General features: G+C 39.2%; 4 protein-coding genes across 5 annotated transcripts; 1 reads left to right on the top strand and 3 right to left on the bottom strand.

Annotated features, from left to right (window-relative positions):
- Positions 1 to 21,558: 21,558 nt before the first annotated feature.
- On the bottom strand, positions 21,559 to 31,024 carry LOC104101885 (disease resistance protein RPP2A-like). The gene is made up of 9 exons (XM_018772672.3): positions 30,242 to 31,024; positions 28,080 to 29,187; positions 27,789 to 28,001; positions 25,251 to 25,846; positions 24,023 to 25,127; positions 23,534 to 23,944; positions 22,542 to 23,465; positions 21,767 to 22,454; positions 21,559 to 21,693 (listed from the first exon to the last, which is right to left on the bottom strand). Exons 1-9 carry the CDS (start codon positions 30,760 to 30,762, stop codon positions 21,569 to 21,571), a joined length of 5,691 nt encoding a protein of 1,896 aa, XP_018628188.2. The 5' UTR covers positions 30,763 to 31,024; the 3' UTR covers positions 21,559 to 21,568.
- An 831-nt stretch (positions 31,025 to 31,855) lies between these two features.
- Positions 31,856 to 35,507, bottom strand: LOC104101884 (NADH dehydrogenase [ubiquinone] 1 beta subcomplex subunit 3-B). The gene is made up of 2 exons (XM_009609422.4): positions 35,189 to 35,507; positions 31,856 to 32,035 (listed from the first exon to the last, which is right to left on the bottom strand). Exon 1 carries the CDS (start codon positions 35,427 to 35,429, stop codon positions 35,214 to 35,216), a length of 216 nt encoding a protein of 71 aa, XP_009607717.1. The 5' UTR covers positions 35,430 to 35,507; the 3' UTR covers positions 31,856 to 32,035; positions 35,189 to 35,213.
- Positions 35,508 to 37,358: 1,851 nt separating this feature from the next.
- On the top strand, positions 37,359 to 43,084 carry LOC104101883 (2-C-methyl-D-erythritol 4-phosphate cytidylyltransferase, chloroplastic). Its single transcript, XM_009609421.4, has 11 exons — positions 37,359 to 37,706; positions 37,817 to 37,891; positions 38,171 to 38,226; positions 38,659 to 38,738; positions 38,898 to 38,980; positions 39,865 to 39,942; positions 40,185 to 40,253; positions 41,082 to 41,150; positions 41,222 to 41,268; positions 42,618 to 42,708; positions 42,813 to 43,084. The coding sequence occupies exons 1-11, from the start codon at positions 37,485 to 37,487 to the stop codon at positions 42,870 to 42,872; spliced, it is 930 nt and encodes a 309-aa protein (XP_009607716.1). The 5' UTR covers positions 37,359 to 37,484; the 3' UTR covers positions 42,873 to 43,084.
- A 366-nt stretch (positions 43,085 to 43,450) lies between these two features.
- On the bottom strand, positions 43,451 to 50,690 carry LOC104101882 (protein STICHEL). 2 transcript variants are annotated; one of them, XM_009609420.4, is made up of 6 exons: positions 48,006 to 50,690; positions 47,670 to 47,886; positions 45,801 to 46,319; positions 44,351 to 45,071; positions 43,930 to 44,002; positions 43,451 to 43,769 (listed from the first exon to the last, which is right to left on the bottom strand). In XM_009609420.4, the coding sequence occupies exons 1-6, from the start codon at positions 50,211 to 50,213 to the stop codon at positions 43,668 to 43,670; spliced, it is 3,840 nt and encodes a 1,279-aa protein (XP_009607715.1). In that variant the 5' UTR covers positions 50,214 to 50,690; the 3' UTR covers positions 43,451 to 43,667. The 2 variants fall into 2 exon arrangements, with proteins under 2 accessions (XP_009607715.1, XP_070035463.1); XM_070179362.1 differs by lacking the exon at positions 45,801 to 46,319.
- Positions 50,691 to 72,089: the final 21,399 nt, after the last annotated feature.

Raw genomic sequence — 72,089 nt, forward strand, 5'->3', positions numbered from 1 at the left:
ATGTGAACGACGTATAGGCGAGGTGGCGAGTGTCTATACGTCATCAAATTAATTATTTGCAAAAATATTTGAAAATCATAAATTATTTTAATACACGAATTAATTGTTATAATAATTGTTTCTCTCCTATTCTTTGTCAAATATTAATTTTTGAATTTCTACAATAATTGCTACATGCTTAATTGATTTATGCGCACAAACTGCTACTTGACATTTAGTATATTAAATATTAAACTGCCTATTTTCTCTCTGATTTCCATAATAAATTGCTATTTGTTATTGTTTGTTTCATAATTAAATCATAATTATTGTATGCTTGTTGTCTTATAATTTCATATTAATTGTTGCTTTCATTAGGGCAATTTCTTCTATAAGAATTGGTAAATGAATATATTGGGGGATCGAGTTGCACACCGCAACAAACGTTATTAAAAGTCCATATTGGGGGATCGGGTTGCACGCCGCAACAGACTTTATTAAAAGTCCATATTGGGGGATCGGGTTGCACGCCGCAACAGACTTGTTTAAAAGTCTATATATACTTGATTAAAATAAATATATGGGAGGATTGAAAATGAATATGTTGTGTGAGCGGGTTGCACGTTGCAACGGAAATTGATTGAAATAATAATTAGTTATGACTGATGAGTTGGCTTCAACTATTAAAAATGAGTTACCTGATTTAATTCTATTATTATGGTTATTACTACTATTGCGTACAGGTTAATATAAATGATCTGCCTTAGCCTCGTTACTACTTCGTCGAGGTTAGGCTCGGCACTTACCAGTACATGGGGTCGGTTTTACTCATACTACACTCTGCACTTCTTGTACAGATTTTGGAGTTGGTCCCAGCGACGTACCTTAGATTTGCTCAGATTTTAGCTACCAGAGGAGACTTGAGAAATAAATGCACAGCGTCCGCAGTTCTGAAGTCCCCGTCTATCTTTAGCTGTGTATTTGTTTTCACACAGCTTTATTTCATTCATACCTTTATTTTTATTATTCTAGAAGCTCGTACACTTGTGACACCAATTCTCAAATGGTATTTAGACAATGTTATTTTTATGGATTAATCACTACAATTCAGACTTTACTTCCGCATTAATTAATTAGTTGGTTGCACTCATACTACACCCTGCACTTTGTGTGCAGATCTAGGTGTCACTGAGTACATAGTTCACTTTCAGTAATTCTAGCAAAGAATAGACTTGCTTTCAAATCCGGCAGTTTAAGTCAAATCAATTTTATACAGTTCAAGTTCATGTAATCCGGATATAAAATCTTTTAAAGATTTCACAACAATGACAGATAGCAACCAAGTGCAACAACAAATGCAAAGCAAGTATAGCCTCTCAGGAAACAGTCACCCAACTCATCACAGCAACTCAACCACTCGGCTCTCAGCCCTCACCACTCACACTCAATGGGTACCCGCGCTCACTGGGGGTGTACAGACTCCGGAGGGGCTCCTACAGCCCAAGCGCCATAATCTGCACGGATAACTCACGTGCTGCACGGACAACTCATGTGCTATAATATCCCGCACAGATAACTCACGTGCCATAATATCCTTACCTCACCGACCGACCCTCGGGCTTACAAAATCCTCAACTTATCTAGTCTCTCGGGCTCTCAGAAATCACAAAGAACAGCCCAAACAAAGATAACATAATGCATCAACAAATATCAAGAAAGACTGAGGTATGATACGCAAGTAAAATCATGACTGAGCATAAGATAGCAATTAGAAAATAATTCAACAAGTATGTGACCTCTGTGGGTCCCAACAATACTATCACAAAGCCTAAGCATGATTTCTAACATGATTTACAGTCAAATTTCTTCAACACATAGAGAGCATATAGCTAACAATAAGTTAATCAACTTTGCAGTTTCACGGGACGGACCAAGTCACAATCCCCTCGGTGCACGCCCACACGCCCGTCACCTAGCATGTGCGTCACCTCCAAAAAAATCACATGACATAAAATCCGGGGTTTCATACCCTCAGGACCAGATTTATAACTGTTACTTACTTCAAGCCGTAAAATTCTTATTCTACAATATCCTTTTCTCATGAATTGGCCTCCAAACGCCTCAAATCTAGCCATAAATAATTCATTTCAGTCAATAAAATTCATTGAAATCAATTCCATAAGAAAATGCTAATTTTCCATAAAAATCTGAATTTTAGCTCAAAAATTGCATGTGGGGCCCGCATCTCGAAACACGACAAAAGTAACAAAATCTGAAAGCACATTCAACCACGAGTTTAACCATACTAATTTTACCAAAATCCGACATCAACTCGACCTCCAAATCATCAAATCTTATTTCCAAATCCCTAAGTTCAAACCCCCGATTTACACCTCAAAAACATGTAATCTAGTCGGATTATTCGATGATAATTTAATATTATGGAGTAGAAATGATCGCAAGGGACTTACCAGTTTCCCTTAAATTCTCTCTCAAAATCGCCAAAAAACCCGTGCTTGAACGTCCAAAAATGGCAAAACTCGGAACCCCTTCGAAATGTATACTATCCTGGGGTTCCGCACCTGCGACTCACTTAGTCGCTTCTGCGGTTTCGCCAAGCCTCCACTGGAGTCGCTTCTGCGAGCTAGGAGCTGCTTCTGCGGGCTCGCATTTGCGAGGCTAGCTCCGCTTCTGCGATGGCTGGTGCGCACATGCGGCTTAGCACCTGCGATCAAACCTCCGCAGGCGCAAAAATACCAGAAGCAAAAATTCCAACAGTGGTTTTATGTTCGAATTTGATCTGTTAACTATCCGAAACTCACCTAAGGCCCCCGGGACCTCAACCAAATATACCAACAAGTCCTAAATCATCATACGAACTTAGTCGAATCTTCAAATTTTGCACACAAATCATAAATGACATAATGGAGGTATTCCAATTTTCAGAATTGGATTCCGACCCCGATATCAAAAAGTCAACCCCCCCTCCCGGTCAAACTTCCCAAAAATTCAACTTTCGGTATTTCAAGCCTAATTCCACTACGGACCTCAAATAATTTTTTGGACAAGCTCCTAAGTCCAAAATCACCATACGGAGCTATTAGAATCATCAAAATTCAAATCCGAGGTCGCTTACATATAGGTCCATATCCGGTCAACTTTTCTAACTTAAATTTTCAACTGTGAGACTAAGTATCTCTTTTCACCCTGAATTCCTTCTGGACCCGAACCAACTAACCAGATAAGTCATAAAACAACTATAAATCATAAATTGATCAGTAAATGGGGGGACGGGGTTATAATACTCAAAACGACCTGTCGGGTCGTTACATTCTCCCCATCTTAAACAAATGTTCGTCCTCGAGCGGGTTTAGAATAATACCTGGAGTCTCAAATAAGTGTGGATATTTGCTTCGCATCTCCTGCTCAACCTCCCAAGTAGCTTCTCCGGCTGGTTGCCACTACATCCTCACTGATGCTATTCTCTTTGACCTCAACTTTCGAACCTGTAGGTCTAAAATAGCCACCGGCTCCACATCATAAGTCAAATTACCATCCATCTGCACTGTACTGAAATCCAGAATATGAGACGGATCCCCGACATACTTTCGGAGCATGGATACATGGAACACTGGATGAACACCTGATAGACTAGGTGGCAAAGCAAGTTCATAAGCCACCTCCCCAATTTTCTTAAGTATCTCAAAAGGCCCAATATACCGAGGGCTCAACTTACCCTTCTTCCCGAACCTCAACACACCCTTCATGGGTGAAATATTGAGCAGAACCTTCTCCCCAACCATGTGAACAACATCACGAACCTTCCTGTCGGCATAACTCTTCTGTCTAGACTGTGTCGTGCGAAGTCGTTCCTGAATTACTTTGACCTTCTCTAAAGCATCCTGAACCAAGTCAGTACCCAATAGTCTAACCTCACCCGGCTCAAACCAACCCACCAGAGACCGACATCGTCTCCCATATAAACTTTCATATTGAACCATCTGAATACTCAACTGGTAGCTGTTATTGTAGGCAAACTCCGCGAGTGGCAGAAATTGATCCCAAGAACCCCCAAACTCAATGACACATACGCGTAGCATATCCTCCAATATCTGAATAGTGCGCTCAGACTGTCCGTTCGTCTAAGGGTGAAATGTTGTACTCAGCTGAACCTGTGTGCCCAATTCTCATTGCACTTCTCTCCAAAACTGTGATGTAAATTACATGTCCTGATCTGAAATGATGGACACTAGCACACCGTGTAGGTGAACAATCTCGCGAATATAAATCCTAGCCAACCGCTCCGAAGAATAAATAGTACCAACTGGAATAAAATACGCAGATTTGGTCAACTGATCTACTATCACCCAAGCAGCATCAAACCTTCTCAAAGTACGTGGAAGCCTAGCTACGAAATCCATAGCAATACGCTCCCATTTCCACTCCGAAATTTAAATTTCAAGTCTCTGAAGCAATCCTCCCGGCCTCTTATGTTCATACCTTACCTGCTGACAATTTAGATACTGAGCTACAAACCCAACTATATCTTTCTTCATTCGCCTCCACCAATAGTGCTACCTCAAATCCTAATACTTCTTCACGGCACCTGGATAAATGGAGTACCGCTAACTATGAGCCTCCTAGAGAATCAACTCATGCAAACCATCTACATTAGGCACACATAGCCTGCCCTGCATCCGTAATACACCGTCATCTCCAATAGTGACTTCCTTGGCATCACTGTGTTGAACCATTTCTTTAAGGACAAGTAGATGTGGATCATTATACTGGCGCTCTCTAATGCGATCATATAAAGAAGACCGAGAAACCACATAAGCCAAAACTCAATTTGGCATGGAAACATCCAATCTAACAAACTGGTTGGCCAAGGCCTGAACATCCAAGGCTAAAGGCCTCTCTGCCACCGGTAAGTATGCTAAGCTTCCCAAACTCTCCGCCTTACGACTCAAGGCATCATCCACGACATTGGCCTTTCCGGGATGATAGAGAATGGTAATGTCATAATCCTTAAGCAACTCTAACCACCTCCACTGCCGCAAATTAAGATCCTTCTATTTAAACAAATGTTGTAAAGTCTGATGGTCGGTATACACCTCACTGGACACCATACAAGTAATGCCGCCAAAGTTTTAAGGCATGAACAATAGAGGCTAACTCAAGATCGTGGACTGGATAATTCTTCTCATGTACCTTTAACTGTCTGGATGCATAGGTAATCACCCTACCATCTTGCATCAGCACTGTGTCGAGACCAATACGCGACGCGTCACAATACACAGTATAAGACTCTAAACCTGTAGGCAATACCAATACTGGAGATGTAGTCAAAGCTGTTTTGAGCTTCTGAAAGCTCTCTTCAGACTCATCTGTCCACTTGAACGGAGCACCTTTCTGGGTCAATTTAGTCATATGCGATGCAATAGACGAGAAACCCTCCACGAAGCGACGATAATAATCGGCCAAGCAGAGAAAACTCTAAATCTCAGTAACTGAAGATGGCTTGGGCCAACTCTGAACTGCCTCTATTTTCTTCGGATCCACCTTAATTCCTTCACTTGACACTATATGTCCCAAGAATGCCACTGACCTAAGCCAGAACTCACACTTAGAGAATTTGGCATAAAGTTTCTCCTCCCTCAGCCTCTGTAATACAATACCCAAGTGTTGTGCATGCTCCTCCTCGCTACGTGAGTACACTAGAATATCATCAATAAATACCACTACAAATAAATCAAGATATGGTTGGAATACACTATTCATCAAATGCATAAATATTGTTGGGGCATTGGTTAGCCCAAAAGATATCACAAGAAATTCATAGTGGCCATAACGAGTTCTGAATGCCATCTTCAGAATATCCGAATCCCGAATTTTCAACTAGTGATACCTAGATCTCAAATCAATTTTGGAGAACACCCTCGCTCCCTGAAGCTGGTCAAATAAATCATCAATACGCGGCAATGGATATTTATTCTTGATTGTAACTTTATTCAACTGCCTATAATCAATACACATCTGCATAGTACCATCTTTCTTTTTCACAAACAGAATTGGTGCATCCCAAGGTGACACACTAGGCCTAATAAACCTCTTTTCAAGGAGTTCCTGAAGTTGCTCTTTCAATTTTTTTAACTCAGCTAGTGCCATACGATACGGAGGAATAGAAATAGGTTGAGTGCCCTACACCAAGTCAATACCGAAATCAATATCCCTATCGGGTGGCATACTCGGTAGGTCTGCAGGAAATACATCCAGAAAGTCTCGCACGACCAGTACTGAATCAATAATAGGAGTATCTGTATCAACATCTCTCATAAAGGCCAAATATGACACACATCCCTTTCCAACCATACGTTGGGCCTTCAAATAAGAAACTACCCTGCTAGGAACAAAATTTAGAGAACCTCTTCATTCGACCTTTGACAACCCCGGCATTGTCAACGTCACGATTTTTGCGTGAGAGTCCAGAATAGCATGACATAGAGACAACCAATCCATACCCAGGATTACATCGAAATCAACCATACCGAGTAATAAGAGATCAAATCTAATCTCCAGTTCCCCAATAGTTACCACACACAATCGATACACGATCCACAGTAATAATATCACCCACCGGTATAGATGCACAAACAGGTGAAACTAAGGACTCACAGGGCATATCCAGATAATGAGCAAATATGATGATACATATGAATAAGTGGAACCAGGGTCAAATAATATCGAAGCCTCCTTGTGGCATACTGAAATAATACATGTGATCACTACGTCTGAGGCAACATCATCCGGCCTGGCAGGAAAAGCATAGAATCGATCTTGCCTGCCACCTGATCGGCCTCCCCCTCTTGGGCGACCCCTAGCTGCCTGACCCCCACCCCGAGCTGGCTGGGCGGGTGGTGTAACTGTTGGTGATGGTGCCATTGGTTGAGAACTCTGCTGTGGAGCCCCATTCAACAGCCTAGGATAATCTCTCTTAAAATAAACCAATTCTCCGCACTCGAAACAACCCCTCCTCTGACGGAACTGCTGCTCCTGATAAACCGAAGAATTACTTGTAGAAGCCTGAGAAGACGAGGCATGATGAGAACTCTCCGCTGGTAGTGCACTGAATAAAGACTGGCCTGAGTGAGCACTGTAAGAACCGTGGATAGATGATGCACCACGATGAGCTGGACGACCCACCTGAGCATGTCTGTAAGAACGATCCATACCGCGATAAAACTGACCCTCAGAAGGAACACCGCTGAAATCACCAGAACCACGAGGCCTCTTAGCCTCCCTCTCAACCTGCTCCTGGCTGCGAACCATCTCAATCTAACGAGCAATATCAACAACCTCGTCGAAAGTAGCACCAAACACTCTCTCTAGTCATGAGTAATTGCAGCTGAAAAGTGAGGCCATCTATGAATCTCCTGATACTTTCCCTGTCTGTGGGAATCAACCAGATAGTATGACGGGCCAATTCTAAAAATCTCATCTCATACTATGTCACGGACATATCGCCTTGATGAAGCTGCTTGAACTGCCTTCGCAGCTCCTCTCTGTGGCACTGAGGCACGAACTTCTCCAGGAATAGACTAGAAAATTGCTACCAGGTAAGTGGTGCTTCACCGACCGACCTACACCTCTCGTAAGACTCCGACCATCTGAAGGCAGCCCCAGAAAACTAAAAAGTAGTAAATGATACCCCACTGGTCTCTAGAATACCCGATGTCCAAAGCATCCGCTGACACTTATCCAGAAAACCCTGGGCATCCTCTGACTCAGCACCGCTAAAAGGTGGAGTTCGAAGCCTCTCAAATCTCTTAAGTCTCTTCTGCTCATCATTTGCCATAACAGGAACTACCGGGGCCTGAGCGGCTGCAGCCGGCTGTGTTGGTAGTGGCCCCGGTATCTGAAGTCCATGTACTACCTGGTTTGGAGTACGGGCTACAAGGGTATGAGTACCTCCCCCGACCTTATAAGTGGCAGGTGCGGCCTGAGCCAAAACCACCTGAGCCAGACTAGTGCAGGCTGCCAATATCTGGGCCAAAGTCTACTGAAGGCCTAGAATCTCAATGGGCACAACTGGTGCCTGAGCTGATCCTGTCGGCTCAGCTATATCTGGAATCTGCTCCTAAGCTGGAGCAACTGGTGGTACTATAGGTGCTGGTCCAATTGTGGTACGAACTACACCTCGACCTCTACCTCGGCCCCGGCCTCTCGCGGCCCTAACTGGTGGCACTGGAGGCTAGCCGTCCGATCCGGTAGTACGTGTCCTCACCATCTGTGAGAGAATAGAATAACAAAAATTTAGTTTTCAAAATCAGCAAATTCATACGACAGAATACAAGAAAGTGAAATTTTCCTAATGGTTCTGCAGCCTCACGTAGATAAGTATAGAGTCTCTGTACCGATCCACAAGACTCTACGAAACCTGCTCATGACTTGTGAGACCTATGTAACCTAGGATCAGATACCAACTTATTACGACCCAAAATCCCAACATGTCGTGATGGCGCCTATCTTGGTACTAGGCAAGCCGATAATTTCGATAAACCACAATTTCTCTTAGGTTTGAAAATATAATAATTTAATACGATATAAAATTTCACAAATACTGACACGAACACTCCCCAAAACCTGGTGTTACTGAGTACATTAGCATCTAATATGAATACAAGTCTGAAAAATACGGTCTATAATAGTCTGAGACCAAATACAGTAAACAAGGAAATGGAGAAGGAGAGACAAGGTCTGCGGAACACGGCAGCTACCTCAAAATCTCCTGAAACTTAACTGCGCAAAATGATTAACACCCGCTATGTCAGGGAACACCTAGATCTGCACACGAAGTGCAGGGTGTAGTATGAGTGCAACCAACTCAACAAGTAACAATAATAACTAAGGAACTAAAGATAATGACGAGCTACACAGTTATAGTTCACTTTCAGTAATTCTAGCAAAGAATAGACATGCTTTCAAATCCGGCAGTTTAAGTCAAATCAATTTTATACATTTTAAGTTCATGTAATCCGGAAATAAAATCTTTCAGAGATTTCACAACAATGACAGATAACAACCAAGTGCAACAACAAATGCAAAGCAAGTACAGCCTCTCAGGAAACAGTCACCTAACTCATCACAACAACTCAACCACTCGGCTCTCAGCCCTCACCACTCACACTCACTGGGTACCCATGCTCACTAGGGGGTGTACAGACTCCGGAGGGGCTCCTACAACCCAAGCGCCATAATCTGCACGGACAACTCACATGTTGTACGGACAACTCATATGCCATAATATCCTTACCTCACCGATAGGCCCTCGGCCTTACTCAGTCCTCAACCTCTCTAGTCTCTCGGGCTCTCAGAAATCACAAAGATCAGCCCAAACTAAGATAACATAATGCATCAACAAATATCAAGAAAGACTGAGGTATGATACGCAAGTAAAATCATGACTGAGCAAAAGATAGCAATTAGCATATAATTCAATAAGTATGTGACCTTTGTGGGTCCCAGCAGTACTATCACATAGCCTAAGCATGATTTCTAACACGATTTACAATCAAATTTCTTCAACACATAGAGAGCATATAGCTAACAACAAGTTAATCAACTTTGCAGTTTCATGGGAAGGACCAAGTTATAATCCCCTAGGTGCACGCCCACACGCCTTTCACCTAGCATGTGCGTCACCTCCAAAATAATCACATGACACAAAATCCGGGGTTTCATACCCTCAGGACCAGATTTATAACTGTTACTTACTTCAAGCCGTAAAATTCTTATTCTGCAATATCCTTTTCTCTTGAATTGGCCTCCAAACGCATCGAATCTAGCCATAAATAATTCGTTTCAGTCAATAAAATTCATTGAAATTAATTCCATAAGGAAATGCTAATTTTCCATAAAAATCCGAATTTTAGCTCAAAAATCGCTCGTGAGGCCCGTATCTCGGAACCCAACAAAAGTTACAAAATTCGAAAGCAAATTCAACCACGAGTCTAACCATACTAATTTTACCAAAATCCGACATCAACTCGACCTCCAAATCATCAAATCTTATTTCCAAATCCCTAAGTTCAAACCCCCGATTTACACCTCAAAAACATGTAATCTAGTCGGATTATTCGATGATAATTCAATATTATAAAATAGAAATGATCACAAGGGACTTACCTCAAGTTTCCCTAGAATTCTCTCTCAAAATCGCCCCAAAAACCGTGCTTGAACGTCCAAAAATGACAAAACTCGGAACCCCTTTGAAAAGTATATTGTCCAGGGGTTCTGCACCTGTGACTCACTTAGTCGCTTCTGCGATCTCGTAGGTGCGAGAATTCACCCGCTTCTGCGGTTTCTCCAAGCCTCCACTGGCATCACTTCTGCGAGCTAGGAGCCGCTTCTGCGGGCTCGCATTTGCAAGGCTAGCTCTGCTTCTGTGGAAAGCTCGCTTCTGCGATGGCTGGTGCGCACATGCGGCTTCGCACCTGCGATCAAACCTCCGTAGGTGCGAAAATACCAGAAGTAAAATTTTCGACAGTGGTTTTAAGTCTGAATTTTATCCGTTAACTATTCGAAACTCACCCGAGGCCCCCGGGACCTCAACCAAATATACCAACAACTCCTAAATCATCATACGAACTTATTCGAGTCTTGGAATCACATCCAACAACACTAAAAACATGAATCACATATATATTCAAACCTAATGAACTTTGAAACTTTCAATTTCTACAAACGGCGCCTGAACCTATCAAATCAAGTGCAATTGACCTCAAATTTTACACACAATTCATAAATGACATAACGGAGGTATTTAAATTTTCAGAATCGTATTCCGACCCCGATATCAAAAATTTAACTTTCGGCATTTCAAGCCTAATTCCACTACGGACCTCCAAATAGTTTTCCGGACATGCTCCTAAGTCCAAAATCACCATACGGATCTATTGGAATCATCAAAATTCAAATCCGAGGTCGTTTACACATAGATCCATATCCGGTTAACTTTTCTATCTTAAATTTTTAATTATAAAACTAAGTGTCTCATTTCACCCCGAATTCTTTCTAGACCTGAACTAACTAACTCGGTAAGTCATAAAACAACTATAAAGCATAAATTGAGCAGTAAATGGGGGAACGGGGTTATAATATTCAAAACGACCAGCTGGGTCATTACATATTCTCTCACAGATGGTGAGAACACGTAATACCTCTACCGATGGACAAAGACCAGAGCCTCCGGTGGCAACTATGGCCAGGGGTAGAGGTCGAGACCGAGGTCATGCTAGAAGCTGAGGCTGAGGCAGAGATAGAGCTCAGTCCAGAGCTCGAGCAGCCGCACCTGTTGTAGAACCTCAGGTGGATCTTCAGGAGGAGCTTCCAGTTCAGAATGTACTAGTTGGACCAAATCAGGTCCCGGGAGGATTCATAGCCACTCCAGTGCTTCAGGATGCTCTAGTCCGATTGGCGAGTCTTATGGAGGGTGTGGCCCAAAATGGTACATTTCCAGTGGCACCAGCCGTTTCACAGGCTTGGGGAGGGGCACAAACTCCCACTACTCCTGCTTCGGAGTAGATGGCTCAGAATTAGGCTCCAGCAGCCCCGCCAGTTGGGGTAGTTTAGCCAGTTGTTGCGGCACAGACCGGTGATAGGCCCGCATATCTTTTGAGGCCTTATTGAGTCTGGATAAATTTACCAAGCTCTTTCCAGTTCACTTCATTGGTACACCTTTTGAGGACCCACAGGATTATCTTGAACGCTGCCATGAGGTGCTGTGGAACATGGGTAAAGTTGAGATCAATGGGGTTGATTTTGATGTATTTCAGATGACGGGTTCCGCCAGGAGGTGGTGGGGAGATTATAGATTGAATAGACCAGTTGGATCGCCTACACTTACCTGGGAGCAGTTCTCTCAGCTATTTTTGGAGAAGTTCCTTCCTATCACACTGAGAGAGGATTATCGCAAGCAATTTGAGCGTTTACAGCAAGGCAGTATGACTGTTACTCAGTATGAGTCCCGTTTTGTGGATTTAGCCCGTCATTCTCTCCTTTTATTACCTACTAAGGGAGAGAGAGCGGAGAGGTTTATTGAGGGACTCACTCACTCTATCAGGCTTCAGATGTCCAAGGAGACCAGAAGTGAGATTTCTTTTCAGGCAGCTTCTAATGTCGCGAAGAGGATCGAGATGGTTCTTCTACAGGAGAGAGGGCGGAGGTCTGATGAGAGGCCTTGTCAATTCGGTGGTTTCAGTGGTGCCTCGTCTGGAGTCAGGGGCAATTTTGGTAGGGGTCATCCTCCCATATAGTTTCATTCAGCACTTCATGCATCTCCCGGTGCTTTAGGGAGTCACAGTCCTATTATTCCTTACTCTGGGCAGCCAATATTTAGTGCACATTCAGCTCCTATCAGTGCACCACCACTCCAGAGTTACTATAGCAGTTATCTGGCCCATTCGGGTCAGCTTCAGCTTCAGCATCCACGCATCAGGATGGGTGTTATGAGTGTGGGAACATTGGTAACATCATGAGGTATTGCCCTAGGTTGTCGAGTAACAAATCTCGACAGGATTCTCGTGCTATCATACCGGTATCGATTTCTTCACCGCCTACTCAGCCAGCTAGAGGTAGGGGTCAGGCAGCTATAGGTGGAGGTCAGGCCATTAGAGGTGGAAGTTAGGCCATTAGAGGTGGAGGTCAGACCATTAGAGGTGGAGGCCAGCCAGTTTGAGGTCCTCCCAGGGACGCAGTTCATAGTGGTGGGGCTTAGCCCCAATTTTATGCTTTTCCGACTAGGCCTGAGGCCGATTCATCTGATGCAGTGATCACAGGTATTATTCCAGTTTGCCATAGAGACTCTTCAGTTCTATTTGATCCAGGATCTACTTATTCCTATGTGTCCTCCTATTTTGCTTCATATTTGGTTGTGCCTTGTGATTCTTTAAGTGCTTCAGTATGTGTATCTACACCGATGGGAGACTCTGTTGTAGTAGATCAAATCTATCGTTCATGTGTGGTTGCTATTGGTAGTCCTGAGACTAGTGTGGATCTTCTACTTTTTGATATGGTAGATTTTGATGTCATCTTGGGTATGGATTAGTTGTCACCATAACATGTTATATTGGATTGTCATGCCAAGACGGTGACCCTAGCCATGTCGGGGTTACCTCGGTTAGAGTGGAAAGGAAATCTTGGTCATTCTGCCATCAGGGTTATCTCTTATATGAAAGCTCGGTGTATGGTCGAGAAAGGGTTTCTAGCCTAATTGGCTTATATTCGCGATCCTAATGCGGATGTTCCATCTATGGACTCACTACCAGTTGTTCGTGAATTTCCAGAAGTATTTCCTGCAGATTTGTCGGGGATGCCACCCAACAGAGATATTGAATTCTGTATTGATTTGGCTCCGGGCACTCAGCCCATTTCTATTCCACCATACCGTATGGCCCCGACGGAGTTGAAAGAATTGAAGGAGCAGTTACAAGACCTGCTTGATCAGGGATTCATTATACCTAGTGTCTCGCCCTGGGGTGCACCAGTACTATTTGTAAAGAAGAAAGATGGCTCTATGTGGATGTGTATAGATTATCGGTAGTTGAACAAAGCTACTATTAAAAGCAAATATCCGCTACCAAGAATTGATGACTTATTTGATCAGCTTTAGGGTGCTAAGGTATTTTTGAAGATCGATTTGAGGTCTGGTTACCATCAGTTGAAGATCAGGGCATCTGATGTCCCTAAAACAGCTTTTCGGACTCAATATGGGCATTATGAATTCCTAGTGATGTCATTTGGGTTAACAAATGCCCCAGCAGCATTTATGGATTTGATGAATCGAGTGTTCAAGACCTATTTGGATTCTTTTGTGGTTGTATTCATTGATGATATCTTGATTTACTCCAGCAGTCGAGAGGAGCATGAGCAGCATCTTCAGAGTGTGCTTCATACTTTTAAGAGTAATCAATTATATGCCAAATTTTCAAAATGTGAGTTTTGGTTAGACTCGGTTACCTTTTTGGGGCATGTTGTATAGGCAGAAGGCATAAAGGTGGATTCTAAGAAGATAGAGGATGTTCAGAATTGGCCTAGACCTACTTCAGTTATAGAATTCCGGAGTTTTCTGGGTTTAGCAGGTTATTATCGTCGGTACGTGGAAGGGTTTTCATCAATAGCAAGCCCATTGACCAACTGACCCAAAAAGGTGTCTTATTCAGATGGTCAGATGAGTATGAGTTGAGCTTTCAGAAGCTCAAGACTGCTTTGACTACGGCGCCATTGTTGGTATTACCCATAGGTTCAGGATCGTATACGGTATATTGTGACGCATCTCACATTGGGCTTGGTGCAGTATTAATGCAAGATAGAAAGGTGATTGCATATGCGTCGCGGCAGTTGAAAGATCACGAGAAGAATTATCCTGTTCATGACTTAGAATTGGCAGCCATTGTTCACGCACTGAAAATTTGGAGACATTACCTCTATGGTGTCTCATGTGAGGTATTTACATATCATCATAGCCTTCAGTATCTGTTCAAGGAAAAAGATCTTAATTTGAGGCAGATAAGATGGTTGGAGTTGTTGAAAGACTATGATATCACCATTTTGTATCACCCCTGGAAGGTCAATGTGGTGGCCAATGCTTTGAGTAGAAAGGTTGTGAGTATGGGCAGTCTTGCGTATATTCCGATTGGTGAGAGGCCATTAGCTGCAGATGTTCAGACTTTGGCTAATCAGTTCGTGAGTTTAGATGTTTTAGAACCCAGTCAGGTTTTAGCTTGCACAGTCGCTCGGACTTCTTTATATGAGCGCATCAGAGAGAGGCAATATGATGATCCTCATTTACTTGTCCTTAAGGACACGGTGATGCTAAACAGGTTGTTGTGGGGAAAGAAGGAGTTCTGCAAATGCAGGGTCGTATTTGTGTGCCTAATGTGGATGGGCTTCGTGAATTAATTCTGGAAGAGGCCCACAGTTCCAGGTATTCTATTCATCCAGGTACCTCCAAAATGTATCAAGATTCGCGGCAACATTATTGGTGGAGGAGAATGAAGAAGGATATAGTTGCATATGTAGTTCGGTGTCTGAATTGTCAGCAAGTTAAGTACAAGCACCAGAGACCTGGTGGTTTACTTCAGAAGTTAGAAATTCCTGAGTGGAAGTGGGAGCGTATCACTATGGATTTTGTTGTTGGACTCCCACTGACTCAGAGAAAATTTGATGCAGTTAGGGTTATTGTAGACAGGTTGACCAAGTCAGCACTTTCATTCCAGTGGCAGTTACTTATTCTTCAGAGCGATTAGCTGAAATTTACATTCGTGAGATTGTCCGCCTTCACGGTGTGCCCGTGTCTATTATTTCATATCGAGGTACACAGTTTACCTCACACTTTTGGAGGGTTGTACAGCATGAGTTAGGCACACGGGTTGAGTTGAGTACAGCGTTTCATCCACAAACATACGGACAGTCAAAGCGCACTATTCAGATATTGGAAGATATGCTTCGCGCTTGTGTTATAGACTTTGGAGGTTCTTGGGATTAGTTCTTGCTACTTGCGGAGTTTGCTTATAATAATAGCTACCAGTCGAGCATTCAGATCATTCCATATGAGGCATTGTACAAAAGGCGATGTCGTTCGCTAGTTGGCTGGTTCGAACCGGGAGAGGCTCGGTTGTTGGGTACCGATTTGGTACAGGATGCCTTGGATAAGGTCAAGGTTATTCAAGATCAACTTCGCACAGCTCAGTCTAGGCAAAAGAGTTATGCCAACCGTAAAGTTCTAACATTGCATTCATGGTTAGAGAAAGAATATTGCTTCGGGTTTCACCAATGAAAGGTGTAATGAGGTTCGGAAAGAAGGGCAAGTTGAGCCCTATGTATATTGGACCCTTTAAAATTCTTGAAAGGGTGGGAAAAGTAGCCTACAGGCTTGCACTACCACCTATTTTATCAGCGGTTCATTCGGTATTCCATGTGTCTATGCTTCGGAAATATCATGGTGATCCGTCCCATGTGTTAGATTTCAGCTCAGTCCAATTGGACAAAGATTTGACTTATGAGGATGTGCCGGTAGCTATTCTAGCCCGGCAGTTGAGGTCTAAGAGTTATCCTTCAGTTCGGGTGAAATGGGGAGGTCATCCGGTAGAAGCATCTACCTGGGAGTCCGAGTCGAACATACGGAGTAAATATCCACACCTTTTCACCAGCTCGTGTACTTTTTCTAACTTCGTTCGAGAACGAACGTTTGTTTTAGAGGTGGAGAATGTGATGACCCAAAAGGTCATCTTTAAATTTAATAATTAATTCTGTATTATAAGATCTTGAAAAGCACTATTCATCATTCCTCGACTTGTGTGCGCAGTCCATATAATTTTCCGAAAAGTTTTTATGTGAAAAATAGATTAAAGTGTTAAATAGAGCCTTAAAACTGAACTGAGTTGACTTTGGTCAACATTTTAAGCATACGGATCCGGATCAGTATTTTGACAGTTCTGGTAGGTCCGTATGTTGATTTGGGACTTGGGCGTGTGCCCGAAATTTAATTTGGAGGTCCCTAGCTCAAGTTATGACCATTTAACGGAAACTAGTAATTTAAAGGCTAAAGATTTCCAAAAGTTTGACCACGGATTTGACTTTTTGATATCGGGGTCGGAATACAATTCCAAAAATTGGAATAGCTCCGTTATGTCATTTACGACTTATGTGCCAAATTTGAAGTCATTCCGGATTCATTTAATATGTTTTGGCATGAGATTTGCAAATTAAAAAGTTTAAAACTCAAAGTTTGAATCGAGGTGTGAACTGTAATTTCAGCGTTGTTTGACGTGATATGAGACCCCGAGTAAGTCCGTATTATGTTATGGGACTTGCTGGTATATTCGGACGGGGTCCCGGGTACCCCGAGAGTGAGTCGGATTGAAATTGGATCAAAATTTTGGACTTAAGAAAAATCTGAAATTGGCCTTCTAGTGTAATCGCACCTGCAGATTTTTGACCGCAGAAGCGAGCCTTCCATCGCATATGCGTCCACGCGTAGCTGGGGCTTCGATCGCAGAAGCGGACAGCTCCTCACAGAAGTGTGTCCACAGATGCACACAAAATCCCGCAGAAGCGGAGGCTGGGCAAGTGAGATTCGCAGAAGCGAAACTCCTTCCGCAAAAGCGGATGCGCAGGTGCGAGCCCAGGCACCGCAGGTGCGAAAATGCCTAGGCAGTGTATAAATCGAAGAGTCTGAGATTTTTCTCATTTTAGACATTTCAAGCACGGATTTAGGCGATTTCAAAGGAAATTTTCACGACTTTGAATTGGATAAATGTTCTATAACTAAAGGTAATTATATTTCACGAATCCATGACTATATTCATCCTTTATTTTGGATTTATATGCAAGAAATTAGATTTTTTGTAAAACTTTCCAAAAACGAAAAATGAAGATTTGAAAGCCAATTTGATGTCGGAATTTGGTAATTTTTGTATGGTTGGACTCGTCTCGGAGCGGGTGTTCGGATTTCGTATGTTTTTTTGAGATTTGAAACGTGGGTCCCACTGTCGATTTTTAAAATGAATTTTGAATTTTAATCCGAAAAAATTAGTAAATTCATATGTAATTAATTCCTACAATTTGTATTGAATATATTGAATTGTTTATGACTAGATTTGAGGATTTCGGACACTAATTCGCGAGGCAAGGGTGTATTGGAAACTTGAAATTTGATTGCAAAGCAAGGTAAGTGTCGTGGTTAACCTTGACTTGAGGGAATAGAACCCTTAAATTATAAATTATTTTAATACACGAATTAATTGTTATAATAATTATTTCTTTCCTATTCTTTATAAAATATTAATTTTTGAATTTCTGCAATAATTACTACATGCTTAATTGATTTGTGTGCATAAATTGCTACTTGACATTTAGTATATTAAATATTAAACTGTCTATTTTCTCCCTGATTTCCATAATAAACTGTTATTTGTCATTGTTTGTTTCATAATTAAATTATAATTATTGTATGCTTGTTGTCTTATAATTTCATATTAATTGTTGCATTTATTGGGGCAATTTCTTCTATAAGAATTAGTAAATGAATATATTGGGGGATCGGGTTGCACACCGCAACAGACTTTATTAAAAGTCCATATTGGGGGATCAGGTTGCACGCCGCAACACATTTTATTAAAATTCCATATTGGGGGATCGGGTTGCACGCCGCAAGGGTTGCACGTCGTAACAGACTTTATTAAAAGTCTATATTGGGGGATCGGGTTGCACGCCGCAATAGACTTTATTAAAATTTCATATTGGAGGATCGGGTTGCACGTCGCAACAGACTTTATTAAAAGTTCATATTGGGAGATCGGGTTGCACGCCGCAATAGACTTGTTTAAAAGTCTATATGTACTTGATTAAAATAAATATATGGGAGGATTGAAAATGAATATGTTGTGTGAGCGGGTTGCACGCTGCAACGGAAATTGATTGAAATAATGATTGGTTATGACTGCTGAGTTGGTTTCAACTATTAAAAATGAGTTACCTGATTTAATTCTATTATTGTGGTTATTACTATTATTGCGTACAGGTTAATGTAAGTGATCTGTCTCAGCCTCGTCACTACTTCGTCGAGGTTAGGCTCGGCACTTACCAGCACATGGGGTCGGTTGTACTGATACTACACTCTGCACTTCTTGTGCAGATTTCGGAGTTGGTCCCAGCGACATACCTTAGACTTGCTCGGATTTCAGCTACCAGAGGAGACTTGAGGTATAACTGCACCGCGTCCGCAGTTCTGAAGTCCCCGTCTATTTTACTTTAGCTGTGTATTTATTTTCAGACAGTTTTATTTCATTCAGATCTTTATTTGTATTATTCTAGAAGCTCGTGCACTTGTGACACCAATTCTGGGATGATATTTAGACAACGCTATTATTATGGATTAATCACTACAATTCAAACTTTACTTCCGCATTGGTTCCTTTGTTATTAATTAATTTAAAATTATTTAAAAATAGTTAATATTATTCTAACATTGGCTTGCCTAGCAAGTGAAATGTTAGGCGTCATCACGGTCCCGAAGGTGAGAATTTCTGATCGTGACGAGTATGAATTAAAGAATGTAAAAAGACTGCAAAAATATTTCTATTGTCATAGAAGATTAAAGAAAGAAAACTGAAATGTGCTGACTGCCTGCATTACATCTACAGTGGAAGATGGAAAAAACAAAACTGAAAAAATATTTCTAGCATGGTATTATTTTTAAGAAAAGGTGTCTTTAATAAGATCCCAATTAAATGTCAACCTTCATTTTTCAATCAATTCACAACAGGTGAAAGTGCTTTGGTCGTGCTAAAAAAATGCTTTTCAATTCACATGTGCAATAGTTATACCCTACCATTTCATAGTATCAAATTAAATGGCCAATTTCAATTTACATTTTATCCGTTCACAAATTCACATAACAGCTACAGTTTTACCATTTAATAGGATCCTAATTAAATGTCCAGCTTCATTTTTCAATTCACACATTTACAAGTTAATTGCATCTATAATTTACCATTTAATAGAGACTTCAATTTTTCACATAGCAGCATTTCAAATAAAATTAAAATAATATTATTTTAAGGTAGAGGGTTATTTGGTCATTCAGATTTTGAAGGACAACAACAACAACAACAACGACCCAATAAAATCCCACTAATGGGGTCTGGGGTGAGTAGTGTGTACGCAGACCTTACCCCTACCCCGAAGGAGTAGAGAGGTTGTTTCCGAAAGACCCTCGGCTCAAAAAAAAAAAGATAAAATGACAAAAAGGAGACAATATTAGTATCACAACAACAATCATAGGATAAATAGGAACACCATGAAATCCAGAAGAACGATGCAAAGCAAAGGGAGACAATATTAGTAAATATTAGTATCACCACAACAATTATAAGAAAAATAGGAACACCATGAAATCTAGAAGAAAGATGCAAAGCAAAAGCGATAGCTAGTAAGTAGGACATGTACTAAAAAAGCGAAATAGTAAGCCACAACATTGCCACTAGCTATCTTAGACAAAAACCCTACATGGCTAGTCTCATAATGGTACGAAGTAAGGCACGACTCAACTACCTCCTAACCTACAACCCTAATGCTCGACCTCCACATCTTCCTATCAAGTGACATGTCCTCGAAAATCTGGAGCCTCGCCATATCCTGCCTGATCACCTCTCCCCAATACTTCTTAGGTCGCCCTCTACCTCTTCTCGTGCCTTCCACAACCAGTTGCTCACACCTCCGTACCGGAGCATCTGAGCTTCTCCTCTGAACATGTTCGAACCATCTAAGCCTCGCTTCCCGCATCTTGTCATCAATGGGAGTCACATGCACCTTCTCCCGGATATCATCATTCCTAATCTTATCTATCCTATTGTGCCCGCACATCCACCGCAACATCCTCATTTCTGCTACTTTCATCTTCTGGATATGTGAGTTCTTAACGGGCCAACACTCAGCCCCATACATCATGGCCGGTCTAACCACCGCTTTATAAAACTTACCTTTGAGTATCGGTGGCACTCTCTTGTCACACAGGACTCCAGATGCTAACCTCCACTTCATCCATCCTACCCCAATACGGTGTGTGACATCCTCGTCGATCTCCCCTTCCCCCTGGATAACCGAACCAAGGTACTTAAAGCTATCTTTATTCGGGATGACCTGCGAATCAAGCCTCACATCCACGCCCTCTTCCCCTGGCTCAGCGCTGAACTTACACTCCAGGTATTCCGTCTTCGTCCTGCTCAGCTTGAAACCCTTAGAATCAAGAGTCTGTCTCCAAACCTCCAGCCTCTCGTTAACACCGGCTCGCGACTCATCAATCAGAACTATGTCATCGGCGAATAGCATGCACCATGGCACATCCCCTTGAATATGGTGTGTTAACGCGTCCATCACCAGTGCGAATAAGAACGGACTGAGCGCAGAACCTTGGTGTAACCCCATTACAACCGAAAAATGCTCAGAGTCGCCTCCTACTGTCCTAACCCGAGTCTTAGCCCCATCATACATATCCTTGATCGCCATAATGTATGGAACCGACACACCTTTTTCCTCCAGGCATCTCCAGAGAATTTCTCTAGGAACCTTATCATATGCTTTCTCTAGGTCAATAAACACCATGTGCAGATCCTTCTGCCTCTCTCTGTATAGTTCCACCAACCTTTTAACAAGGTATATAGCTTCTGTAGTCGAACGACCCGGCATGAACCCGAACTGCCCATACTCATCTTACGCATAGCTCCCACGACCTCCTCAACCTCGATACGCCTGCAGTATCCAAAGTCACGGTGACTCTCGGAATGCTCCAATTCACCTAGCACAATATCCCGATCCCCTTCTTCATTCAGAAGTTTATGAAAGTAAGTTTGCCAGTTTTTGAAGGAGATTTTAGTAAAATAACTTTCACTAAAAGTAATATAGTACGATGATAATATAATATATGATAATATGAAAAATATGATATATATATATATATATATATATATATATATATATATATATATATATATATATATATATATATATATGGTACTCCATATGATTTCTTTCACCAAGATCTTTGCAGCAACTCCTCTATCTCTGCTATTACAGCCTCTTCATCTCCATCCTCATCGTAATCAAAGATGCTATCATCGTCAACTTCTTCTTCTGGTCCCGCTCCAACATCAGAGCCTACATTGAACATGATCATCCATTAAATAGTACTGAAAATGAGTTCTTGACATACAAGATTTGAAGCACAGACCTGAACCTGCAGTCTCCACATAATTATAATCCTCAAACAATTTCTCATTCAAAATTGACCTCACAGCTAAATCTGTACTGTCGCGGAGCACAAAGTAATCAGGGTGAGAAAGGTAGTAATGATGAGCCGCCATCTGATATGAAGGCATAAAGAATTCCATGATACTTTCTTCTGATTGATAATCACTAATTGGATTATGTCGCATTGCAAGCTCTCTTGCTTCACTAGTAAATGTTGAGGACTGGTCCAATTCTTGCTTATCATATGCAAGTGCAACTCCAAGCTCTTTCATCTTAAAAGTTTTACTCCAACAAGGTAATGAAACATTAATCTGATCACCAGTTTGTAAATATTTCCCAAACTCCCAGTGGCATAACAATGTCAACCTGTTGTTCTCTCCTGGAATGCCAATGAATGATGGGGCATAAATCCACTTAAGACCCTTTGTAATGTTTTGAACCTTGATGTAAAATGTATGCCCGCCCCCGAATTTATTGTCACCAAAATAGCGATATTTACGGGGACTAGAACGTTCATAGACAACGCAAATGTGCAGTACTGTTATCTCGATATTAGGAAGTGAATCGACATTCAGGGTCAACAACCTCTCTTCACTTTTGTTGCTGAACCAGCTTGGAACCTCATTTCCTGGAAAATAAGTACTGAAGATGCCAAATTCATAGAGTCCCTGATGCCAAAAAAGAAAGAAAAAATACTTTACATTGGATCTGCTCTACAAGTTGAGGAGAAAGTTTACAGTAAGAAACAAACTTACCTGCTGTACTGAATATGTCCTTTTTGTGTTAGTGAACCTACTTAATATTTCCACCACTGTATCTTGTCTGTTATCCAGCTTGAGAAGTCTTAGAGCATTCAATATTTCCACTTCAAAATAATCAATGGGCTTTAGCTTGAAAAGTCCTGAAATCTCACTTAAATTTTCACTTTCCGAGACATCTAAAAAGAGAGTTGACATTAGGTTGGGTAGATTTGTAACTGTTTCCAGTGAAGAGCATCTAACTGCCTTCAACGTAACAAGGCTCGGTGGAAGCTCTGGCAGAGATTGGAGGCTCGGACATCCATCTAACCAAAGGTCTTGGAGCAAACAAAGATTCTTTATACTCTGAGGCAGGTTATAAATCAGATTTTCACTTAGATTCAAGAAGCATAGTGAGGGAAGGTTACAGAGTTCAAATGATAGAGCATCGTCTGTTAAGTTGCATTTAGCAAAACTCAAGCTGACGAGCGAACTTGACAAAGAAGAGAAGGAAAAATGGTTAGAGTCTGGGGATCTTCTTAGGTTTGATGACCAAGTTTGCCAGAGGGACCTCCATGATTTCTCATTACCACCAACTGGCGCTAGCTGACCAAAATTCATGCCATTGGCCTGTAGAGTTTTCAAAGATTCTAGCTTGCCTAGCTCTATTGCTGATGTAACTAGTCTAGAACATCCAGAGATAGTAAATTTTTCTAAGGATTTGAGCTTACAAAAGCTTCCAGGTAGCTTCCTCAGATTCTTGCAGTCTCTTAAGTTCAGATATACCAGCCGGTCGAGGACTCCAATTGATTCATGAATCTTGACCAACTTAATGCAGTCTTTGAGGATCAAAGTTTTTAGATTGGGAAGTCCAGAAAAATCAGGAGTTCTTTTTAGGAAATGGGAATGACTAAAGTTGAGGATTTTTAATGATCTGAGAATCTGCAACATGAAGAGGTAAAAGTTAAGTCTGATTCAAAAGACAAAAAGGGAACACATTTATAACATACCTTGATTCTCTCCCAGGTTCTTTCCAAACAACTGTTTTTCATTTCAAGGGCAACCAGACCCTCTAGAGGGAGATCTTCAGGAATGGTCTTCATGTGAAATCCAGACCAACACAGTAATCTTAAACTTTTCGGAAACAAACTATAAAATCCAGTGAATCTTACATAACTAAGCTGGAGAATCCTCAGCTTCTGCATTCTGGAAAATGCATCAGCTTCAAATTCTTCACTGTTTGAACCCTCTGTATTGGCATCATTACAATGCTCCAAATTCTTACGGTGTTTCCTTGAATAGCCATGACCTAACAGACCAGTATCTTCATTGAGGAAATATGATCTGACAGATTTGACTACTTTGGACAATTTTGTGGACATTTCCTTGTCAAGAACTAGGCATTCAATTTTTTCAGTTCCCTGATAGAAAAACAACAATTGTTTATTCATTAGCGATGATTATAATGCTTACAACACACCAAAGAGTAAAAGAGTTACAGTTTTTTCACTCAAGATATTGAAGGAATCTCTGTATCTCCAAACTCTGCTTCTCTTCCAAGGCTCCCAAGGGGATTCTAGACGAATAATTTCTCTTCCCATATCTTGAATCAATGAATGCACTTTCAGCTTATCCTTGTCCATTTCGATCAGACATCTATCTGAAAGAATCTCAAGTCCTACTACTGAGAAAAAACCACATCCATCAAGTATTGTAACTGCATAATCTTTATCCTTTCCAACAAAGAAACAGACAATATCGAGGAATAGATTCTGTACATCATCATCTAGCAGTAAATCATAGCTGATTCTGAGTTTTTCCAGGATCTTATTGTCAGGGATTGCCTTTAGTTTCCTTAATGCACATTGCCACACCTCTATACTTCTGTCACAAAGAGAAGAACCTAAAACTTTGAGAGCCAAAGGAATCCCTTTACAATGAAGTATCACATTTTCTGAAAGGTCCTTGTGATCTTCTGAAGGTTGTTCTTTTCCAAAAGCATACCAACTGAAGATTCGAATTGATTCTTGAGCATTCAATGGCGTGACCTTATACATCTTACATCTGTAGACCTCACTAGCATCAAATAGGCGCTGATTTCTGGTTGTAATGATAATTTTACTACCCGGATAAAACCATTCTCGCATCCCAAGTACAACATTTAACTGATCTCTATCTTCCACATCATCGAGAACAAGAAGAATTCTTCTGCAACGAATGGCCTCTTGAATCTTGCTGACTCCTTCATCGACATTGTATATCTTCTCAACCTTCTTCCCCAGAACATTTGAAAGAAGTTGTCTTTGTAGACTTACAAGACCATCATGTCTTTCTGAAGTTTTATTTACATCAGCAAGAAAGCTGCTGCCATCAAATTTGTCAAAGTTCAGATTGTAAGCAGTCTTGGCTAGTGTAGTTTTACCTATACCTCCCATCCCATATATAGCCATAATATCAATACTAGTTGATCCATCTTGCAACCAGAGATTGATGTCTCTAACTCGAGAATCTATTCCAACTGGATGGAGAGCAACACTTAAAACTGCGCGATTTAGTTTTCCTGCAACCACCTTCACAATCTCTTGAATAAACTTTGACTCACACCTGAAAATTGGATTGTATTTAATACCATCTAAAGTCAGCAATAAAGCACATTCTCTGCTGTGGAACAATTTGAAATCCACTAATATAAAACTACCTATAAACATCAAGCTAATAAAAGTTTACCCATCAGATTTATTCTGTAAGACCATTCCTCCCAAATCAGCAACTTCTGTTAGAGCAGCCTTCCATTCCTTCACCTTCTGCAACCATTCCAGTCTCCTTCCTTCGGTCCCGGATTTAAATCTCTCTTCATACATTAAAAAATCTTGTTCAAAACTCCCTTTTTGTTTCCTGACCTCTGACGGATCCACATCATAAAAAACAGGCAGAACGAAACGTCGAAAAGCTCTCTTACTCTCAAGTATAAACACAAGTTCATCAAGGCACCTCTCTGAAGAGGTATACTCTTTAGTGAAGACAACAACGAGAATTCTTGATTCTTGAATTGTTTTCTGCAATTCTTTGCATCCCTTTTCATCTATCTCAAGTTCATCAACCCTGAATGTGCGAATACCAGCATTTGATAAAGCTGAAAGTAGATGATCTCCAAAGGACATGCCTATTTTGGTTGCCAAGCTCAAAAATGCATGATAAGCAAACTGAGTCATTTTTTTTTTGTTTTGATCAGTCACTGATAAAAGATTGTTTTTTGAGAAGCAATTGTTTAGAAGCATCGAAGAGATAAATAGGTGACTTCGGAGTTCGGACATGCAGGCAGTCTAAGAAGGTACATGCATTGTTTTTACATGTCAAAATCAACAAGGAATATATATATATTCTAAAATTTACATAACCTAAGGTCTACAGATCATTAACTAACCTAGTAAATGACAACAAATTGGCAATACATATTTGTAGTTATTACTACACAATCTATCTCTTATTTATTGCAAATAGATTTGGAAAAACCATGGTAACAAAAATGCTACTTTAGCACATCTCTATAATAGGACAGAGGTTCTAGAGTGAGAGTCCCTAACTACTACGTGCAACCTTTAAGTGTCAACCTTATGACAAACAAAGTGTTAAAACAATATGAAAATAGAACTACGTTTACATTTCAGCTTATATGACCATATTCTAGAATACTTAAATTGGCAAAATATATCTTAATTATTTGTTTAGGATTAAGACTTAGAGAAACATGTTTCCGGTCCACATTGGGAACATGATGAGAAACTGTCATTTAGAAAGTTTTATCTATCATAAAATTCATATAACTTGTAACATTTTCAAAACCTAACACACTTCCAATAATAAGTTATTTAACATATTCTTTCAATCCAGAAACTGTTGGAATCAGATATAAGAATCCCCAATGGGCATTCACTATATTTAATTTCGTTCCAACACAAAACATATTTGTTTGTTAAGGCAGATTAAGGGTCCACTAATATTGGAGATTTTCTTAATCCCATTCTTATCTTTATATTGACATTTAAAGATTAAAAAGGCTTGTAGGAACACCAGGCATAAGTATTATATGATCCACCTAGTTGGTATCACCTACCATCGTATTCGTATTTTGTTGTTATTGTTTTTATTATTACGCAAGAATATAAAAATGTTGCACTATTCTTCGTATCAACACAGAGTTTATAATGCAATAAAATGTTTATCCTATATTTTTTATTGTAGTAGAATTTTTTACAAATTATCACCCCTCTTCGCCAAATTAACTCCGCCAGTGTGGGCTTGCTCACATTGTCGGTCCCAAGCCCGAATAAAGGAAGAGGATTGCGGTAGACTAGCAGCGAGCGTAAAACTTGTTAATTCATGACGATTTCTCATACCAGATATTGATGTTGTATCGCCCCTCTTCGCCCAAATTATTGAACTAGCGGATGTTTTTGGTAAATACTTTTGGATTTTTAGACTTAACAGTCAAAAGGACACACATTGGTGAATCCGATTCTGATAATTGTATTCCTTCGTCAATTTTGGCATATTATTATTCCGACTCCATGTGAAGAGAAATTCTTGAAATCACATTTTGTGGTGCTACAAAACGATTGAAATAACAAGTCGAAATCATCCTTAAGCATGAAGTTTTAGCTTATCATTATTTCCCACTAAAAGGTAAAGATCCAGCTTCTATACCTCCTATTGCTTGATGCAAAGTAAATAATCAAACACATTATATATTCACTATGAATTAAGTCATGTAAAAATTGGATATGGTTTTGAAGCTCAAATCACCATCATTCAGAAGCTTATTTGCTATAATTATGAAAATACCCTTAAGAGTAAATAAAAAGGCAGCTCAGCTATATACCCTGCAGTTTAATTAGAAATATGAAAGAGGAAAACTGAGACTTTTGGAGACTAAATAAAATGAATGGTTATAGGTTACATTTTTGGTTCCTTCCAGTGAAACGACCAAATGACTGTACAATAAGTTGATGAAACATGCATTTACACCATCGCCCACCCAAAGCTGATAAAAAAGAAGAGGACTGGATGTACCTCTATAACTTACAAAATTGTGTAACTAACAAGTATGTCAAGCATAAACAATGCTCAGATATTATCAGGTAATGATTCTGATTGAACCTGACTCGCAACACTTTTGTATATCTTCTAGCTCCACATGATTAAGCGATACATTAGTGTTGGTTTTCAAAGGGAGAGAAGGCATCTTCACAAGTACTTCTGTCATCATGGGAAGAATCTTTTGAGGCCACCAGATATGGGAAACGTAGAAAGAAGTCCTACAAAGCGCCTTTTCAACGAATTACCTAGGTATGGCAATATTGCTATTTCTGGGAAATCTTGATAATATGGTCTTTTTGCAACATTAGGACCAAGTGCTGGGACAAGACCATCTTCCGACGTATGTGCACTTGGGAGGTCTCCTCCATTTGCAGCAATTTCCTGTTCCAGGAAAATTTTGTGAGAAACAAGAACGCTTTCAGAATCTACTAAGACAAGCTAAAGAGAAAAGTTACTTACATTGTTCTCTGTCAAGTAATTTGATAGACCCCATTGGTTCAACAATTTACACAATCGTTCCGGTTCCGGATCATCTGCTGATTCTCGACGAATAATTTCTTTCCCCATGTCCTGAATAAGTTGAGGCATCATCACCTTATTTTCGTCATCAATGCTGATGAGGGATCTGTCAATGAGGTTCTGAATTCCGACCGTTGGGTGCAAATCACAGTTCTCCAAAATCTTGATAACATCATCTTTGTCCTTCCCAACAAAAAAAGAAGCAATAAGGAGGAACAACCTCTGGTCATGATCATCTAGAGACTTATAGCTTATCTCAAGATTCTTTTGAACTTTGCTATCAGGGATTGCTTCCAATTTCTGTAATTTACTTCTCCATATTTCCATACCTCTCCCTGAAAGAAAAGAACCCAAATCATATAGGGCTAATGGAAGCCCACTGCAATGCTGTATTGCCTGTGTTGAAAGCACCTTGAACTCTTCTAAAGGGTGGTCTTGTGCAAAGGCGTACCAACTGAAGAGCTTTAAGGACTCATCATCCCCAAGTTCCTTAATCTTGAATAACATGTGCCTCTCGTGCGCCTTCAACAATTTCTCACACCTTGTGGTTATGAGAATTTTACTCCCCGGATAAAACCAATCCCTTGTCCCAATAAGTGAATCTAAGACATCCAGCTCTTCCACATCATCAAATACAATAAAAACCTTTTTGTTGCCAATAGCATCTTTCATTTTGACAATTCCTTCGTCAGCATTGTATATCTTTTCCTTTCTGCCTTTCAAAATACTTTCAAAAATTTGTTTTTGAAAATAAACCTGGCCATTTGGATGTTTCTCTGAGATATCTCTGACATTCGCAAGAAAGCAACTGCCTTCAAATCTGTCATAGTTAGAGTTGTAAGCTACTTTAGCAACAGTAGTCTTTCCTACGCCACCAAGTCCACAGATCACCCCGATGCCAACTTCACTGGATTCATCCTGTAACCATGAGTTAATGTCCTTCACTCGAGACTCTAACCCAACTGTATATGAAGGTACACAAAGTACCATCCGATCCAATCTTTTGAGTATCTCCTTGATGATTTTTTGGATGAATTTTGCCTCGTGCCTGAGTTGCAGCGCAAAAGTAAGAGACGAAACAAGAGTTGATGAACTTCTGACTGGTAATGCTAAAAGCACATACGAGTCATGATTATTCACAGACATGAGGAAGCAGCACCCAAGGGTGTGGCCTAGTGGTCAATGAAGTTAGGTTGAGAACCATGAGGTATCAGGTTCAAATCTCCGTGGAGGCAAAAACACTAAGTGATTTCTTCTCATTTGTGCAAGTCTTGGTGGACAGACTTACCTGATACCTATTGTTGGTGAGAGGTAGCAGGTAGCCCGCGGAATTAGACGTGGGCACGCAAGCTGACCGGGACACTACGGTTATAAAAAAACGATTATTTTGGAAGCAACAAAAAATATTGCTTCCTTAGAGATCAATGTTTTATATCCAAGAGTTCCTAGGTGCCTAAGTCCTTTACTTCGACTAGGTAGAGAGAGGCCTTACTAACTTCTCACATATGATAAGCAGGAGAAGGAAGGACGGGAAAAGAAACGGAAAAGAAAACACAGACACATCCCTGCACACCAAGAGCTCAATTTGGGCGCCACCATACCCCAATATAAAGGGAAGCACATATATGGAAAAGAGGACCCAAAATCTAAGAGAAGATTCACCAGCATTCTTGAGCATCAGAATGTGTTTGATGTTTTGCTACCTAAATATAAAGGTCATACTACTGGACAAAAAGTACCGAGTCCTATGATGTCTATGACGAACTCCTTTTAGAATCAACAGAAATCTAAATAGGGAAAGATCCTCTATTTTCAGTGGTTTGAGTTTGTAAACATTTAGAAAGCATCGGTAACGAGACTTCTGTAATGAAACCAATCAGTAGACAAACCGAGCAAAACATAGTTCTAGACAATTATCTATATAGTTCTCTACAAACATCATCACCCAAGATAATTTTACACAGCAAACTTAGCAATTTCTCACCCAAAAATTAGAGGTGACATATGGCTCTTAAGACTAATTAATCTAAAGCCAAGTTAAGGAAATGTCAGATGAAGAAAAAGAAATTACCGAATCATGAGAAAATTTTAAAAACACTCACCCGTCTACTTCTTTAGCTAAGCACATTCCTTCCAATTTAGCAACTTCTTTAAGAGCTAATCTCCACTTGTCCATCTTCTCCATCCATACCTTTCTTTTTTCACCAGTCTCCGCATTCCCTCTCTTTTCATGATTCACAAAAGCTTCAGCGAAACTCCCAGTTTGGTTCTCAACATCCTCAGGACTCACAGTATAAAACACAGGCAAAACAGTATGACCCTCTTTCTTCCTTCGGACAACAATGTTAACAAGCTCATCAAGACACCATCTTGAAGAAGCGTAGTCTTTGGATAAAACAATTAGGGAAATCTTGGATTCTCGAATACCCTTTTGGAGTTCAGATTCTATGTTTTCTCCTCTGCGGATTTCATCATCGTCTCGAAAAGTTCGTATTCCCGCGTTGATGAGAGCTGAGTAGAGATGATCAGTGAAGTTTTTTCGGGTATCTTCACCTCTGAAGCTCAAGAAAACGTGAAAAGAGTAACGGGTTTGTGTGGGTTGTGGGGTTTGTGGAGTTGCCATTGAAAATAGTCCAAGAAAATGATGACCCAACAGAGAGATTTTATGGAAAGTGATAAGTTGTGCAGAGTCAAAGAGGATGATGACCCAACTGAAATTTTGATGATTTGTGTGTGCTACTAAGAATGAAAACTAGAGAGCGAAAGGAAAATTCATAGAGGAGTAAAGTTTCGAGAGTTTTGAGGACTTGAAGTCAATGGAAATGCCGTGTGAAGAGAAAATGGCGAGGTTTTGGTGTGGGGGCGGGGGAGGTATTATACTGTTGTTTATTGAGGCAATTGCGTGTTCCAAATTTGGTCGGTATTTTATTTTGACTGTTAAATTTCTTTCCGGCTTCCTTTCCCCCCTTGTAATATTCGTTAGCAATCGCATATAAAGGATATAACCTTTTCGAACTTGCAAACTGTAATATACCAATTTGAGTTTTACGGTAGAATACTTTTTTTTTTTAATTTGCAAATGAGATATTTGCTCCCTTTGACAATTTGCACATTAAGTAGTGTTTACCTATATGGGTCGTTTGGTACGAGGTATAAGAAGGTATAGTGTTAGTATAAAAATTTAATATCACCTTAATACTTTGTTTGGTTAGCAAATTGATAGTATAAGTTATCCCGGAATTAAAATTAGTACCGGAATAACTTATACCTTGTAGAGGGTGGGGTAATTAGTACCGAAATAACTTATACATTTTTCTTAGAAATTATGCAATTATCATTTTTAATACAACATACCAAACAGTGGATAAAAAATAATACCAGGATAACTAATCCCAGCATAAGCCGTATTCAAACCAAACGACCCCTTAGAGTTGGCAAATGTTTAAGACTTACAAAGAAAGTAGATTTTTGAGCTTAAAAAACTCTTCTTCTGTTTTGGATTTTAAAACTCAGTTGTTAAATCTTTCAAAAACTCCAAAATGAATATAGCTTACTTTGGACTCTCTACCGCGCAGTACTATGAAGCTGAATCATCACTAAAGTCAAGTAAATTGTAATGCATTAAGCTTTGTATGTAGAACTAATTAATGCTATAGAGAATGTCAATTGTCCAAAATCCAAGAAAGAAGGGGCGATAGCCCATGGAAACGTAGAAATAACCCACAAAAACGAGGTAACCACAGTGTAAAGCAAACCGCTCTTTAATCTTGTTACAAAACAAGCTTCAAATAATTTGAGGCTACAAGTTCATGTTTGTTAAATGTCTTATTTATATGACTGAGAAAAACACGAGACTGAATTTTACTGTCATCCCCGTTCTTGCACTACCAATTCACCTGCACAATAATAAACTCATAGTCAGTTTTCAATCTGCCAATTCTGCTGCTAATTTATTCACCAAATAAAACAATACTCATGGACAAGTATGAAGAGATACAAAATATTTCCAACTTAGCAACGCTTGTGAACAATTTCATCTTGCTAAATCTTGTTTGTCTTAAGCACTCGTGTGGATAATTGGATATTGCTTAGAGCCAGGTTCTCTCCCTTCCCATCTCCTGCCTCAAAAGAAGCTCACTACCTAGCCGAACTAGTGGGAGCCTCCTATCTGGAGACAAAGACATACTGGAAACCTCTCTTCCCTCCTCTCCGTAGTTCGTAAAAAGTTGACATAATTGACAAAGGCATGCACTTGCCATCACTAAATCCATTCCCCAACAACAACAACAAACCCAGTAGTTTCCCACACGTGGGGTCTGGGGAGGGTAAGATGTACGCAGCCTTACCCCTGAACGGACAGAGAGGTTGTTTCCAATAGACTAAATTCATTCCCCAATGGAGGAAAACAAATGACTTGCCATTGTACTCCTTTTCTCTAAATACATAACAGAATTGAATGAAACATCGTTTAGGTGCCATTTGATTCACGGAAACCTTGCAGCAACTGTTCTAAAACAATGAGCAACTGAGATTGCAACCCAGCAAATCAGCCACATTCAGATATCATATAACATTTCCGCAACTCCTAAAAGCATTTAAGGTTCAGAGCTGGGTTGAGACGGAAAGATTTTCGTACGTTACCCCTTGCTCAGAATTAGCTTTCATTGATCATAATCATTAATTTGGCAAACAATGAAAACAAGGACTGTTGGAGGAAACACCGACACAGGAATATATATGGTTTTCCAATTCTTTACGGACAAAGATAGACTGGAGTCGAGTTACTAGCCTTTTAGAGAGTTTAACGTAATAGGTGAGATTACAATTTGGTTAAGTAAACACCATAGGGTTGACAACAGTAAAGCAGACCATACAAACCGAGTATGATGAAATTAGAAAATTATGAGCTGAGAATGTGAGTTTTTCAGTTTAAAAATGTAATATCATTAGGGAGATGAGTCTATTTGAAAAAGCTTAGAATATTATGAGCACAGCATGAAATTAAGAACAAAAAGAGCGCATATAAGCTGCGTACATTAAGTGCAATTAACCCCAACAAATAGTGCGGGATAAAACACGAGGGGAAGTGCTATACACACTTAGATAAAGACAATTTGGCAGGAGTGCTATAGGAGGACAGGATAGGAGGGTCTTTGAGACTTGAGAACTGCTATCTGCTCCACATTTATCTGTCATGTACCGGAACAAGGTTATACAAGTAAAACAGATGATTGGAAGACTTTTATAAGGAAAAAATAGTTCTGTCCAGATTTTTGTTTATCTTGTATATACTATTGGAATTGTATGTCTAAACAGCTGGATGTGGCTGCACAATGAATCGGCTTTTTTCCTGATGAGAATACGCCTCAATGCACTAAAGGCTACATTTGTGGTGATGTTTCCATGTACACCACTAGATGTATTTAATGGTCTGTCATTATAGTGAATTGTTACTAACCTCACACACTACTATTACTTATGATCAACAAACCACACTTGTCTCTCACGTATTGGTGCAATAAGATATAGAAGTTAGAATATAAATGATCCTCTCGTCTTGTTTTTATTAGTTTAATGTGTTAGATAAGTGGGAACGGAAAGTGCCAACAAGGCCAGACTCATAGTAGAGATAATTGTATACACAAACCAAAACTGTCCAGTAAGGCAGCAACATATTGTTCTGTTCCTAACTTAAGTTGATAACTAGTACAAGTAAAGGAAGTCACTTTGTAGCCCATAACTAACCATTATTTCTTTCCACAAAATGAGCAGAACTAGGAGTACGACAAAAGGAGCAGGCATTCGTGACACATGTTTGGAAATGGTTCTCTTATGTCTTACAAGACTACTCGGATGTAAACAAGTAACGACATATACGCAACTAATAAGGAGAAAAGCCTTTCTGTTTTTTTCCCTAGAAATATGTATCCGCTATTTTGATCATCTTCTTTTGAAAAAGAAGTTAAGGCCTTAATAAAAGCCACTAGGAGAATCAAAATTTCAACAGGGGAGTTGGGATAGTTTCTGTTAGATATACAGCAATTGGCATTTTCCTTATCTTTTGCCTCTCTAAGGATGTATCGGACTCTTTCAGGACATTGTATCAAAATTTTAACAAAAAACAAGGGAAGAAACTTGAGAGGACTCGTAATCAATGCTAAATCGTCGAAAAGGCATGGTTATGTGTTGTGCTAGAGAACAACGAAAATCTCAATCAAATCAAATCAAATGACACTACAGAGGCATTTTTTCACATAGGAAAAAACATCTCAATCTTTACAACAGGGACATATCTAACCGCTTGAGTATATGTATAAGAAATCAAAAACCAAATTGCCCCTTTGACCATATCAGCTCTGATTGCACAAGAAGCAAACTTCCAGCAGCTGGGGTGAGATAAAGGACAAATGAAAACTGGTGTACCTAATGAGACAGATTTGGGACTTGGGATAGTTAATAATAAGATTTATGCTAAAATTGATGTTCCTGGTAAAGTGTGCATACAAGGAATAATAAAAACACAATTGGCATAACTAGAGTGCTTGAAAGCAGTATTAGTGGACACTACATCAATCCCAATTCATTACACCAGGAATGTATCTAATCACTTGAACTGTTTTGCATCAATAAGACCTAATTAATCAAAAGGTGTGACTTAGTGGTCAATGAAGTGGGTAAGAACCATGAGGTCTCAGGTTCAAATCTCAGCGGAGGCATAAAAACACTAGGTGATTTCTTCCAATCTATCCGAGCCTTCGTGGATAGAGTTACCTGGTACCTGTTGCTGGTGGGAGGTGCGTGGAATTAGTGTGCGTGCAAGTTGGCCCGGACAACAAGGTTATAAAAAAAAGACCTAATTAATCAAAATAAAATTAAAATGTGTCCCCCTTTTCGATCAGTGGCATATCAAAGAGACCCATTTCATAAAGATGAAAACTTTCACAAACCTCACCTTTTTAAGCATATCAAATCGGATTTCACGAACACACAGACTTCAAACAGCTGGTTGAGGAAATAAAGGAATGATAAAATCAGAAAATGAATCGTACCAAAAGAGACGATTGGGGATTCATCTCAGTGAGAGTGAGAAGCAGCGGCGGAAGAGGTGGAGTGAGAAGGGGCAGACATCTTGTTGTAAGCAAATTCGCCGACGCAGTAGATGGAGAAGGCGACGACGGCGATGCCAAGGCCAGGGAAAGCGTGGCGGAACTGATTGGTCAACATAGGATGCTTCCTCCACTCGTCCCTCCTCCTGAAGAACTCTCCAGTTGTTCCCAATGGTTTCCCCATTTTCCGATCTTTTGCTCTCTTGCCTGACTTCACCCAATTTGATTGCTGAAAATGAAGTGGAGCACTGCCTTTGAGGACTTCCAAGATTGGTTTCTTGGGCTTGGGCCTTTATGTGGGTGGGCACTATCATAGTTGGTCCCCTTGCACAAATATGATTATTTAGTGTTATGCTTAAATTTTAGGAAATTTTAGCTCCTATAATAAAGCTTTACACCTTATTTATTATAAATAAATATCCTTTTAAAATATTATTTTCTATAAATATCTTTTAGATTTTATAGCAAAATATGTATTTATGGTCGCTTCCTACTGTTTAGCCATTAAATACGCTAGGTAATATTTTTCCCTCTCCTACTTTCTGTATACAACTTAACCACGATCTCTCTCCACCATCTCTCTCAAAACGCCAGTCTCTTCTCCGTGAATATAATCACGATTCTCCACTGATTCATCTCCATTGTCTCGCGAAATTTTTAATTTTTTTTGCTCCAAAAAGTTGTGGTAAGTGTTAAAGTTGATAGATTTTCACTGGTATCGGAATTGAATGGAAAAGACAAGACAAAACGAAATAGAAAAAAAGATAAAGGAGAAACAAAGATATGGAGAAATACAAGTGCATATCTCAGAATTTTCAAAGCAGAAATGAGAGATTCACTACCTGGACGACCCAGAGGGCGTCGGTACCGGCGGCGACGCCTCACATGGCGGCGGCCTGGATATCGGTGGATTGGGGACGGAGTTTGGAGCTGAGGAACTTGAAGAGTCTGTTACCATTATTTTCATTATATTCAACATATCTCGTTGTATTCCATGTATTTCATTGTATTCACGAATTTAGTTTTTTCTACTTTTTCAATATATTCACTGTATTTAACTGTATTCAAGTTAATTATATAATTTCAAAGCTTCACTTTATTTCATTATTTTGTCCAGCAGTATATATTCAGCAATATATATTCAATGTATTGTAGAATGTATTCATATATTTTTTTAATTAATATAATTTATGTATTCAAGTGTATATATGTATTCAAATGTATCTGCAGTATGCATTCATATATTTTTTCACTGTATATAACCTGATATACTTCATGTATTCAATATATTATATATATTTAATTATATTCAATGTAATTATATAATTTTAATATATAAATCTATTTGTAAAAGATACCACTAAAAATATTTTAGTAAAGATACCACTAAAAAAAGAAAGGATGGATTGAATCTATGAAGATTGCTCTGTTTTTGGGGTGTTTGTCGGCTAAGAATCTTTTCTATAACTGAAAATACAAATTCATTCACTTACCGTTAAACAGCTGAAGACCTTTTTTCCGCAGATTTCTATTACTGTATTCACGAATACAGATCGCGAATACATATGAATACAGTCTATGTTTAGCTGGACTTCCTTATTTTTCGCCGAATTTTGCTACTGTATTCATGAATACAGTAGGTTGAATACATCGAATACACTCTATAACAAGTGAAAGCATAGCTATAGGGAGTAATTAAGTAAATGGTAGCTATAGCAAGTTAATAGCCACTAAACAATAGTCATTTCTAAAAATTTCTCTGAATTTTAACCTCGTAAAATAAAACATGTGAAAAATAACGGGTCATTTTCATATATACCCACATTTAGATACACAATTGAAGTTATACTTGTATTACACAAAATTTTACAAAGTGTAGCTCTTTGTATATGAAATAGTTCAATATCTTTAATATAACTTTACAAATCAAACATGAAACTCTTCCATCTTTCAAAAGCAATTTCAAATATTCAAATGTTAAGTAGTTCTCTTCCATGCAATTTCAGAATTCAAAATGCAATTTCACAAATTTCTCGGAATATTTAATTATATTCTAAAAAACCAGAGGGAGGAGAGAGGGAGAAAAATGAGAAGGGTAGGTATTCTTTGGCTAAAATGTTGGTAGGAAAGTATCCCCAACTTCATGTACTTGTTGTCTTCATTCAATTTGAAGGGATCACTCTATTTTACTCCCTTTTAACTCTTCATTGGTTGAGCTGCGGGAGTGAAGTACAACAACATGTCTACTCTTCAATTGGGTGTCACCCTTTCTTGTTCATCTCCAATGTTCTTGCCAAGTCACTCTCTGACGCCCAGAAACGGCTTTCCCGCTCCAAAAAACAACTCTTTAAAGAATCCTTTCCGCTTAGCTCATTGTATTTGCAGAACCTACAGTCATGGTGACCCAAGAATGACTCTTTTCAAGATCACTTGCACTGCCACCTCACCAAACCTAAACAAGGTTTGTTCTTTTTTTAATACTAATGTTACTCATGGTTTATTCTTCTATTTTTGAGTTAGAAAAGGGGGACAAAAGATTGGATTTTGAAAATTGGCATTTTTAATTTGCAGAGCACTGATGCTGTGGTGGAGGAGAAAAGTGTTTCTGTGATTCTTCTTGCTGGAGGGAAGGGGAAAAGAATGGGTGTAAGTACTTACTCTCCTCTTTTATATTTATGAATTGAAGGGGGAAACAACTTATCTTGTTGTTTCCCATTACTTTCAATTATGTTTGATTTACAGTTTTCCTATCTTCTTGCTTGTGTTGTTTAAGAGTTCAAAAGATTATTGCAGTTGATGTTATAATGTTGCTAGAAACTGTCCTCTTTTGAGCTCTTTGCATATTTGTATTTCCATATCTTCATTATCTACAGTGATGAATATTCTTCTGCCGGATAATGTTTTTATTATATTTTGTCTTAATAGGCAAGCATGCCAAAGCAGTATCTACCACTTCTAGGCCAACCAATTGCGTTGTACAGGTAAACCAAAACTGGTCAACTTCATTCAATTATTATAGACCTGCCAAACTAATTTCACAGTGCTAGATATAACCTAGAGATTTCTGAAATTTATGGTGTGGTGGGAAAGCCTAACGTTTGTCCATATTCACATTGGCAATGGATGTATATGTATTGCTTGTAAGTTGTAACAAATATAGCAGCCTGGTCTAGCTAGTGACACCACAAAATTGGTAGTAATAGGCAGGACCTCTTCGCTTCACGGGCTAGTTTGAGTTTTACATAACCTGTGTGTGAAATGGTGCAAGTCATGAGTGGTAAATATGAAGAGAGGTGGTGGAGAGAATTTAACAGTATTGAGACCACAGTTTGGAGAGAATATTTCTGTATATACGCAACCAGTTCAATCACATGTTTGCCTTTGTGGGTGACAATATTATTGGAATGTTGCAGTTTCTTCACTTTCTCCAGGATGCCTCAGGTGAAAGAAATCATTGTCGTATGTGATCCTTCATATCAAGACATTTTTGAAGGTATGAACTTCAAATATCTAGTGTGGGTGTGTAGCCAAGAGAAAATTGTCAAAGAAAGCAATGAACATGCACATAACTTTCTTATTCAGATTGCAATACCTATAGGCATTTTTGCAGACACTAAGATGATTGTATAAGAATTCTTCATTTATTTTATAGATGCCAAAGAGAATATCCAAGTCGACTTAAAATTTGCATTACCTGGGAAGGAAAGACAAGATTCTGTATACAGCGGACTTCAGGTACGTGTCATATGCTATCTCAGATGGTACTAAGTCTCATACTTCCAACTTTCAAAAGCAAAGTTGCTCATGTTTGATAACTTAATTTTTCTACCTTTTACCAAAGGCCCTTTTTCAGCCTCTATTTTCCAGAATATGTAGTTAGCCAAATATTCAGTCGTAATTTGCATGGTTGGTTATACTTAGTAGATCAACTTCTGGGAGGGAGTATTGAACTAGTGTCCTGTAACTTGGCTTCTACAGCTGATTTCGTACAGAATAGTTCATGTAGCAAAAGTTATTAGCTAGTTATCTAGTAGTTTCTGTTTCATTTGGTCTCCTCTGAGGTGCTAAAAAAGTTGGGCTCTTAAGTAATCAGTCCTTGCTGCTCCGTTTTTGGCCTTAAGATTCTTTTATCATTTTTCTAATCCGAATAGGAATTATCTGAATCAGAGTGTTTGGTGCCAGTGGTGAAGAGTTATTTTTTGCTCAAGGACGCGAATTAGAATCCAGTCTGCTACATTTTACAAAAACATTTACTTTCTCAACAAAAAAACATAGGAGTTTTCTGTTGATCTCATTCCAAATGCTATTGAAATAATTGATTTTTTAGGAGAGAACAACAAATGTCTAAAAGCTTACATAAAAGTTACCTTTTCCATTACATTTCATCTTTCTTTGGTGGTTTGGATGTCAATATCTGGTCTTGGGTCATGTTGGTTCAGTTAAATTTCTGGTGAAAAGCTTTTGCATTCACTAAAGCTGAATGTGAAATATCTTCATCTTATCTTGTTCAGTTGTTCCACATTGTTAAAATTATATCGTCAGTATGCTGTGCAGTATTGCCATGGTATTTCTCAGTAGTGATTGTAATTTTTAGAAGATGCTGATGCTTTGCATGTCAGGAAGTTGATTCAAACTCCAAACTTGTATGCATCCATGACTCTGCAAGACCTCTAGTATGGACTGAAGATGTAGAAAAGGTTTGATCACTGCATGAGCTCCTCCTCTTCCTTTATATTTTCTTTTGGCTTTCATAAGAGCTTTCTGGTATCGTGGGAAGTACTCCAGTCGATAATATGAATTCTGCAGATATCCATCTTCTTTATCTTTAATTCTTCATCATATAATTTGCTGATCGTTGAATTTTATATAGGTCATATGTATGTGTAAGATTCTGAAGGACTAACCTTCCTTTACTTATTTCAAAGAATCTTCTTTGCAGGTCCTGAAGGATGGTTGGCTGGTTGGAGCAGCAGTTCTTGGCGTACCTGCTAAAGCAACAATCAAAGAAGTACCTTTTAATTATTATCAGTATCCTTACTATATCTGATTTATATTAAAATATGAAGCTGCAGGTGGCCGACCATCTCATGTGAGAGAACGAAATGGTAGAAAATTGAAGCATGTTCTGAGTTTTATGTAGCTTTCTCTGTTAGCAGATATTCAAGCTGATAGCTGCAGTTAGAGACTAATTGCTCTAGCCTTTTTGCTGTGGAACTAATAGGATGACACATTACCTGTGTTCTTTTTCTTCTATATTAATTTGCATAATCTCCTTAAAATGTTTCAAGTGCTTCTAAGTTATAGCATGGTGCTAAGTCTCAATTTGGTCAAAATCTTTTTCATTTTTATCATTGACTAGTATTCGTTATCACTATTATCACCGTATGGTTATTTCTATTTGATATTTGTTTAAAAAGAAGTACTTTAGGCTGTGCTGAAGTTGCCGTATAATATTATTTCTCCCTTAATTTCTCTTGTTAAAAAAACTTAACTTAGGTGTAACAGTTCTACTAAACTTTTGGGGAGAGATCAAGTGTTTGTTTATTCAGTTATATGATATGAAAAGTAAGACACATTCTATAAGACCATGACCCTTGTTATCCACGCTTTATATATGACAGTCAGATGAACTTAAATTTGGTATCTGCTAGGAAACTTAACTGTAAGTCCTGCCCGTATTTGATTTGACTGGCATCAACGTAAAACTGCTGACAGGAATATTGATAAAGCATCTCGTTTGAGTGCATTGACATTGCACATAAGGTCTTCCTCTTATATTCTCTCTATTGAACTTGGTTCTGATGGATCTACTAATTTTGTTTCAACTCTGGTGCAGGCAAACAGTGAGTCTTTCGTTGTCAAAACTCTTGACAGGAAAACTCTTTGGGAAATGCAGACACCTCAGGTAGTAAACATTTTTGTTTTAGAATTTCTTCTTCACCTGCAGAGACCGTTCAACAAATTTGTCTGGCGCAGGTAATCAAGCCTGAGTTGCTTAAGAAGGGTTTCGAGCTTGTCAACAGGTAATATTAAATTCATGTTTGAAACATTTTTGACGTTCAATATTCAACAAGCTCGCGTTTCCCACTTTATTAGAGTTATTAATGAAATTAAATGGTATAGGATGATGTCCAAATTTCTTCACCATGATTACGCAGAGAAGCATAATTTATATTGACAAAAAGCTTGAGAATGACAAGCAGTTTGAAACATGTTTATACTTAGGTGGCACGAGATTACACCTTTCTTTTCTAGGTTAGAGATGGTAAGCCTGGGGTTAGCAACAAATTTGATCTCAAGACCTTCAAATCTTGGTTAGGGCCTTTGATACATGTTTCTTTAAGTGGACGTCATTTCTTCACCGCAGCATTACCTATTTGCTTATTATGTCCTCAAAATCCTTCTGATTTGCAAAGAAATAGAAATGTTGTAACATTACTTGATTAAAAGATAGTACTACATTTTCTTTTTTGGCAGGGCCACCACATATTCTTTGAAGTAGATAGTACTACATTTTTATCTAAAGGCAAAATACATAAGTTACCTCCTGAACAAAGGACCAAAATCCTGTTACACACTTTTTGCGGACAAAAATCACCTTACACACTAATTTGAATGATATATGGATATGTCTCCCCCCCCCCCCCCTGTTTGTTACACTTTTTGAACCTATGCATTAGTTATGCAAGCATTAGTTATTATCGTATGCATAACTAATACATAAGAAACCATGGTATTAACAATGCAATGGGTTTTAATGCATGCATAAGCTTAGTTAAAGAAAAAATTGTCCTTCAAAATTTATGTTTGATTAAAATATACTATTATATTAATGCAAGTTTGAAATAATCCAAGAAAGTGAGAAATAAAATTATATCCCTAGTAATAAATAAATACTTAGCATAATTTCCTTTTTATAAATAAGTAGTCAGTTCTATACTAAAATATTGGTAGACAAATCAAATAATTTTTTTAAAACCTTTTTCATATAAAAACATTCATCAACATATGTTTCTTTTAAAAAGATAAAGTGATGGACTGGTTATGAGGGTATTTTTGTAAACAAATAATTCTTTTAGAAATTGTACAATGCGTTAATACATTAAACCAAACAATGGATAAGAAATATGTCAGCATAACTAATACCATCACAACTAATGCAAACTTAACTAATACTTAACATTACTAACACATCATATTCAGTATTATTCTTATACACTCTACAAAACAACCCCTAATAGTTTCACATTACTCATCATTTTGATGAGGTCATAAGAATATTTGTCATAAACACAATTAAAAGGAGCTTAGAGGGTCCCTATTTAGCCCTTCTTATTTGATTATTTATTTTATGTTTCATGTGGCCTTTTAGGGAAGGACTTGAAGTAACAGATGATGTATCAATAGTAGAGCACCTCAAACATCCTGTATACATTACTGATGGCTCTTACACTAACATAAAGGTAGCCAGTTTAGCCTCATTGTCTTTTTCGTTCATATTTTCCTGCTACTGCACTTGACCTTCTTTTGGATGTGAAATGTTTGCCTTCGTCCTTGTGATTTGCAGGTTACGACACCTGACGATTTGCTACTTGCGGAAAGAATATTGAACAGTGAAGAATCTTAAACTTTTTAGTTTTGTTAGTTTTTCTTCCCTCTTTTTTTCAAACATAATATTTCCCTGGAAATTTGTAATCTCCTATTCTATAGATGAAGTTACCCTTTCACTGGTTAGAAAGCTTTGCGAGTCTTGTGAAATTCATGGGAAAAGAAAGTATCTCCCCAGATTTCAGCAACTTGGCAAAGCTGTGCAAATAATGAAAATTTATTAGAAAGTCACCAAGCTACGGGAGAAATATGTTTAAAGGAGAAAGCGGTGAATACTGGAAACAGTATTTGTATTGTTATTCACAACATAAAAATCTATGTTCAAGTTGTTCACAGCGTAATAACTTACGTATTATTATCTTTACAAAACTAGTCCACCTAACTAAAGACCTTAGTGTAGGTTGCATACTGCAAATACAAGATATTTCCTGCAACTTGAACCTTAGGTTAAACAAATATTGTTTCGGTTTATAAAGATGGATTCAAGATCCTGTTAAAAGTTGGTTCCATTTTACAAACTCACATCCCACCATTTCTATTTGGTCCTGATAGTATTTGTCTGCATAATTCAAAACTCCAGAGGTAGTAAAAAAGTAGTCAATGGCAAGAGAGAAATGTTCTCTATTCGACCTTTTATTGATTTCACGGAACTGGCTGGACTAGAGGGAATTTCAGAAGCCCAGAGCAATAACTTTACAAATCCTTTAGTGAGCTTGAAAACCTTGAAAGAATAGAATGGCCCCAGCAGATGGAATAAATACAGAAAGACCAACTAAAAACAAATGAGCAATTCTTGGGTCTGGGAGCTTCACTACTATCTTCTCAATCTACTCTCTGTTCTCCTTGATTTTGCACACTCCCCAAACCATAAGAACCGTCCGCCTTTAGGTGGACGCACAGGGGTCCCTTGTTTAACCTGTTAATTTGCAAAACATCAAGTATGCTTCTCGTTGACTGATCATAGGAAAAAAAGTTAAGTTGTAAAAAAAGTGCGGTCGGGTGCACTAAACTCCTGCTATGTGCAGGGTTCCGAGAAGGGAAAAAATTAGTTATATCATCCAAAAAAAAAAGCATACCTTCCCCCTTCTATGGGGTCTGGTGTTGTTCCAACAGAAACAACCTCCAGCACCAGATCCTGATTCATATCCCCTGTAAACATGCAACAATGAGAGTTAGAGGCAAAAATGCACCTGCTGATAGTCCACATTGAGACCCTCTTATTTTACATCTCTCTAAAAGACAAACATTGTCAACATAACTTACAAGCAGTGTGAAGGAACTGAAAACACTATCAGGTTAGCTAACACTATTGACTCTTTCTATAAAAAACAATTGAAGGAAGAGTAGAATTTGAACATTCAACAAGAGCATATCTAAAGCAAGCCACAAAAGTTATCACTGCATCAGGAGAAATTTACGACCTTATGCAAGTAGTGAAATTTATCAACAAAGTTTATACTGAGATAAATTATGAAGAGATAAAGCCCTATAACTTACATGCTCTCCTTGCTGAAATTGGCGGCATAGATGCCATTATGCAACAAACTTGGTGAAATGGGATAATTGTCGCCCTTTTTACTGGTCTGATCCTTCTGAATGGCCTTTCCATCAATCATCTTCAGACTTCTTATTTCCTCATTTAGATCATCATGCCAATGCTGGGAAGGCAGGTCCCTCGAATTAATTGATTCTAGTTGATTGTTATGATAAGCACCATCTTGTGGCAGGACTTGGTTCCTCTCAGGTTTTAGGCGACTCATTGATCCAGGAGTTCCTTTCTCCATTGCTTGTAACCATGCTGTTTCTAACCTCTGCTCACGTATGATGGATTCTATCCTCTGCACTGGAATTTCTGAGATCCTATCTTTAGAACTACTCGTTTCAGCATTTCCACTTGCTGACTCAAAAGTTTCAGCCATCTTGCTTTCAGAATCATTAAAGCTTCCTCTAGATACCTGTAGAGGTTCCTGACTTGAGCAAACTGTTGTTTCCTTCTTCACCAAGTTTGGTGGGCCCATCTGTTTCATACCTACAGGATCCGTCAACGTAATTGGCTTTCCACTGTCATCAGACGTCTCCCCGTCCGGTAGCAGAACAAGTCTAACCTCTACATTGCTCCGTAAAATATTTTCAAATGAATTTGTGATGCTGCTAAGAAACCTTTCGGCTCTGATTTTAACCTTGCTATCACGAAAAGCAATATGAGCAACAAAACCACCTGCACACAGTAGGTCCAAACAGCTAATAAGTCATATGCACATGCACGGGATCGCGTAATTTGATAAAATGAGTAGATTGCATCACCATTTGTAGTGAACCACAAGTAGATTTGCTCAATTTAAGAGTTACAGAAATAGAAAAAGTTGAATTCTTTCTCTTATTCCTTGAAATAAGAGGCACTCTGAAGTTATTTTGACCCAGCATATCAATGATAAGATACCTTTTTTTTCAAGTGATAAGATACTTTTCTCTATAAAGGAGCAATGATAAGATATCTATTAGAGACGAAGCTATTATCTTGGTCTTCATAATCCAATTTAATAAGTTCAAGGTCAAAAAAATCAACTTTGACTAGATTATATACCAGCTATAAATTTCAATCATTTCTTATCTTGAGTCTTAAAGTTTTTCTGCCTTCAATAGCTTTGTACTTTGAGAGTTGGATTATTAACACATCATAATGACATTTTGTGCAGCAAGCCGAAAACAAGTTGATATAGTGCCACTGCCTATCTCATCCCAAGTTCTCTCTACCTGTAACTAAATTTTGAACAGTGTTCGCTCAGCTTCAAGTAAAGAAAATGCAGTTCAAATTACTGTTTAATCCTTATTAATTCAACAGTTAACTGGGAGAGCTGAAGATCAAAAGAGAACCCAGAAGATTTAAAAATTCAGTCTGTTCTTGTGAACACAAACAGCTGCATGTGGATCAGAAAGAGAAATTGACCTTCAACTTCAGAGATTGACAGTAGTGTTCCACAAGTATGAAGCAGTTGCTTCAAGGTGTTAGAGTGGCATTTATCAATGCAACTGATCCAGATATCATCCAATATGTTTGTGTTGGGGCACCTAGATGATGTCTTACTGTCCTTAACGTCATTATGTGGACCACCCAATGCCTCACCAATCATCGATGAGAGTCCCAATTCTTTACTTGCTGAATTTCGACGGTTGGATTTTGCAAAAGACGAGGGAGAACCTGATTTACGCGAAGCATGGTGAGTATCAGTTCTCTGCCTCAGGGATATAGCTTCTCTAGATGTACTAGAAGGGTCTTCCTCGGTTGTCTTAGAACTCAGCCTTTGACTGCTTCCTGAGTGAGTTTGTTCTAGTGAAGTAGAAGAACCCAACTGCAGAAGGGTTGCTGTAAACCAAGTTGAACGTTCACTTGAAACCCTAAGTTGTTTCTCTGCCTCAGAAAGAAGCTTTAGTGCATGCTTCAATCTATCCAGTTCTGTCTCGGTCACTGACAGGTGGATCCAAGCAATTTGAGAAAGTATATGAGAAAAAGTCATAAGCCAAACTCTGATAACCTAAAAAAGCTTCTAAAAGTTTTCCATTAACAAGTCTACAATAACAAAAATATAGACACGGAGTAATTGAAAGGTAATACAAGCAAGGAGAAAATATTGTGTATTTACTTCATTTTATCAATTCACTAAGGCACAATGACTTAATCATTTCATGAATATAAGTTGCTAAACATGTAGATACGTCCATATTGTCGGCAATATAGTTCAACGTACAACGTGCAGATACAAACTGTATTAGACTACTTACATAGCTGCACTAAGTGCATGTGATAAGGAAAACACCTCAAATCAAATTTGAATGACTTAAATAACTCAGATTTTGGTACTTGTTGAAAGTGACTATTACTGTTGCTCTTGTTAAAGTTTGACAAATATTGAAAACATCCAAAAAATGTAAGAGCAGTCACGCAGAAAGGTACAGAGACAGTACATGAGCCAACGCAATCAGTACATACACAAGCTATATAGCTTTGTAATATTAAAAGTCAGCATGTTTTGCAGGCTGTGGATCAATTAGACAATCCTTTTGGACAATATACGGAAACATATAATATTCAAAACTTTCTCCTCCACATTCTTCGGTGTTTCAACAGAAGGGCTACAGGGACATAACCAAAATATTAAAAAAAAACTTTTTATCAGGAGAACAGACTAGAAAGCATTCCTCTAATTTTCACTCCTTCCTTCCTAAACATGACACATTTGTGTTTTCGAACATATCATATGATGGTTTGAACAAACTTGTAAGATAACGATATTCTACACATTTAACAAGTTCTAAATTAGTCAGTCCATAAATGCTTTCCTATCAACCAATTTTACGGGCTAATTTGAGCATTCGCTTCAGAATTTTTCGTCTAACACTATATTGTAAATCGAAGTAGTTCATCAATCTCTATACTCTTTAATTGTTACCGAGAATGAGACGGGGGAGTAGCATATTCAACTTAACCAATTCAACAAGATACTGAATGATATAAGGAAATATGGAAAAATAAACCACTATTGATTCTTTAAACTAGAAAATGCACAAAATGGCTACTTACTTTAGCAAAACCTTTTAAATGTTTCCCTATTCACATTGCCACCCGGTTAACTAGACAAGCCAATGAAAGTTTTCACACGGTCGGCTAAGGTCAGCCAATTATTAATAGATTTTGAGATACTGAAATTACAATCAGAAGCATAAATCTAGTGTCTTTTGCAGAATGTAAGTCAAAGCTTATGAACAAAAGATCAAACAAAAAGGACAAAGATTATAAGGGTGAATATCTGCTACTTACAACTTTTCCCGCCAGAGGTATCAGTTTGCCTGGCATCAACTATTGGATGAGTTCCTGCAATTATATCCATGATGAGAGTGGCCAATTGAGACATCAAAACTATTGGATCAACACCTGAATCCAACAATTCCCGGGCTCTTTTTACAGTTTCTGCAGTATCTGATGACATTGCTAGCTCCAAAAGTTCCAGTAGCTTCTCATCTGAAACCACACCAATCTAGGGAAGGAAAGAAATATCAGGAAAAAAATGCTCGGTTTCATGCCATGAAGGGAAAAAAGAAAAGGAATAAATTGAAGAAATTAGTATGGAATGTGCAAACATGCACAACAACTCACCAGATCATTTACCAAAGAAGTAGTGATTCGTTTCCCCAACAAACTCAACTGGTCTAACATGGTTTCTGCATCTCGAAGTGATCCATCTGCATTCAAAGCAATCAAATCTAATGCTTCTGACTCCACATCCAAATCCTCATCCGAAGAAATCTTCTTCAATCTGAGTACAATATCACCATCCCTGATTTTATTGAAGAGGTACTTCTGGCACCGAGACAATACAGCACGCGGCACATTGTCAAGATCAGTAGTCACAAAAATGAAGACAACCCGTGATGGTGGTTCTTCAAGGAACTTCAGAAATGCTAGCCATGTCTTTGAAGGCAGCAAGTGACATTCATCAACAACAAAAACCTTGAATCCTAAAGAAGATGATTGCTGACTTGCTGTCAGATTCTTTAGAAGATACTTAACATTATCAATTCCTTTTTTGTTCGTCCCGTCAACTTCTCTAAGATTCTTACATTTCCCAGACATGAAATCTGCGCATTCTCTGCAGACTCCACAGGGTTTAGTTTCTTCTGTGGCAAGGCAATTTAAAGCAGCAGCAAAAATTCTTGCTGTTGATGTCTTACCAGTTCCTCGTGGGCCTTGGAAAAGATAAACAGGGGCAATTCGTCCCCTGGAGATTGCATTCACTAGGGACTGAACAACAATATTCTGCCCAATTAATTCCTCGAAAAACATTGGCCTGTACTTCTGGCTCAGGCTTCTGATATTTTCCGGGGAGCCCTCTTCTCCATCTTCTCCATTCAGTGCCACCAGTTCTAGTCCATCTTGACTTCTGCAGCTTGTAGACCATCTCTTCCCGTCCAACCTACTTAATGCCTCCAGATCAAGTTCCCCAAAGTTTGTGGAGAGCTCATCATCACTGTGTCCAGTTCCTATTGAGGACAATCCCTGTCCATCACCATTGGTTAGCAATGGAATTAGGCCTTGAGCAGCATTCCTCGAACTGTGTCTCCTCTTGGTGTACCCTAAAGAAGATCCGCGGCGTCTCCTTTGATACATAGTTTGACTTCCACATAGAATGCTGCTTCCTTTCCTCCTCAAAGTATCAGAAAAGGACGGTGAATAACAACTCCCACCCCCACCCCTATATTTTGGTGTTGACCTCCTGGACCAACAAGGAATCCCACACCCCTGTCGACCAGGCAAATCAAGCTGATCGTCCACCTCATCATCCCCATCATTGAGGGACACTGTTGTGGCATCCCATGACCCAACGGTACTTGGATTTCTAACAGCATATCTATTGTACGAACTTGTAGACAAGGCAGGGGTGCTATATGTATAAGATGAATCCTCTCTCCCACTATTTCTCAACTTAGACGACCAATGAGCACGATTCCTATTCCTAAGCTTAGCAAGCAATGGTGAAGCTGCAGAGATCCTCCTTATCTCCTCGGAATTATAATAATCCTCAGTATCATCAGATTGATCAACCAGACTCGTGGAATCGTCCCTCCCTATACCTAAACCCGCGGGTGCTCTTCTAGAAATCCTATTACTAGGAACAATTTGCTGCTGCAACTTTTCACTTTGATGTCTTAGAATGGCATTAGAATAATTACTTCTAATTGATTTTTTCTTCATGTTCCGTCTAATAGATGGCATAAAGTTAGTATCTTTACACTTTAAAATCATTGAAGCATACCTATCACTTACATAAGTATCACTCTTGGAATCATTGCCACCGCCGCCATGGCGCGCATCGCTCAAACTATCTTCCACACTCTCCTCTGGAGTTGAAGAAGACCCATTCTCATTCTCATTGCCATTTCCAATATCTTCCTCATCACCTAGTTTTCTACTCCTTTCACTCTCAGACTTTTGAGACCTCCAATTATGTAGAAACACTTTTTTCTCTCTCTCTTTCTCTTTCCCATTGTTAGTGCCATTTCTCTCAACTTGCTCAAAGATAGTATCTTTAGCATCAACCGATTGATGCTTAGTAAGAGTACTACCACCCTTGTGATGATGAAAATAATGGTGCTTTCTCGCTTCAGCAGCAGCTACAGATCTAGCAGAGTTAAGTGGTGAACGCCAAGAAGAGCTGGTTCCTGGATCTCTCAACACTCTAGCAGCTTTCTTGATTTGGGTCAATTCTTTCTTCAAATGAAGATTACTTGGATCAAACCCATTATTACCAACAACCCCACCATTGCCACCGCCACCGCCACCACGGCTGCGCATTTCCGATGACATAGTAGTATATATTTTTCAAAGTGTTTGTCCAAGAAAATAAAAAGGGTTCATTTATAACACCACATTGTATTCAGGAAAAAGAAAAAGAGTGGAGAGAAAGAGACTATACTATGTGAAGTGAAGAAAAAAGGGATATGCTCAGATCTGACAAAGTTAGCTTTTTTCTTTATGAGGTGACAGCAATAAATTTGGACTTAAAAAGAGCAGATGGGTATGTCAAGAATGGTGCTGAAATGAAGAAAAAAATGTACAAACAAGTGAGTTAATGTGGAAAAACAGGGACTAGGGTTAAGGTTAACTGGTTAAGGTTGTGGCAATGGCAGCAGACAGAAGTAGCAGAAGAAGAAAGTAGAAAAATATTTCGTAGAAATCGAAGAAAACAAAGTGAAACAGAAAATTTTCCCTCCAAAGGCGCCTAATTAAGATCATTTGGAGAAATTTGAAGAATCTATTATAGGAGTAATAAAGATTCTCATTGTTTTTTGTGGGCTTCTGTCTGAGATTTACTTCCCATCTTGGTCTTTGCTTATGTCCTTTTTGTTACTGTCTAAATTAGTCTTAAGTACTGTGTTTTCTAATGCCAGTAAAGTACTAAAGTTTACTTAATTTTTGTCTTTGTTTCCTTTTCTTGTATGGGATTTTCTATTAATGCATTTCACAGCCTTAAAATGGTTATTAAACATCCCAATTTTGGATTTTCTATTTCAAGAAAATTAATTGAACACATTTTTATTAAATAAGTATGAACCCTGGTTACGTGTGAAAGCATTGTTATTCTTTTGCTTGATATAATTTGTTTTCCCTTTAGATGATAAAAGTAATACTATAAATTACTTGGAGATATTGGGTTGCTCATATGTTCTCCTAAACTTTTCTATCAACTATAATTCAATTATTAAAATTAACTATTCTATTCGTTTCAGTTTATATGATAATATTTGATTGGATATCCCCTTTAGAATATTACTTTTTTGCAAATTATATTGATCACCGTAGAACTTTGAGTTGTATATTTATTAACGTTAGCGTAAAAAATATTAAGATTCGAAAAAAGAAGAAGAATAGTTCGTTAAATTTGAATTTTTAAAAGTTTTTGAAAATTGTATAAATAGCATTTAATTATTGCATCAACTATATTTGGAAACATCTCAAAATGGAAAAGTACGATTGAAATTAATATTTAAGAGAGTGAAAAATTATGGAAATTAATAAAACGGGAATGGAAATTAAGGACAATATATTTTCTTCCAACTTTATGTGCAAAATCGAGCATAAGTTGATTAGTGTGCACATGACTAAGTTTAACTTGATTAGGGTGCACATGACTTCAACGTTACACTGGTGGACTTTTATAAATTTTAAAATATGGGATATTTTCTCTTTAATCATGGGGAGATTGGAGAAGTTCGAGTAAAATTAGTTCCAAGTGTACTACTCCCTCCTTGCAGTTTACATGTTTTACTTTTTATTCTAGTATGTATAAAAAAATATCTCTTTCTATATTTATTAAGTTTTTAATTTTAATATTACTATTTTAGCCTTAATAACACTCTCCTTATAGAACGACATGTTTTTAAAGTCACAATATACAAATGATATTATATTTTTTAATTTCGTGTTTAATCGAACTAAGACATACTATAAAATAAAACGGAGGAAAAGAGAACTCCAATTTTTGTGGATTTTCTTTTCTCCTCTCTCTTTATATGTTCTTATATTTTCCCTCCTATTTGGTCTTTGTAAGCTAGTGGAATTATTGATGGATTGGTCCATTTAGAGTCAAATACTTGTTCAGAATTCAGACTACAGAAGGAGGAGCGTAAATGTAGGTCCAAATAGATCGAGACTTCAAAATATTTTCATTTTTTTGTTCTTTTTATTCAATGAACAATAATTTCTTATTTTTTGACGTGACAGATTGTGCATTTCAACAGTTTTTTTTTTTTTTTTGGCAAATGATTTTTCTCCTCGAAACATTTCAATTCATTTATGTCAAAGGTCTATAATTCATAACTTTTCATTGTGATCAAGTTTATACTGGTTTTATCCCAAATAAAATCACCATGTCCATGTTTTTTCTTCCATAGTTAATTAAGAATAGCAATTTTCAACCTTCATATACTAGTCCTGGCTTTAAATTTTTGAAAGTCTGGAATTTACTTTTAAATTTCCAAAATGGAAACTCTATATATTCAAAATAAAAGGATCTTCAATTATAAAAGCACGTAATAAATGAATTCTTCGACCACAAAATAGATGTTATAAGAAAACAAATTATTGTTTTATATCATTATTAGGTATACTAATTTGACACCCATTTTCAAAGGTTATCCATTCATGTAACAAGAAATTTAAGCCAATGAGACAGGTTATTTATTCTCATTCCAAAATTAATATCCAACACATTTCTCGTGAAAGTACTTTCAACTATTTCCCGATTTAGTTTCCTTTTTTGGTGAAAAAAGCAAGCTACATTAATTAGTAATTTTTCGCAAATTGAATAAAAAATACAAGTAATTTCGAAATTTCCTGATTGCTAGAATCAATCAAGAATCACGGCTGTGAATTTGGCTTTCTTCACATCATTGGTAGAAGTTAGTTGGAGTAAATAAACACAGTGCATGATTGGTGGAGTTGATAATGATCCTAAATGATAATAATATGAAAACCGTGTGAAGAAGTTACACAAGTACTAATAAATAAAAAGAAAGGTGGATTCAATTACTCTGAGTTGCAAACCAAATAAGGCGGTAAATTCATGATAGCATTTATTATAAAATAAAAAAAGTGAAAGGAACTTTGAGCAACGATAAAATTTGCGTGAATACGGTATGTTTTATGCACCGTGTTATCCTCCCCATTTATTATAAAAGTGTGTACTTTTCTATTGGGAAGAAATCATTGAGGAACATGTAGATAGAAATTTGCTATGACAAGGCATCATGAATTTTATGTTCAATTAAACAGTTAGAGTATATAAGTTAAAATTAATAAATTTTAACATAAAATTTTCAAAAACTCTAAAATGAAATATGAATTAAAAGAAAGAAAAGGCAAGCCATAACGAGCTAAAATATAGATTAGGTTTAATGTGATTGGAAGACCAATATTGCTCCCACATTATTAAAATTAGTTGTAGGAACTTCAGTCAGGAACTCATGGTCACCTTTATGTTAGATATTCTTCATTATTTTTATTATAAATAAATATCATCGTTCATACAAAATATTAAGGAAACATTTTTTTCTGTTCATATTCACGAAATAAAATATGACTGTCACGACCCGAAATTCTCACCTTCAGGATCGTGATGGCGCATAATATTTCACTTGCTAGGCAAGCCAACGTTAGAATAATTTAACCACTTTTAACAATTCATCTTAATTAAATTGTAATGACACCAACAACTGGAATAATATATGAGTTTAAATAAACAAACCAAAATAATAACGATGTCTCAATACTATCCCAGAACTGGAGTTACAAGTGCACGAGCTTCTAAAATAATACAAATAAGGGTCTGAATAAAAATAAAGATGTCTGAAAGAAACACACAACCAAGATAAAATAGAAGGGGACTTCAGAGCTGTGAACGTCGTGCGGCAATACCTCAAGTTTCATCTGATAGCTGAATCCGAGCAAATCTACAGTACGTCGTTGGGACCAGCTTCGATATCTACACAAGAAGTGCAGAGTGTAGTATGAGTATAATCGACCACATGTACATTGTAAGTGTCGAGCCTAACCTCGACAAAGTAGTGATGAGGCTAAGGCAAATCGCTTACATTAACATGTACGCAATAATAATGACAATAACAGGAATATAGGTAAGACGGTTAAATCATATCAATAACTGAAGTCAATACAGCAGTCATAGCCAATTATTTCTTTTATCATTCTGTTGCGGCGTGCAACCCATTCCCACGATATAATTCTTCAATTAATTTCCGTTGCGGCGTGCAACCCGCTCAAACAATATAAACAAATTTGTTACGACGTGTAACACGATCAAATAATATAATCTTCCAATTAAATTTCGTTGCGGCGTGCAACTCGCTCCAACAATATAAAGTTAAAATATAAATTGTTACGGCGTGCAACCCGTTCTAACAATATAATTTAACAATACTTAAATGTGAATCTACTCCAAAAAGTACCACACTTAATAAAAAATTACTAGGCAACAAAGCACACAATAATTATGATTTATTTAGGAAATAATTAATGACAAGTAGCAATTAATAGTGAAAATCAGGGAGAAAATAGATAATTTAATATTTAATATGCTAAATGTCAAGTAGCAATTAATACACATAAGTCAAATAAGTATGTAACAATTATAGCATGAATTCAAGACATAATATTGGTCGAGGAATATGAGAGAAATAATTAATATAATAATTAATTAATAATTTAAAATAATTTATAATTTTTAGATAAATATGCAAATAATAAATTTGACGATGTATAGGCACTCGTCACTTTGCCTATACGTCGTTACACGTGAAATTCATATAAATATAGTTCAAGGGTTCTATTCCCTCAAGTCAAGGTTAACCACTACACTTACCTCGTTTCGCAATTTCAAGTGATCACTCGACCACAGCTTTTCCTTTCGAATTAGTCTCCAAACTAATCAAACCTATCAAATTATTGGCCAACAATTCAATTGGAGCTTTACAAATTATTCATAATTCGAAAGATACTTAATTTAAGCCATTTTCGAAAAAGTCAATGTGGGGTCCACTTTTCTGAACACGACGAAAAATCATGAAATTCGGACACCCGATATGATACGAGTTCAACCATACTAAAATTATCGAATTCCGATATCAGATTGTCTTTCAAATCCTAAATTTTTATTTTTGAAAAGTTTTACAAAAATTTCAATTTATTCCATCTATATCCGAAATAGACGATGAATATAAACATGGATTTATGAAATATAATCACTATAGGATAGGGAACACTTACCCAATTCGAACTTGTGAAAAATCCCTTTAAAATCTCCCAAATCCAAGACTTAAAACTTAAAAATAAGTAAACATGGCTAACACCCGATTTTATGTATTCTGTCCAATATTTTCGCATCCGCGGACACAAGTTCCGCATCTGCAGACTCGCATTTGCGGAACAGGGCATCCAAGCAGAGGACCGCATTTGCGGACCTTCACGTCGCAGAAGCGACTGCGCAAATGCGTGAGGGGGGACTGCTGAAGCGCAAAAGATCGCATCTGCGATCATGGCACCGCAGAAGCAGGCATCACACCTGCATCCCAAGCTTCGCAGAAGCAAAGATTCTCCCCTGGCCTCAAAGTCACAGAAGCGACACTACCTCCACAGAAGCGATCACGCACATGCCGCCAAAATTTGCACAGGTACGATACACCAGAACCAGACCTGTAAATCTTTACAATAATGGTCTGAAACTCACCCGAGCCTCTCGGGACCTCGTACGAATATTCTAACAAGTCCCGTAACATAATACGGACTTACTCGGGGTCTCAAATCACGTCAAAAAATATCGAAATTACAATTCACATATCGATTCGAACTTATTAGTTTCAAACTTTTCATTTTACAAAACTCGTACCGAAACGTATTAAATGAATCCGGAATGATTTTAAATTTGGTGCACAAGTCATAAATGACATAACAGAGCTATTTCAATTCTCAGAATCTCAATCTAAGTCCGATATCGATATAGTCAAATTCACGGTCAAACTTTGGAATCTTTAAACTTTCAAACTTCTAATTTTCAATAAATGACGATAACTCGAGCTAGGGACCTCCAAATTAAATTTCGGGCATACGCACAAGTCCCAAATTATGATACGGACCTACAAAGATTATTAAAATATGGATCCGAGTCTGTTTGCTCAAAATGTTGACCGATGTCAACTCAAATGAGTTTTGAAGCTCCATTTCCCATTTTAATCAATTCTGCACATAAAAACTTTTCAGAAAAAATTTACGAACTGTGCACGCAAGTCGAGAAATGCTGAAAGGTGCTATTCAAGGTCTCAGAACACAGAAATGAGTATTTAAAATTAAAAATAATATATTGGGTCATCACATTCTCCAGCTCTAAAATAAACGTTCGTCCTCGAATGGAATTAGAAAAAGTACCTAGGCTAGTGAAAAGGTGTGGATATCTACTTCGCATGTCCGACTCGGACTCCCAGGTAGCTGCCTCAATCAACTGACCTCTCCATTGCACCCGAACTGAAGGATAACTATTAGACCTCAAATATCGGACTTGTCGGGCTAGAATAGCTACCGGCTCCTCTTCATAAGTCAAATCTTCGTCCAATTGGACTAAGCTGAAATCTGATACATGGGACGGATCACCATGGTATTTTTCGGAGCATGGATACATGGAACACCGGATGAACTGCCAATAAACTAGGTGGTAGTACAAGCCTGTAGGCTACTTCACCCACCCTTTCAAGAATTTCAAAGGATCTGATATAACTAGGGCTCAACTTGCCCTTCTTTCCAAATCTCATTACCACTTTCATAGGTGAAAACCGGAGCAATACTCTTTCTCCTGCCATGAATGCAACGTCACGAACTTTACGGTTGGCATAACTCTTTTGCCTAGACTGAGCTGTGCGAAGTCGATCCTGAATAACCCTGACCATATCCAAGGCATCATGTATCAAATCGGTACCCAACAACCGAGCCTCTCCCAGTTCAAACCAACCAACTAGCGAACGACATTGCCTCTTGTATAATGCTTCATATGGAGCCATCTAAATGCTCGACTGGTAGCTGTTATTATATGCAAACTCCAAAAGTGGTAAGAACTGATCCCCAAGAACCTCCAAAGTCTATAACACAAGCGTGAAGCATATCTTCCAATATCTGAATAGTGCACTCTGACTGTCCATCTGTCTGTGGATGAAACGTTGTACTCAACTCAACCCGCATGCCTAAATCACGATGTACAACCCTCCAAAATTGTAAGGTGAACTGCATACCTCGATCTGAAATAATATACACGGGCACACCGTGAAGGCGGACAATCTCGCAGATGTAAATCTTCGCTAATCGCTCTAAAGATTGGGTAACTGCCACTGGAATGAAATATGCTGACTTGGTCAACCTGTGCATAATGACCCATACTGCATCGAACTTCCTCTGAGTCCGTGGGAGTCTAACAACAAAATCCATAGTGATACGCCCCCACTTCCACTCAGAAATTTCCAACTTCTGAAGCAAACCACCAGGTCTCTGATGCTCGTACTTGACTTGCTGACAATTCAGACACCGAGCTACATATGCAACTATATCATTTTTCATTCTTCTCCACAAATAATGTGGCTGCAAGACTTGATACATTTTGGCGGCACCCAAATGAATAGAATACCAGGAATTGTGGGCCTCCTCAAGAATTAATTCATGAAGCCCATCCATATTAGGCACACAAATACGACTCTGCATCTGCAGAACTCCATCATCTCCCACAGCAACCTGCTTGGCACCACCGTGCCGCACCGTGTCCTTGAGGACAAGTAAATGAGAATCATCATATTGTTGCTCTCTGATACGCTCATACAAGAAATACCGAGCGACTGTGCAAGCTAGAATCTGACTAGACTCTGAAATATCTAATCTCACGAACTGATTGGCCAAAGTCTGAACATCTGTAGTTAATGGCCTCTCACCAACAGGAATATACGCAAGGTTGCCCATACTCACAACCTGTCTACTCAAAGCATCGGCCACCACATTGACCTTTCCGGGGTGATACAAAATGGTGATATCATAGTCTTTCAACAACTCCAACTATCTTCTCTGCCTCAAATTGAGATCTTTTTATTTTAACAGATAATGTACACTATGATGATCAATGAATACCTCACACGAAACATCGTAAAGGTAGTACCTCTAAATCTTCAATGCATGGACAATGGATGCTAATTCTAAGTCATGAACAGGGTAATTTTTCTCATGAAATTTCAACTGCCATGACGCATATACAATCACTCTGCCATCTTGCATTAATACTATACCAAGCCCAATGCGAGATGCATCATAATACCCCATATAAGATCCTTAACCTCCGGGTAATACCAACACTGGCGTCGTAGTCAAAGCAGTCTTGTGCTTCTGAAATCTCAACTCACACTCGTCTGACCATCTGAATGGGGCTCCCTTATGGGTCAATTTGGTTAGTGGGGATGCTATGGATGAAAACCCCTCCACAAACTGACGATAATAACCTGCCAAACCCAGAAAACTCCGGATCTCTGTAGCTGAAATAGGTCTAGGCCAATTCTAAACTGCCTCAATATTCTTAGGATCCACTTTTATGCCTTCTGCCGATACAACATTCCCCAAGAAGGCAACCGAGTCTAACTAAAATTCACATTTCAAAAAATTGGCATATAACTGATTATTCTTCAAAGTCTGAAGTACAATCCGAAAATGTTGCTCATGCTCATCTCGACTGATGGAGTAAATCAAGATATCATCAATGAATACCACCACAAACGAATCCAAATAGGGCTTGAATACTCGGTTTATCAAATCCATAAATGCTGTTGGGGTATTTGTCAGCCCAAATGACATCACTAGGAATTCGTAATGCCCATACCAAGTCTGAAAAGCTGTCTTAGGGACATCAAATGCCCTAATCTTTAACTGATGATAACCAGACCTCAAATCGATCTTTGAAAATACCTTGACATCCTGAAGCTGATCGAATAAGTCATCAATTCTTGGCAACAGATACTTGTTCTTGATAGTAGCCTTGTTCAACCACCGATAATCTATACATATCCCCATTTTGAACCATCTTTCTTCTTTACAAATAACACTGGTGCATCCCAGGGCAAGACGTTAGGTCTAATGAATCCCTGGTCAAGCAAGTCTTGTAACTATTCCTTCAATTCCTTTAGCTCCTATGGGGCCATACGGTATGGTGTAATAGAAATGGACTGGGTGCTTGGAGCCAAATCGATACAAAAATTAGTATCCCTGTCAGGTGGCATCCCCGGCAAATCTGCAGGAAATACATCTGGAAACTCAAGGACAATTGGGACTAAATCCATAGAAGTAATATCCGCACTGGGATCACGAATATAAGCCAAATAAGCTAGACACCCCTTCTCGACCATACGCCAAGCTTTCACGTAAGAGATAACCTTGCTGGTGGAATGGCCAAGAATCCCTTTACACTCTATTCGAGGTAACCCTGACATGGCTAAGGTCATCGTTTTGGTGTGACAATCCAATATAACACGATAAGGTGACAACCAATCCATATCTAAGATGACATCAAAATATACCATATCAAGAAGTAGAAGATTTAGTTAGTCTAAAGACTCCCAATAGTAACCATGCATGAATGATAGACATGATCTACCACCACAGAATCTCCCACCGGTGTGGACACACACACCAAAGCACTCAGAAAATCACGAGGCACAATAAAATATGAAGCAAAGTAGGAGGACACATAGGAGTAAGTAGATCCTGGATCAAATAGAACTAAAGCATCTCTATGGCAAACTGGAACAATACATGTGATCACGACATCGGATGACTCGGCCTCAAGAATAGCTGGAAAACCATAAAATCGGGGTTGGACCCCACCAATCAGAGCTATACCTATGGGGAGGCCTCTAACTGGCTGGCCTCTACCTCTAACGACATGACCTCCACCTCTAACTGTCTGACCCCTGCCCTTAGTTGGCTGGGCGGGCGGTGGAGCAACCGATGTCGGTATGATGGCACTAGAATCCTGCTGAAATCTGTTACTCGACAACATAGGGCAATATCTTTTGATGTGACCAATGTTCCTACACTCGTAGCATCATCATGCCGCTGAAACTGAAGTTGTCCCGAATGGGCCGAATAACTGCTGTAGTGACTCTGGAGCGGTGGTGCACTGATAGGAGCTGCTTGTGTACTAAATATTGGCTGCCCAGAGTAAGGCATAATAGGACTGTGACTCCCTAAAGTACCGTGAGATGCCTGAAGTGCTGAATAAAATGGCTTGGGAGGATGACCCCTACCATAAGTACCCCTGCCTCTAGATGAGGCGCCTCTGAAATTACCAGAATGATGGGGCCTCTTATCTGACACTTGCCTTCTGTCCTGAGCACAAACTAACTCGATCCGCCTAGTAATATTCACAACCGTCTGGAAGGAAATATCACTATTTATCTCCTTGGCCATCTGAAGCCTGATAGTATAAGTGAGTCCATCAATGAATCTCCTCACTCTCTCCTTTTCAGTAGGAAGCAAGACGATGACATGACGTGCTAAGTCCACGAATCGAGTCTCATACTGGGTAACAGTCATACTACTCTGCTAGAAACTCTCAAACTGCCAGCGGTAATTCTCTCTCAGAGTAATAGGAACAAACTTCTCCAGAAATAGCCATGAGAACTGCTCACCGGTAAGTGCAGGCGAATCAGCTGGTTTAGTAAACACATAATGTAACGACCGGGCCGGTCATTTTGAGAGTAATAGCCCCGATCCCCTATTAACTGCTTCCCCTATATATTTTTCTGCTTATTTGACTTGTCAGGAGGTTTTGTTTTTGATTTCAGAGTGTTTTGGGACACTTAGTCCCTAAACGGAAGCTTAAGCCTTAGGATTTTGATCGTAGTCGGAACTGTGTGAAGACAACTCTGGAATGGAGTTCCATCGATTCCGTTAGCTCCGTTGGGTGATTTTGGACTTAGGGGTGTGTCCGGATTGTGTTTTGGGATGTCTGTTGCTCATTTAGGCTTGAAATGGTGAAAGTCGAATTTTTGGAGATTTTGACCGGTAGTGGACTTTATGATATCGGGGTCGGAATCTGATTACGGAAGTTGGAGTAGATTCATAATGTTGAATATGACTTGTGTGCAAAATTTGAATTCGATCGGACATGGTTTGATAGGTTTCGACATCAGTTGTACAAATTTGAAGTTTCAAGTTTATTAAGTTTAAATTGGAAGGCGATTCGTGTTTTAAGCGTTGTTTGATATGATTTGAGAGCTCGACTAAGTTCGTATGATATTTTAGGACTTGTTGGTATATTTGGTTGAGGTCCCGGGGGCCTCGGGTGGATTCCGGGTGGTTAACGCACTAGTTTTGGACTTGAAAGATTTGAGAAATTTCTGGTGTTTTCAGTTACTGGTTGCCTCTTATGCGGCTGCGTAGGAGGAGACGCAATCGCGAAGCCTTGAATTAGTCAGTCACTTTTTTGTTCTATGCGATCATAATAGTTCGTCCGCGATTGCGAAGTTTGCGTGGCCGTTGATACGCAAACACATAGCCCGTTCCGCGTTCGCAGTGAGGAAGCGAGGACCTGGGCAGTGGTAGGATTTACTCTATGCGGTCGCGCGGAGTGTTACGCGATCGCGTAGGTCTATGCAGTCACTGGTACGCGATCACAGGTGAGGTGATGCGTTCACATAGCATGTTTTAAAGATGTTGGAATTTTGTTCTATGCGATCGCGTGGGAAATTCCGCGATCGTGTAGTGTGAGCACCTGGGTAGAATATAACATTCCAAAATCGAGGATTAAGCCATTTTTAGCAAAACTTGAGATATGGAGCTCGGATTTGGACAAGATTTTGAGGGATTTTCAGAGATATCGATTGGGTAATGATTCTTCACTTGTTTTTGGTTATATGCCACTAATCTATTATTGATTTCATTATTTAATTTCCGATTTGGGGTGAAAATTTGGGGAAAATGGAAAGAAGTTCTTCAACCAAGATTTTGTGTTTTGATTGGGATTTTGACATAGGATTTAGATAATTTTGGTATGAGTGAACTCGTGAGTGAATGGGTGTTCATATTTTGTGATTTTTACCCGATTTCGAGACATGGGCTAGGGTCGACTTGCTGGGGCGATTTTCTAATTTCCTGCTTTAGCTTTGATTTCATTAATTAGATTAGTTTCTTATAGTTGTATTTATGGTCTGTAATTGATTTTGGCTAGATTTGGGCCATTCAGAGTTGGATATTTGTGAAAAAGGCATTTTTACCGATTGATTGAGCTTAGTTCGAGGTAAGTGGCTTGTGTAACCTTGTGTGGAAGAAACCCCCTTAAGATTTGGTACTGTTGTGATATGTGAACGCCATGTACGAGAGGTGACAAGTACGTACACGTGCTATTTGTTTAAAACTCGATTTATTTTTATTGAGTTGCAACCTGTTTTCCTTTAATTTGAGTTATACCGTTTAAACGAGTATTAGTTTGTTTTCATTCTAAATTGAGCTATTTCAATATGTGTAGTTATCCTGTTTAGTGTAATATCGCATGTATACGTGCTTTAACTACTTATTTGAACTATGTGAAGCATCCCTAGTTGTGTCACGACCCAAAATCCCACCACAGGCATCATGATGGCACCTAGTCTCTAAGACTAGGTAAGCCGATTTCTTTTATATTTTGAAGCCATTTTTTTTGCATTAAAATCTAACAGCGGAAATAATATCAACACCACAACCCCACACAATCACATATCGTCCCTGACAATAGCCAGCTTTATCGCTCCTATTGCCACCCTTATCACTCTTATAGCCACCCTTATCGCTCCGCCCAGACAATATCAATAGCCACCCTTATCGCTCCGCCCAAACAATATTCCAACAAATACAACAACAGTGAAATGCCACCCTTATACCTACATAATATCAACGGTAAAATGCCACCCTTATCTCCCCAAAATAGTAACTCACACAACACAATAATTTACACGAAAAATCAACACGATAATATAACAAAATCAATTCATATCACAATTTGCCCAATGGCCACAACCAAATTCCAAAGATATAACAAAATCAATTAATTTCACAACAAATAGCCCAAGGCTCCACACAATGTATATAACACCCAAAAACAATCAATAGAGATAGAAATTACTCAGCATAAAGCAAAACCTTCATTAATACAAATTTAGATAATTATATTAACACTTATTCTTAAGCTCGCTTAAATTAATTATTTGCATAAGAAAATTCATATTGGAATCAATTTCCAAGAAATATTAAACCAACAATACTCACGAAATTTCATAAATATTTCAAATAACAATCACATCAAATTATCATATAAAAATAAATTCAACAATAAGGATTTAGTCATGGCAAACAGATGATTTAATAGTTTTTCACTTTACTACACAATAATGCCTAAGACTTTAATTCAATGAATTTTGCACGTATAAGCCTGAGTACGTACTCGTCACCTCGCGTACACGGCTTTTCACATTTCACAAATGGCACATAAGACTCAATGCCTAAGGGGTAATTCCCCCACTCGAGGTTAAGCAAGGCACTTACCTTTTTGAAGTTAGGCCGATATTTCAAAATAGCCTTCTTGCTTGAATTGGCCTCCGGACAACTCAAATCTATCCAAATTAATTGTATAACTTCATTAAAATTTATCGGAAATAATTCCGGATAATAATACGTCGACTTAAAATTTTATTCCAAAAAGTCAACGCAGGGACCGCCCCTCTGAATACGACATAATTTTTATGAAATTCGAACACTCATTCCGATACGAGTTCAACCATACCAATTTTATCGAATTCCAATAACAACTCGATCTCCAAATCTTAAATTTTTGTTTTTGGAAGATTTTGTAAAAATCTTGATTTCTTCCATTTAAATCTGAATTAAACGATGAATATAATCATAGATTCATGAAATATAATCACTTTAGGATATAGAACACTTACCCCGGTCGAAGTCGTGAAGAAATCCTCAAAATCGCCCAAAAATCGAGCTCCAAAAATCTCAATCGAAAATGAGGAAATGACAGATTTTCAATCCTTAAGTTTCTGACCAGGTTCGCATTTGCGGACAAAAACTTCGCATTTGCGAATGAACAGTACCTCACATGAACAGTGTTTTCGCAATTGCCATAAATGGTTCGCAATTGCGAATGAATAGTGTTTTCGCAATTGCCATAAATGGTTCACAATTGCGAATGAATAGTGTTTTCGCAATTCCCATTAATGGTTCGCAATTGCGAATGAAGATTGTTTTCGCAATTCTCATAAATGGTTCGCAATTGCGAATGAACAGTGTTCACCAGAAACCAGCAAACTCAATTCTCCGAAATGATCCGAAACCACCCTGAAACTCATCCGGAACCTCCCAGGCACAAACCATATATGAAATTCAATCATAAAACATGCTACGGACCTGCTCGCACACTCAAAACACTGAGAGAAGGTCGTCTTCATCCGATATCGACCATGCTCAAACTTCCAAATTTCTTAACTTTACTAGTCTTTCAACCAATGATCCAAAAATACATCTAAGCCCCTCAGGGCCCGTCACTTCATACTAACAAGTCCTAAAATATCATACGAACTTAGTCAAAACTTCAAATTACATCGAACAATGATAGAACCACGAATTATACCCCAATTCAAGCTTAATGAAACTAAGAAATTTCAACTTCTATATTTAATGCCGAAACCTAACAAATCACGTCCGATTGACCTCAAATTTTGCACACAAGTCATAAATGACATAACGGGCCTATGCAAATTTTCAAAACTAGATTCCAACCCGAATATCAAAAAGTCAACTCCCCGGTCAAACTTTCTAAAAATTCTATTTTCGTCATTTCAAGCCAAATTCCATTACGAACTTCCAAATAATTTTTCGGACACGCTCCTACGTCCAAAATCACCATATAGAGCTATTGGAACCATAAGAATTTGAATCCGAGATCGTTTACTCAAAAATCAACTCTCCGTTCAACTCTTTCCATTTATGCTTCTAAATAAGGATTGTTCTTTTGAATATAATTCCGAATCTTCAGTAAATCAAACTCGATCACACCCGTGGGTCATAATACATACTGCGAAGCTGCTTGAGTCCTTAAGTCACTGAACATGACATTAATTCTTAAAATGACAAGTCGGGTCGTTACAAGTTGATTCCGTGGTTTTCCTTGTTCTTTATGAGTATAACTGTAGAAATCTTGTTGTTAACTGTTGTATTTGTCTGTTTGAGCTGTGTGTTTACTTTTGAGACTAGAAGGCAGTTCCTCGGGAGTTTCCCTATATATTTACTTTTGAGACTACGAGGCGGTTCCTCGGGAGTTCTCCATGTATATTTACTTTTGAGACTACGAGGCGGTTCCTCGGGAGTTCTACCTGTATATTTACTTTTAAGACTACGAGGCGGTTCCTCGGGAGTTCTCCCTGCATATTTACTTTTGAGACTACGAGGCGGTACCTCGGGAGTTCTCCCTGTATATTTATTTTGGGACTACGAGACGGTATCTCGGGAGATCCCTTGTTGTTATTTCCGCGTGTTGTACTGTTATTTCATTGTGTTTTTCCTTTGTTGAAATCCAGTCTCTTATTATACTATATATCCTTCTGCTATATTTATTATATACCAGTGGGCCTGACCTGACCTCGTCACTAGTCGACCGAGGTTAGGCTTAGCACTTACTGGGTACCAATTGTGGTGTACTCATGCTACTCTTCTGCACATGTTTTTGTGTGCAGATTCAGGTGCTCATTATCAACCGCATTATCAGTGAGTCAAGACAACTTTGGAGACTTCAAGGTATATCTGCTGCGTCTGCAGACCTCAGAGTCCCCCTCTATTCTCTCCTATGTAATTTATCTTACATACTTCTTTTGTTAGACTCTGGTGTATATAGATACTAGTTTTCCTCCTGTAGCTTGTGACTTATGATGTTTCTAGTTTTGGGAAAGACTGTGTATTATAGAGTATTGGTTATTGTACATGCCGAGCATTATTGTTATTAGTTATTCAGTTATCCACTACTATTAGTTGTAGGGGTGGGCATATTTCGGTCCGAACCGAAGAAACCGACCAAACCGAAAATATTTTGATTTCGGTTTCGGTTATTCGATTTTTTCTGTCGGTTTTAGTTTAAAATTTTAAAATTTCTATTTTTCGGTTCGGTTAACCGAAAAACCAAATTATTAGCATATAAATTCTTTAAGTTATATATAGGCTAAACTCATAGGTAATAATATAGGCCAAATTTTGAAGTCCATCAAAGACCCAATCCAAACTTACCATTTTATTCTTACCGAAATTTTGAAAGAAAACCAACAAATTCGTCAGTCCAATTATTACATAGAGAGAGTCCAATATGATAATGTTCAAACCGAAAACCGATTAGAAATAAACTGAACCAAAATTAGAAAACCGAACTGAACCAAACTTATTTCAGTTCGGTTTCGGTTACTACTTCTACAAAATCGTAAACCAAATAACCGAACCAAATTTCTTCAAACCGAACCGACCGAATGCCCACCCCTAGTTAGTTACCAAGTTTTATTTTCGTATTGTTATTTTCGCAATTTGTTAGGCTTACCTAGTCATAGAGACTAAGTGTCGTCACGGTATTATACGGAGGGAGTTTGGGTCGTGACAAGTTGGTATCATAACTCTAGGTTCATAGATGTCGTGAGTCACAAGCCAGTTTATTAGAGTCTCGTAGATCGGTACAGAGATGTATGTACTTATCTTCGGGAGGCTATGAAACTATTAGGAAAAATTATCCCTCTTTAATTCCTTGTCGTGCAAAATTTTTTGACATCAAAATTCTAAACTTCTGTATTCTATTATTTCTCACATATGGTGAGGACCCGTATCGGAGGATCTGATGACTAGGTACCCGTGCCCCGTGCTAGAGCAGTGAGAGGCCGAGGATGACCACGCGGTGCAACTAGAGCACCCGCGTGCGTTGCGACAGAGGAGCCCCAGTAGCTCAAGCGGGAGGGCAGACACCTGAGGTGTCTATTGCTGCATTAGCTCTCTAGGAAACTCTAGCCCAGTTTCTGAGCATGTTCAGTACCTTAGCTCAGGCTGGATTGATTCCACTTGCTCCTGCCACATCTTAGGCTGGGGGAGGGGCATAGACTCCCGCAGCCCGTACTCCTGAGCAGAGGGTCCAGGTTGAGCATGCCCCATAGTTCATCCCTATGCAGCTGGTAGCTCCGGTTTAGCATGAGACTAGGACAACCGCTTCTGAGGCGGAGCAGCTCAGACTTGAGAGGTACAAGAAGTACCACCCACTTACTTTCAGCAGATTGGCTACAAATGATGCTCAGGGTTTTCTGGAGGAGTGTCATCGTATTCTCCTTACTATGAACATAGCGGAGATGAGTGGAGTTTATTTTACCACCTTCCAGCTCAGAAGAGCAACCTATCAGTGGTGACATGCTTATGAGTTGAGTAGTACGGATGAGGCAGCTTCACTTACATAGACTCAGTTCTCAAACATGTTTTTGAGAGAGTATGTACCTCAGAGCCTCAGGGACTCCTGGCGCGCGGAGTTTGAGCAGTTGCGCCAAGTTTCTATGACTGTGTCAGAGTATGCAGTCCGCTTCAGTGATTTGGCCCGACATGCACCGTCCTTGGTTGCCATAGTTTGAGAGAGGGTTAGACGGTTTATTGAGAGACTCCATCCCAGTATCCGGATTAGTATGTCCAGGGAATTGGAGATGGATATTTCTTATCAGCAGGTTGTGAGTATCGCCAGGAGATTAGATGGCATGCTTGCCCTAGATAGAGAGGAGAAAGAGGCCAAGAGGTCTCGAGAGACTGGTTCTTATTATGGTGCTCGTGCCACGGCAACTCGCCATAGTAGGGGTTGTGTGAGTCACCCCGGTAATTCAGCCCTTCTAGCCGCTAATGGTGTTCCAGCCCCTGCTAGGCCCCATGAGCTTTATTATGCACCGCCAATATCTAGTGTGCCTCCTACTCGAGGTGCTTTTGGCGGCCAGTCCAGCAGACCTGGCCTGAGTCAGTCACAACAGCCACACCCTCCGAGGGGTTGTTTTGAGTGTGGCGATACTCGCCACATGGTGAGGGATTGCCCTAGACTTAGGAGGGGTGCACCTCCACAGACTTTCCAGCCACTGCATGCTTCACCGGGTCCTCAGGCTATGATTCCAACACCAGCTACTGCCCCACCTGCTTAGCCAGCTCGAGGTGGAGGTCGAGGGGCTCGAGGTTGCCCTAGATGGGGAGGCCAGGCTAGATATTATGCTCTTCCAGCTCGTACAAAGGCAGTATCTTCCGACTCTGCCATTACAGGTATTGTTCCGATTTGTCATAGAGATGCATCGGTATTATTTGACCCAGGCTCTACATATTTCTATGTGTCCTCTTATTTTGACCCATATTTGGGCGTATCTCGGGATTCTTTGAGTTCCCTTGTTTATGTGTCTACTCGTGTGGGAGATTCTCTTGTTGTGGACCACGTGTATCGGTCGTGTTTGATTGCTCTTAGTGGTTTTGAGACCAGAGCAAATTTATTATTGCTCATTATGGTAGACTTTGATGTTATTTTGGGCATGGACTGGTTGTCGCCTCATTATGCTATTCTTGATTGTCACACCAAAACTGTGACGCTGGCTATGCCAGGATTACCGCGATTTGAGTAGAGAGGTACCTTAGAGTATACTCCCAGCAGAGTTATTTTATTTCTTAAATCTCAACGAATGGTTGAGAAGGGGTGTGACGCGTTTTTAGCTTATGTGAGAGATGTCAGTATTGATACCCTTACAGTTGAGTTAGTTCCAGGAGTGAAGGACTTTCCAGATGTGTTTCCAGCTGATATTCCGAGCATGTCGCCCGAAGAGATATTGATTTTGGCATTGATTTGTTACCGGACACTCAGCCTATCTCTATTCCTCCATATCGTATGGCTCCTCCTGAATTGAAGGAGCAGTTACAGGAGTTGCTTGATAAGGGCTTCATTCGGCCCAGTGTGTCACCTTGGGGTGCTCCTGTCTTATTTGTGAAGAAGAAGGATTGTTCTATGAGGATGTGTATTGATTATTGCCTGTTGAACAAAGTTACAGTGAAGAACAGGTATACCCTGCCTCGTATTGATGACTTATTTGATCAGTTACATGGTGACAGAGTGTTTTCCAAGATTGACTTACGTTCAAGCTATCATCAGTTGAAGATTCGGGAGCCAGATATCCCGAAGACTTCTTTCAGGACTCGGTATGGTCACTATGAGTTCCTTGTGATGTCATTTGGGCTAACCAATGCCCCATCAGATTTTATGCACTTGATGCATAGTGTGTTACAGCCCTATCTTGACTCATTCGTCATTGTGTTTATTGACGATAATTTGTGTACTCCTGGACTCGGGAGGATCATGAGCAGTACCTGATGACTGTGCTTCAGACCCTGAGAGAAAAGAGGCTATATGCAAAATTTTCAAAGTGTGAGTTTTGGCTAGACTAAGTGGCATTCTTGGGTCATGTAGTATCGAGTGATGGGATCCAGGTGAATCCGAAGAATATTGAAGCAGTGCAGAGTTAGCCTAGATCGTTATCAGCTACGGGGATCCGGAGTTTCCTTGGTTTGGCGGGGTATTACCGTCATTTTGTAAAGGGATTCTCATCTATTGCAGCACCTATGACCGGCTGACCCAGAAGGGTGCTCCGTTCAGGTGGACATAGGAGTGTGAGGAGAGCTTCCAGAAGCTCAAGACAGCTTTGACTACATCCCAAGTATTGGTATTGCCTAAATGTTCGGGGTCTTATATTGTATATTGTGATGCATCATGGATCGGTCTCGGTGCGGTGTTGATGCAGGACAGTAGGGTGATTGCCTACGCGTCCAGACAACTGAAGGTGCATGAAAAGAACTATCCTATCCACGACCTTGAGTTAGCAACTATTGTTCATGCCTTGAAGATTTTGCGGAACTATTTGTACGTTGTCCCTTGAGAGATTTACACCGATCATCAGAGTTTGCAGCATCTGTTTAAGCAAAAGTATCTTAAGTTGTGTCAGCGGAGGTGGTTGGAGCTACTGAAGGACTATGATATCACCATTTTATACCATCCAGGGAAGGACAATATGGTGGTCGATGATTTGAGTCGCCGGGCAGAGAGTTTGGGGAGTTTAGCATATCTGCCATCAGTAGAGAGGCCATTAGCATGGATGTTCAGGCCTTAGCCAGCTAGTTTGTGAGATTGGATATTTCTGAGTCGAGTCGAGTATTGGCTTGTATGGTTTCTCGGTCTTCTCTTTATGATCGTATTAGGGAGCGTCAGTATGATGACCCCTATCTGCTTGTCCTTAAGGACACAGTCCAACACGGTGATGCTAAGGAGGTCACTATTGGGGATGATGGTGCATTGAGGATGCAAGGTAGGTTATGTGTGCCCAATGTAGATGGTTTGCGAAAGTTGATTCTTCAGGAGGCTCACAACTCGCGGTATTCCATTCATCTGGGTGCCGCGAAGATATACCAGGATTTGAGGCAGCATTACTAGTAGAGAAGAATGAAGAAGGACATAGTGGAACATGTAGCTTCGTGTCTAAATTGCAGTAGGTGAAGTATGAGCATCCGCGGCCAGGTGGGTTGCTTCAGAAGTTAGAGATTCCGAAGTGGAAATGGGAGCGGATCACTATGGTTTCGTTGTTGGGCTTCCATGGACTCAGGGACAGGTTGATGCAGTTTGGGTGATTGTGGATAGGCTGAACAAGTTAGTTCATTTCTTTCCTATGATGACTACCTATTCTTCCGAGCAGTTGGCTCAAATTTATATCCGCGAGATTGTCAGGCTTAATGGCGTACTGGTATCTATCATTTCTGATCGGGGTATGCAGTTTACATCACGGTTCTGGAGGGCTGTATAGCACAAGTTGGGTACGCGGGTTGAGTTGAGCACAACATTTCACCCTCAGACGAACGGAGAGTCCGTGCGCACTATTCAAATACTGGAGGATATGCTTCACGCTTGTATGATAGATTTTGGGGGTGCTTGGGATCAGTTCTTACCACTTGCGGAGTTTTGCCTACAACAACAGTTATCAGTCGAGCATTCAGATGGCACCGTTTGAGGCTATGTATGGTAGACGGTGTCAGTCTCTAGTGGGTTGGTTCGAGCTGAGCGAGGCTAGATTATTGGGTACAGACTTGGTTCAGGATTCCTTGGATAAGGTGAAGGTGATTTAGGATCGATTTCGCACAGCCCAGTCCACATAGAAGAGTTATGCAGATCGGAAGGTTCGCGATGTTGCATTCATGGTTGGAGAGCGGTTCTCGCTCTAGGTTTCGCCTATGAAGGGCGTTATGAGATTCGGGAAGAAGGGCAAGCTGAGCCCATGGTTCATTGGTCCATTTAAGGTGTTGTGGCAAGTTGGGGAGGTTGCTTATGAGCTTGCCTTACCTCCCAATCTAGCAAGAGTTCATCCGATATTCTATGTTTCTATGCTCCGGAAGTATCACGATGATCTGTCTCATGTGCTGGATTTCAGATCAGTCCACTTGGACAAGGATCTATCTTATGTTGAGGAGCCAGTGGCTATTTTGGATAGGCAGGTTCGAAAGCTGAGGTCAAAGAACATTGCTTCTGTGAAGGTACAGTGGAGGGGTCAGCCGGCCGAGGAGGCGACTTTGGAGACCGAGCAGGATATGTGTAGCCGTTATTCTTATCTTTTCACCACTTCAGGTATATCTTTATGCTCGTTCGAGGACGAACGGTTGTTTTAAGATGGGGAGGATGTAACAACCTGACCGATCATTTTGTAGAGTAATAGTCCCTATCCCCTAATAACTGCTTGCCCCGTATCATTTTCTGCTTATGTGACTTGTCGGGAGGTTTTGTTTTTGGTTTCGGAGTGTTTTGGGACACTTAGTCCCTAAACAGAAGCTTAAGCCTTAGGATTTTGATCGTAGTTGGAACTGTGTGAAGACGATTCCGTAATGGAGTTCCGTCAGTTTCTTAGCTCCGTTGGGTGATTTTGGATTTAGGGGCATGTCCGGATTGTGTTTTGGAGGTCTGTAGCTCATTTAAGCTTGAAATGGCGAAAGTTAAATTTTTGGAGATTTTGACCGGTAGTGGAATATTTGATATCGATGTCGGAATCCGATTCC

Source organism: Nicotiana tomentosiformis, chromosome 1 (assembly GCF_000390325.3).
Source record: "Nicotiana tomentosiformis chromosome 1, ASM39032v3, whole genome shotgun sequence".
Taxonomy (NCBI): Eukaryota; Viridiplantae; Streptophyta; class Magnoliopsida; order Solanales; family Solanaceae; genus Nicotiana; species Nicotiana tomentosiformis.

What these genes read in the sequence shown, in the direction of transcription:
- LOC104101885 (XM_018772672.3), bottom strand. Translation starts at nt 30,762, where the DNA reads ATGGCAACTCCACAAACCCCACAACCCACACAAACCCGTTACTCTTTT. An exon ending in TTAGCTAAAGAAGTAGACGG is followed by an intron (nt 29,188 to 30,241) that starts GTGAGTGTTTTT and finishes GCTGCAACTCAG; the next exon opens with GCACGAGGCAAAATTCATCC. An exon ending in GAACCTGGGAGAGAATCAAG is followed by an intron (nt 23,466 to 23,533) that starts GTATGTTATAAA and finishes TTCATGTTGCAG; the next exon opens with ATTCTCAGATCATTAAAAAT.
- LOC104101884 (XM_009609422.4), bottom strand. Translation starts at nt 35,429, where the DNA reads ATGGGGAAACCATTGGGAACAACTGGAGAGTTCTTCAGGAGGAGGGAC.
- LOC104101883 (XM_009609421.4), top strand. Translation starts at nt 37,485, where the DNA reads ATGTCTACTCTTCAATTGGGTGTCACCCTTTCTTGTTCATCTCCAATG. An exon ending in ATATCAAGACATTTTTGAAG is followed by an intron (nt 38,739 to 38,897) that starts GTATGAACTTCA and finishes TTTATTTTATAG; the next exon opens with ATGCCAAAGAGAATATCCAA. An exon ending in GGGAAATGCAGACACCTCAG is followed by an intron (nt 41,151 to 41,221) that starts GTAGTAAACATT and finishes TGTCTGGCGCAG; the next exon opens with GTAATCAAGCCTGAGTTGCT.
- LOC104101882 (XM_009609420.4), bottom strand. Translation starts at nt 50,213, where the DNA reads ATGTCATCGGAAATGCGCAGCCGTGGTGGCGGTGGCGGTGGCAATGGT. An exon ending in TACCTCTGGCGGGAAAAGTT is followed by an intron (nt 46,320 to 47,669) that starts GTAAGTAGCAGA and finishes TCCACCTGTCAG; the next exon opens with TGACCGAGACAGAACTGGAT. An exon ending in GACCCCATAGAAGGGGGAAG is followed by an intron (nt 43,770 to 43,929) that starts GTATGCTTTTTT and finishes GCAAATTAACAG; the next exon opens with GTTAAACAAGGGACCCCTGT.